Source organism: Micromys minutus (genome assembly GCF_963924665.1).
Source record: "Micromys minutus genome assembly, chromosome: 3".
Classification (NCBI taxonomy): domain Eukaryota; kingdom Metazoa; phylum Chordata; class Mammalia; order Rodentia; family Muridae; genus Micromys; species Micromys minutus.
The window spans coordinates 55,092,770-55,164,858 of NC_137972.1; the positions used below are offsets into that span (position 1 = coordinate 55,092,770).

Below are 72,089 nucleotides of genomic sequence, written 5' to 3' on the forward strand. Positions count from 1 at the left end.
AAGACATGAGTACATTCTAAAAATGAATCTTAAAAAAAGTGAAATGAAAAACAGAGACAAGAGTCAAAGCTCAGAGTTGAGGTAAACTCAGGCAGGTGAAACATAGCTGGGAGTAAGGCCATGTCTGAATGGACCCCAGCGTCTCAGGACCAGGAGTGGCAACTTCATCCCTGATGATGTCAGGGAGAGGCTGTGCTTTATCTCATTGTAACTATATACATTGTGCTTCAGTCTCCTGTGCAGGCATGGTGCACACACCTGTACCCAGGACTTAGGGGATGGAGACAGAGCATAATTAGTTCAAAAGTAGCCTGAGTGACTCACAGAGACCTTATCAAGAAAAACAGCCATTTTAAGGAGACTCTTAAATTGGTATTTAAATTAGAATATAATACCAGTGTGTTTAAGAATATTCTCCCCTTTCTCTCCTATGAGGTTCATTGTATCTGGCTTTATGTGAAAGTCTTTCATCCACTTGAACTTGAGTTTTGTGCAGGGATATAGATAAGGATCTGTTTGCATTTTTCCCACACATAGAGACCCAGTGCGTCCAGCACCAGTTGTTGAACATTCTGCTGCCCCCATTGTATAATTCTGGCTTTGTATTAAATCAAAAATCACCTGCTCATGGGTGTGTGGATTTTTATCTGGGTCTTAATTTTGATTCCATTCTCTTTTTATGCAAATGCCATGTGGATTTTTATTATTATAACTCTATAGTAAACCTTGAAATTAGGTATAGTGTTATGTCAGGGTCCATCTCGGCCAGCAAGGAAGACAGGGCACTCCGGATTCTTCTCAACAGCCTTCATTCAGGAACACCTCAATGCTGAGTACGGGGACCCCGAGCATGGAATGAGCTTGCCTTATATTCCCTCTGGCTGGGGAGGGATGATCTGTCCCCCAGGGTTTGGTGCAGTGCGACTTGCCTGATTAGCATAGCGCCACCTGGCATTAGGAACGTGTATGCACATGCGCAGTGTACTTGTTTACCACAAAGCAAGCCGGATGTCAGCGCCATCTTGGCGGGTGCGGTCGGGCCGCTCCCTACAGTGTTACATTCAAAACTTTTGTTAAAAGGAATATAAAACTGTTGACCACTGTTCACCATTATTTACAATAAATATACAGTTGGATGGCATTCTGAAACTACAAAGATACTTTTTTGGTTCATTGAACTAGAACTGAAATACTGAAAAGATTCATCCTATCAGTAAGGAATGAGTCAAGGTAAAGAAAAAAACATGCAGACCATTAATTGATATCAGCACATTTTATTCACTTACTTAGTCAGCAGGTCTTAAATTGCCAACATCAACTCCAAACATGATTCTTTTTCCACATTAAACAGATTTTAATTTTCTACAAAGGAATGGTTCATCTGAGAAACCTTTACAGACTTGCTGACCTGGACCTGCCTCTGTAGACCAGCTGACTTCTTAAATCAGAAATCCATAGCTCTGGGATTAAAGGTGTTCACCACCACACTCAGCCCAAGTTTTGTTATTAAATCACACTACTACTTTGTCTAATTCATTTTCTGAAGGGGGAGTTGATATGGACAACATTCTGAAAATAAACTACTGTATTTACTTGATAAAACATCAATTCTCATGTGGTTACTTTTAAACTCTCCAATAAATTACAGACTTTGCTTAATCTGAAAGGTTATGTTTTAGAAAAAATGTTCATAATGATGAAATCTCATCAACATGTGTTTTCTTCAGTTATTTTTTGAGTATTAAAAACAAGAGAAAACAAAAATGTTATGTTTTATGTATATACCATATAAGAACAGAAACAAAAACAAAAACAAAACAAAACAAACCCCAGAATGATCCTTCTGTGTTTCAGTTAAAAATAAGTTCTGACCTTAGTAATAACTGTAAAATCTCCCCAGCATTTAAGAAAAGCTGTTCTTCAAAGTCAAGGAAATGCAACATGGTATCAAATATTCTATTGTTAAAGGAAGCAACTACAGAAAGCTCTTACTTGCTTAAATGAATCAGTACCTTTTTTGCAGAGCAAACCCCCCAAATATCCCAGTTACTGACGATACTGTCAAAACCAGCATATCAAAGTTGCATTTCACTAGACAGCTACTTTTTCTCACTAGTAATTCAAAACCCATGATCCAGATCTTATATGCAAACAATTACTGGGCTTCATCTTCGGGACAAGAGTGCCAAGCCAGCCTCTCCTTGTAGGAGGCAATGACAATCTGAGGACACTTCATGTTCGCCTCCTTTGCCAGCACCAGGTCAGCTTCATCTGAGTCCTTCCATCTCATGAGAAACATTAACTCTCCATTGCTGTCTGTGGCACCGATTATTTGTTCAGGAGAGAGACCTCTGGCAAAGCCCCTTGGCTTGTCAGCTCATCTCTTTCCTTCTTTGATGTGCTGCCATGAGATCCACTTTTAGATAAAGATTTCCTGTTTGAACCATCTTTTTGTTTATCAGCTTTTTGAGAATTAGGAAATACTTCAATTAGTTCTGGACAATCTAAATTTTCTTCTGGTTCCCAAGTATGATCAGCATCTGTGAACCCATGCACTTCAGGAAATGCTCACCTTCCCATTCATAACATGATGGCCCAGCGGTCCAGTACTTTTTCTACCACAAATTCTTCAGGTTCTGCCTCTTCATCGTTTTTTTTCTTTTTCTTTTTAAATTAGATACTCTGTATTTACATTTGAGATGTTATCTCTTTGTCACGCCCCACTCCCATCCCCCCTTTCTCTCCACTTGCCTTCACAATGAACTCCCTCAAAAGAACACACATGGTATGCACTCACATGATAAGCAGATACTAGCCCTGAAAATCTCTGAATACCCAAGAAACAATTTACGGACATTATGAAGCTCAAAAAGAAGGCCAAAATGGGCATCCCTCAGTAACTCTTCATCGATTTTACTCTTTCCATTCTGTTTCTTTCCCATTTTTAAAATTTAATAGGAGATTTGAAGAGTTCACCGCTCAGGGCTGAGGATCCTGCAGAGTCTCCTGCCTGCCTGCACCCACTTCCACTCAACCACACTAGAGAAGAGGGGGTGCGGGAGGCAGAGCTTCTTTTTCCAATACAAGATTGTTTAGTTATCTAGGGCTTTAAAAACCTTTCCCACATGAAGTTGAGTATTGCTCTTTCAAGGTCTTTAAAGTGTGGTGTTGGAATTTTTATGAGGATTGTCTTAACACTGTAGATTGCTTTTGGTAAAATGTCAGTTTTACCACATTAATCCTTGTGATCCATTACCATGGAAGATCTTTTCATATATTGGTATCTTTTCAACTTCTTTCTCAGAAGATGTTAAATTATTGTCATACGGATCCTTCACTTGCTTTGTTAGAGTTACCTCAAGGTGATTTATATCATTTGTGGCTGTTGTGAAGGGTGCAGTTTCTCAGATTTCTTTCTCAGCTTGTTTATCATTTGTATATAGGAGGACTACTGAAGGTGTTTATCAGCTATGGAAGTCCCTTGTAAAGTTTTTGGGGTCACTTACTTATACTATCATATCACCTGCAAATAATGATATTTTAAACTTTTCCCTTTTTAATTTGCATCTCCTTAATCTCCTGTAGATGTATTACTTTTCTAGCTAGAAATTCAAGCATTGTCTTGATTATGTAGAAAGGAGAATGGGCAGCCTTAACCTGTTCCATATTTTAGTGGAATTGCTTTAAGTGTCTCTCTATTAATTTGGTGTTGGCTATTGGCTTGCTGCATATCTCATTTATTATGTTTCAGTATGTGCCTTGAATTTCTGTTCTTCCCAAGACTTTTATCATAAAGAGTGTTGGATTTTTGTCAAAAGCTTTTTCAGCATCTCATAACATAATTGTGTTTTTTTTCTTTCAGTTTATTTACATGGTTAGATTACATTGACAGATTTTTGTATTTTGAATCATCCCTTATTCTCTAGGATGATTCCGACTTGATTATTGTGGATGATAATTTTGATGTTTTCCTGAATTTGGTTTAGAATATTTTATTGAGAACTTTTGAATCAATGTTCATGAGAGAAATTTGTTTTTATTTCTCTTTATTTTGTTGTTACTTTGTTGGTTTGGGTAACAAGGTGACTGTGACCTCATAAAATTAATTTGGCAATGTTTCTTCTGCTTTCTATTTTTGTGAAATAATTTGAGAAGTATTGGTTTTAACTCTTTTTTGAACATCTGGTAGAATACTTTATTATACATTCTGGCCTTGGGCTTTTAATGACTGCTTCTATTTCCTAAGTGGTTATAGGTGTATTTAAATTGTTTATTTAATCTTGATTTAACTTTGGTAAGTGGCATCTATCAAGAACATTGTTCATTGTTGTAGATTTTTCAATTTTATGGAGTACAGGGTTTTGAAATATGACAAAATGATTCTTTGGGTTTCCTTGTGTGTTGTTATGCCCCTCTTTCCCTCTGATTTTGTTAATTTAGATATTCTGTCTCTTCCTTTTAGTTAGATTAGTTAAGCATTTGTCTGCCTTGTTGTTTTTATCCAAAAAACCACATTTTTTGTTTCATTGATTCTTTGTATCTTCTTTAGGTTTCTATTTTGATTTCAGCAGAGGAGGGCAGGGCCCAGGATGAGGCTGGATTTTGTTGAACCTGTTCTTTTTTCCAGTAATAACAGGCTGTGGACTTCCTTCTCCCTGGATGACTCTCACCTGGTTATTTTTGTAAAAAGGCTTAGTCAATGACTTACTCTCAGTTTGTTATGGTCAACTAAAGGCTGGTCCAGCTTCAGACACATGCCCTGACACTACTAATGACATTATGCTATACTGGTTGATAGGAGCCTGGTATAACTGTCATTACAGACGCTTCACCCAGCAACTGATGGAAACAAGTGCAGAGACCCACAGCCAAATATTAGATGGAGCTTGGGGAATCTATGTTTCTATTTCTATTATTACCTATCTCCAGGATCTCTCATTGAACCCGAAGGGCACTATTTCAGCCAGACTTGTGAGGCAGCGAGGTTTTATTACTTGAATTACAGGCATGTATATACATCCACAACTTTTATTCTAGTGTTGTGGATCTGACTTCTGAAACTCCTGCACGCATAGCAATCACTTTATCCAGTGAGCCATCTCCCAATATTAATACATGAAAGCCACTCCGTGTCATTAACAGTAAAGATTAAGTAAGATGAGGGACACAGTGCACTGCTCCTGGACCCTACCACTTCTGGACTGAATAAAATGCTGCAGAAAATTAGCAGCTCACAGATGTTGGATTTTATTGGACTTTCAGAAAGGTCCTAGGATGTAGCTGTTAGTACTTGTTAACAGTCGCCTGGAGTCTATCAGAAGGGATACAAAGTCTCCTCTATTATATAATTATGGAGCTAGGAGCAGATCTACAGCCCGTCAGAGATGCCATTACTCATCTGTCAGATGGGGAGGGCAGTGTTTACTTCACAGGGTGTTGTGGAATTAAGGGAATAGTAGGCAGTAGGTGCTTTGCACTCTCCGTGTAATCTTGGGGAGGTCTGACTATGTTTATCCTCATCAGAGGATACCATCTGTGTGTCTGGTCTGTGGTAGGCACTGCAAAACATTATCTCTGAAAGAGAATATGTGACTGTTGTTGCTGTAGACAAAGTGTATGAGGAATGTTATCTACTGTGATGAGAGAGCTGCAGGGCACAGAAGGCATGAGTGATCTGGCCAGTGCTAACTAGGTTGAAGCTACTGGGCTTTAGGTTCATTTCATTTTCTTGTCCCTAAAATCACTCCTTTATTGACATGTGACCTGTTGTCAGGCTGCGTGGCTCATTAAATATGAAGACAGTGCATGTACCCTAATCTTTCACCAGCTTGTCTCCTCCTATGACCCAAAGTTTGAGTTATTTCCTCCTGTAAAAAAAATACCAAAAACTGGTGCTATTCAAGTATAAACAACGACATGTGTTTTTAGCATTTACTCATTTCTGTGAGATAATCTTTTAAAATATTGAGTGACACACATGTTTTTACCTATGTAGAACACAGAGGACAAGATATTTCACTTCTAATGTAAAAGCATATTTCAACTCATGTGTTTATGGCATCAGCTAATGAAAGAGTCACATGTGTGATCTGCTATTTACATTTGGACTTTTGCACTCACAGGAAACTCATCCAGGAGACACAACACTGGCGCTGTCTTTGCAGCTGAGTGCCAGGAGTGAGCATGGCACTGGCAGGATCTCCAGCAAGAGCTTCGCTTTCCCAGGAGAGACTAAAAATTTAGATGAACAGAGAGCAGTCTTTAAATTTGTGCTCAGTACGTTTGACAAGAGGTTTTATTATTGAAAAATTATATCTGATGTATTTATATTTTTCATTATTTGACTTTATGGGGTTCTTTAAATTTAAATTCATGTTCTTCTGTGTGTGTGAGTGTGCGTGTGCCTGTGTGTGTGTTCATGTTTGTGAATAAAGGCACCATGTATCATGGTATGCATGTAGAGATCAGATTTCAACCTATTACAGTGGTCCTGACTTTCCAATTTGTTTAAGGTTGGTCTCTTGTTATTCTCTGTGGTCCAGGCTAAGTACTGCAGAGATCCTTGAAACTCACCACACCTACTCATAATAACTCTGGGGTGAGCAATGCCTGGTACTGTTTGTCTAGTGATATGTGGATGTTGGGTATCTGAACTACGGTCATTGTTGTGCATTAAAATCTGTTGCCTTTTTTCCTTAAACCTCCAAATGGCATGATTTTGAGTCTCCTTGTCTAAATGTATTGCTACCCACTATATGTTAATCCACATAAGTCTTATTTTCTCTCAATGAATTTTCTTACTTTCCATAGCAATTTAATGGGTTGTCTGTGTTCCACTGTTGCTATAAACAAGCAAGGGCTAGACAATCAAGCTGAGGTCAGAAGTCAGCTTATTACAAACAACAGGCCCAGAAAACATAAGTTCAAAAGCTAAGCTTCTATTTAATTTTCAGAAAGACTTTATGCCTGCTGTGTTTCCTTGATTATGCAATCTAGAGTGACTTATGTGTCATTGCTTTATTAAACTTCTTAATACAGTTTACTCAACTACCTCATAGCAGTAATGCTTCCCCCAAAACAGATTTTACCAGAAGGTGTTTATAATGTAGATTGAAGGAGGAGGAACAGGGTTTAAGGAGAGGTTTGGGGTAGAGTCTTGAACATTCTGCAGATGGCCAGTGTGGTGTGGGTATTTCCTGTTTTTTAGGCTTCACCCTGCAGCATCCTGTGTTGGAATAACTTCGCACTTAAAGTGTGAACACTCACCCACACCATGCAGAAGCTTCATTTTGGTCATAGGTTCTGTTAATTCTAGACTATTGCTTCCATTTTAAATCCTGGGATTTTGAAATCCTATTTTTCTTAATATTGCTGTATAAGTTACTATTTGCCTGTTGCACATAGTTCTTTTTTGAAAGTTTTGCATATATTTATTTTCTTCTGAATCATTGGACTACTTATGGCAACGATGTTTCTCTAATTAGTCAAAACACGTAAGAGAGAATTGAAATGTCAAAACGTTTTTGAAGTGGTCACATACTGTAGATTGTGTCTGTACACAGGTGAGGGCAGGTAAAAGAGAAGGCTAGAGCCTGTGATTGGGAAATAGAAATCAGGCTGAGAGTTTTAGAGATGGGACCAACAGAGAGAAACAGAGCTACAGAGAGGAGAGATGGAGATGAAGAGACAAGATGGAACCCACAGGAGAGAAGATGAACCTGATCCACATGGCTTGAAATTGTTCCTTATAGCCATGGATATCAGGACAATGAAGTAATATAGGACAATTTATCTAATATAGGTGTGCAGCTTATGTTTATATCAATAGAGATTTGAGTTTTTGTGGGAATTTTGGGGGCTGAAAATTTACTGATATGAATCTGTCTGATAAATTATAAGCCTCTGGATTTTTCTTTGCATGGGGCTGGGGTTTAGAGCCAGTCTTGGCAGAGGAGCCACAGGGGTCAAATGACTGAGAATGTGAGCTGTTGTGCAGCAAGCAAGCCATGGGGAAATAGGACAAACACCACTTGGGGATATTCATGGGGGGTGGTGAGACCACTGTTGCTGATGAGTAGCCGGCAATAGTGTAGCATGTTTTTAAAAATTACACGCTACAACATACTTACAAACAGTGTGGGATAAAAACATGATGGTCCAGAGTCACCACATAGGGCTCCCTTAAAGATGTATTGAGAAAAAAAAATAAAAATGAAAACGTAAATAAAATAAAATGTAAAACACACTTGTCATATATCAAAGTGTATGTGGTTTAATCTTCTGTTACATGTTTACTATCATGCTGGATAAAATAAATTATTTTAAGAGAAAAAACAATATTTTACAGGTGGCAAAGCACATAGACACCATGTCAAAAATGACCATTCTGATGCCACTACGTTGGCTCCTTTTAAAGGATTTTCTCATCAATGGGCATTCAAACTGTTATTACTGCTTCAGTAAATATTCATAGGATGGTTCAACAATTCATAACAACCTTATTTATGAAGATATGTGCTAGGAGAAATATAAACATCTGGCTCCATCTTTGTTCCTCCTCCAATATCCTCTTCTTCCATTTTCCTAGCCTTTTCCGCTTACCTCTCCGATGTCAAATTATATATCACCTTAATATCAACACACAAATCACCTTTTCTGTTTACTTAAAAAAAAACCCTTTACCCTAAAATGTAAGCTGTATACAACCATCACCACTTGAAAATATTCTAAATGATTATGTTTTCTCAAAGTTAATTAGCTTGGGTAAGCTCTAAAACTAAATTAGTCTTTAAATCCACCAGAAACCTGAGAATGGCCAAATATATAATAACATAAGAAGTCTAACATGGTCAGAGCTGAGAGTGGTTGTAGAGACAAATCTCCACTAGCAGTCCCCTGTTAGCAACACATGAGAGTAAGTCTTTGACCTTCTGGCCCAGGATCATGGACAGACTTTGAAATGCAGAAGTCTTTAAGTCTGACAATTTTGGCTTGGCAAAAATTATCAGTTGACTATTCTGCATAATGTGTTCCTTTCTGGAAAGTATTAGTCTGTAGATGAAACAGGAAATTTCTGGCTAGTAACTGCCTAGCCACATACCTTATCTGGATGTAAAGATGTTCAATTTTTAAAATAAATCTTCAAAGGGGAACTTTAAGGAGCAGATATGTCAACAAAAGATGAATAACATTAAATGTCATAATTTATAGTCTTCTGACATTTTTGAAAACCATTTAACTATAAAAAATCCTATAAAAAGAGGCCTTGACTACTCTTGGCCATTTTTAGTTGAAATATCTCAAAAATACCCTGTTAATTGATTCAGAACCATGAGTTTGCTATCTGGCCCTTAACCACTATTGTTTAATCAACTATAACAATATATAATAGCAGTTATTTGACTGTGTCTAAATCTTGCATTCTCAAATGTATTGTATAGGCACAATACCTATATGAAAGCAATAATACTAATCTCAATTTTAAACAAATATAAAATCATACCACTGAAGATCTTAAATCTGTATCAAATTAATTCTATACCACTGTAAAGATTATAACTTCAACTTTGTATCAATTAGAGAGACTTTTACTAGTATAAGATATGGCTTTAGCTTAGTTACCAAATGAAGATTATGGCTTTATAAATCAGTCTGGCTAATTCTTACCTGTTAAATTACAACCTGTTAAATTTCTAAGTTCTTCATAAAAACAACTTTATGATAACCACCTTTATCCCCCAAAGTTCAGGGAATCAGGGCAACAACTATTTATAGTTTCTTTTAGCTGAATATAAGGGTGTTGAGAATTTAGAAGTGGGGAGGGGAATGAGGAAGCCGGCCAGGCCTCCAGAAGGAAAGCCACACTGATGATTCTTGTAGTCTCTGATGTGTAGAATCAGGCCAGTTTAACATTCTCATGACAAGCTTTACCATAGTTGCATATTCTGTAATATACATAAAACTCAACAGAAAATATTTTGGTATTAATATATTTTGTTTGATCCTCTTGAATTAGTTTTTCAGATGGCCTACATCTATGAAATCCAATCCTTATAACTCTTGAAGGCAACAGAACTGAATCACACAATTTTTAAAACACAAAGACAAAACCTTTCTTCAAAATAGCATGTCCCTTAGTTGAAAACTAGAATATCTTGTGTCTTGTATTCTATCCCAGAGAAATAATATAAACACAAAATTCTACATCACACACATTGTGAAATTTAAAACAATATAAAACAATTGAATAAACTAAAAAGTTGCATGATCTTATTCTTAGACCTCTAATAATCTCCCATGTTAAGAAATCAACCCAAAATCTCATGGAATTTACGTTAAGAAAATATGAGCCTCTTGTGGTAATTTTAAGATAACCACAAACCCTTGCTAGCTGGCATCTGACAAGTCACAAGGCTTTAGTGGGGTAATTCACAAAACAAACTAACTTACTATTAATTACAATTTTGTGAGTAAGAAATTTTGTAAATCTAGGACTTTAGTGCAAAGTGTTTCAATATGTCCAACTTTCAATCTGAAGTTCAGATACTCATTTATTAATAACATCCCTAATATATGTCTGTATTCACTCTGCCTGGTGTACAGACTTCTGTCTTAGTTCCAAACTGCAGGTAAAAATTCCCACATAATTTGCGTGGACTCTATTCTCTTCTTGTACCTAGAAAAACAAACTTGACTTGTACATTAATTCTTTTTTTTTTTTCCATGTGAATATGTTTTTTAGTCAGTACTTGATTTTTTTCAAGGGCTTGACAGTATGCATTGAAAACGTACTAGTTGCAATAAGCGTAAAGTACATGCAAAACAAAACGCAACATGAGAATAGTCAAAGTCTTCTTGTTTTGTGAATATATGTATATTTTTTGTTTTCTTTATTTCTTGGACTTCATACAGTCTGTGAGTTGTTTCTGGGGGAGTGCATTCCTCTGGAGTTAGCATCCCACTATCAGTGACTGCATATTATGTCTGTTCTTTTGTGACTGGGTTATCTCACTCAGGATGATCTTCTCTAGATGCAGCCATTTTCTTAAGAATTTGGTTAAGTCATTGTTTCTGGTGGCTGAGTAGTATTCCATTGTGTATATGTACCACAATTTTTGTATCCATTCGTCTTCTGAAGGACATCTGGGTTCCTTCCAGCTTCTGGCTATTATAAATAGAGCCGCTATGAACATTGTGGTGCATATATCTTTGTTGTGTATTAAAGTGTCTCTGGGGTATATGCCCAGAAGTGGAACAGCTGGGTCTTCAGGTAGTACTATATCCAATTTTCTGAGGTATCGCCAGACAGATTTCCAGAGTGGTTGTATTAGCTTGCAACCCCACCAACAGTGGAGAAGTGTTCCTCTTTCTCCGCAGCCTCGCCAGCATCTGCTGTCATCTGAGTTTTGGATCTTGGCCAATCTGACTGGTGTGAGGTGGAATCTTAGGGTTGTTTTGATTTGCATTTCCCTGATGGCTAAGAATGTCGAGCACTTTCTCAGATGTTTTTCGGCCATTCGGTGTTCCTCAACTGAAAATGATTTGTTTAGCTCTGTACCCCATTTTTTAATAGGGTTATTTGATTCTCTGGTGTCTAGCTTTTTGAGTTCCTTGTACACCTTGGATATTAGGCCTCTATCTGATGTGGTGTTGGTAAAGATCTTTTCCCATTCTGTTGGTTGCCGTTTAGTTTTCTTGACGATGTCCTTAGCCTTACAGAAACTTTGCAATCTCATTAAGTCCCATTTGTTAATCTTTGGCCTTAGAGCTTGAGCCATTGGTGTTTTGTTCAGGAAATTTTCTCCTGTGCCTATGTGTTCTAAGGTTTTCCCTACTTTCTCATCTAATAGTTCCAGTGTATCTCGTTTAATGTGGAGATCTTTAATCCACTTACACTTGAGCTTTGTACAAGGAGATAAGAACGGGTCTATTTTCATTCTTTTGCATGTTGAGTGCCAGTTGGACCAGCACCATTTGTTGAATAGGCTGTCCTTTTTCCATTGAATGTTTACTGCTCCTTTGTCAAAAATCAGGTGACCATATACATGAGGGCTCATTTCTGGATCTTCTATTCTATTCCATTGATCCACTTGCCTATTTCTGTACCAGTACGATGCAGTTTTCAGCACAATTGCTTTGTAATATAGCTTGAGGTCAGGGATAGTGATTCCCGCAGATGTTTTTTTTTGTTGTTGAGGATGGATTTCGCTATTCTAGGTCTTTTGTTATTCCATATAAAATTGCACATTGATCTTTCCAATTCCATGAAGAACTGGGTTGAAATTTTAATGGGGATTGCATTGAATCTGTAGATTGCTTTTGGTAGGATGGCCATTTTTAAGATGTTGATCTTTCCAATCCATGAGCATGGGAGATCTTTCCATTTTCTGAGATCCTCCTCAATTTCTTTCTTTAGTGGTTTGAAGTTCTTGTCATACAGGTCCTTCACTTCCTTAGTTAGAGTCACACCAACGTATTTCATAGTTTTTGTAACGATTGTGAAGTGTACCTTTTCCCTAATTTCTTTCTCCACATGTTTGTCCTTTGAGTATAGGAAGGCTACTGATTTGTTTGAGTTAATTTTGTATCCGGCCACTTTGATGAACTTGTTTATTAGCTGTAGGAGTTCTCTGGTGGAATTTTTGGGGTCACTCAAGTACACTATCATGTCATCGGCAAAGAGTGATTTTTTTATCTCTTCCTTTCCGATTTGTATCCCCTTGATCTCCTTTTGCTGTCTAATTGCTCCAGCCAGGACTTCCAGTACTATGTTGAATAGGTAGGGAGAGAGTGGGCAGCCTTGTCGAGTCCCTGATTTTAGTGGAATTGCTTCAAGTTTCTCGCCATTAAGTTTGATGTTGGCTGTTGGTTTGCTGTATATTGCTTTTATTATGTTTAAATATGGGCCTTGGATTCCTGTTCTTTCCAGGACTTTTACCATGAAGGGGTGTTGGATTTTGTCGAATGCTTTGTCAGCGTCTAGTGAGATGACCATGTGATTTTGGTCTTTAAGTTTGTTTATATGGTGGATTACATTGATGGATTTCCTTATGTTAAACCATCCCTGCATCCCAGGGATGAAGCCTACTTGGTCATGATGAATGATGGTCTTGATGTGTTCTTGGATTCGGTTTGCAAGGATGTTGGTGAGTATTTTTGCATTAATGTTCATAAGTGAGATTGGTCTGAAGTTCTCTTTCCTTGTAGGGTCTTTGTGTGGCTTAGGTACGAGGGTTATTGTAGCCTCAAAAAATGAGTTGGGTAATATTCCATCTGATTCTATCTATTGGAATAGTTTGGCAAATATTGGTGTTATATCCCCAATAAATGTCTGATAAAATTCTGCACTGAACCCATCTGGACCTGGGCTTTTTTTGGTTGGGAGGCTTTTGATGACTTCTTCTATTTCTTTAGGTGTTATAGGGTTATTTAGATGGTTTACTTGGTCCTTGTTAAACTTTGGGACCTTGTATCTGTCTAGGAATTCGTCCATTTCCTCCAGATTTTCCAATTTTGTGGAGTATAAGTTTTTGTAGTAGGATCTGATGATTTCTTGAATTTCCTTAGTTTCAGTTGTTATGTCACCACTTTCCTTTCTGATTTTGTTAATTTGGATACTCTCTCTTTGCCCTTTAGTTAGTCTGGCTAGGGGTTTATCAATCTTGTTGATTTTCTCAAAGAACCAACTCTTTGTTTTGTTGATTTTTTCAATGTTTTTTTTTGTTTCTATTTGGTCTATTTCTGCCCTAATTTTGATTATTTCTTGCCGTCTACTCTTTTTGGGTATATCTGCTTCCTTTTGTTCTAGGGCTTTTAGCTGTGCTGTCAGGTTGCTGATGTGAGCTCTCTCCAGTTTCTTCTTGGAAGCACTTAGGGCAATGAGTTTTCCTCTCAATACTGCTTTCATTGCATCCCGTAGGTTGGGTATGTTGTGTTATCATTTTCGTTGAATTCTAGAAAGTCCTTAATTTCTTTCTTTATTTCTTCTTTGACCCTGCTATTTTTTAACAGAGCGTTGTTTAGTTTCCATGTGTATGTGGGCATTTTGTTGTCTTTGTTGTTTTAAAGACCAGCCATAGACCATGGTGATCTGAGAGGATGCATGGGAGTATTTCAATCTTCTTATATCGATGAAGGCTCGTTCTGTGTCCAATTATGTGGTCAATTTTCGAGAAGGTGCCATGGGGTGGTGAGAAGAAGGTGTATTCTTTTACTTTAGGATAGTATGTTCTGTATATATCTATTAATTCTAGTTGGTTCAAAGTCTCTGCTAGTTTTGCAGTGTCCTTGTTCAGTTTCTGTTTCCCTGATCTGTCCATTGGTGAGAGTGGGGTATTAAAGTCTCCCACTATTATTGTGTGAAGTGACATGTATTTTTTGAGCTTCAGTAAGATTTCTTTTATGAATGTGGGTGATTTTTTATTTGGAGCGTATATGTTAAGGATTGAGAGTTCCTCCTGACAGATTTCCATGGTAATGAGTAAAAAGTGTCCTTCTTTATCTTTTTTGATAATTTTGGTTGGAAGTTTACTTTATTCGATATTAGAATAGCCACTCCAGCTTGCTTCTTGGAGCTGTTTGCTTGGAAGTTTTTTTCCCACCCTTTTACTCTGAGATAGTGTCTGTCTCTGTCTCTGAGATGAGTTTCCTGTATGCAGCAAAAGGCTGGTTTTTGTTTATGTATCCAGTCTGATAGTCTATGTCTCTTTATTGGGGAGTTGAGACCATTTATGTTAATAGATATCAAGGAATAATTGTTTCTGTTTCCTGCCATTTTTGCTTTTTTGGGTTGAGTTGTGTCTGTGTTTTTTTTTTCTTTTAGTTTTCTTGTTTAGGAGGTTTCTTGTTTTTACTAGGCTGTATTTTCCCTCCTTGTATTGGGTTTTCCACCTATAATTCGTTGTAGTGCTGGGTTTGTGGTCAGATATTGTGTGAATTTTGATTTGTCTTGAAATATCTTCATCTCTCCATCGATGGTGATTGATAGTTTTGCTGGGTATAGCAGCTTGGGCTGGCACTTGTGCTCTCTTAAGGAGTGCATGATGTCTGTCCAGGCTCTTCTAGCTTTCATAGTCTCTGTTGAGAAATCGGGTGTGAGTCTGATTGGTCTGCCTTTATATGTTACCTGACCTTTTTCCCTTACTGCTTTTAGTATTTTTTCTTTACTTTGGGCACTTGATGTTTTTACTATTATGTGTCGGGAGGTATTTCTTTTCTGGTCCAACCTCTTTGGAGTTCTTAAGGCTTCTTTTATGCTCGTGGTCATCTCATTCTTGAGGGTAGGGAAGTTTTCTTCTATGATTTTGTTGAAGATATTTACTGTGCCTCTTAGTTGATACTCTTCTCCCTCTTCTATTCCTATTATCCTTAGGTTCGGTCTTCTCATTGTGTCTTGTATTTCCTGGACAATTTGGGTTAGGAGCTTTTTGTTTTTTGCATCTTCTCTGGCTGTTTTGTCTATGTTTGCAATGTTGTCTTCTGCCCCCGAGATTCTCTCCTCGATCTCTTGTAATCTGTTGGAAATGCTTGCTTCTGTGACTCCTGATTTCTTTTTTTGTTGTTCTGACTCTAGGGTTATCTCTTTTAGTGCTTTCTTTGTCGTGTCAATTTCTGTTTTAATTTTCCTCTTCCATTCCTTTATTTCTTTGGTTCTTTTTTCGTCTCGTTCTTTGAGTTCTTTGAGTGTTTTTCTTGTTTCTTCTTTAAAAGCTTCTGAATCTTTTTGCTTTTCCTCCCTTTCTTGTTTAAGTAACTCTATCAGCGTCTTGAGGCATGATTTCAGGTCTGTGTCTTCTTTCTCTGGAGTGTTTGGAATTCCGATGTTTGCTACTATCGGAGAGCTGGGTTCTGGTGTTGCTAGATTGTCTTGGTTTCCTTGGGATGTACTCTTTCTCTTTCCTCTTGCCATTTTGTTGTCAGTGATATCCCTTGTATCTGGTCTGTGTCCCTGGTACACTTTCTGTGTGCACTCCGCAGAGATCTCTCTACTCCCCGGCAGCCCAGGTTCTGGATGGCAGCTGGGCCAGGCTCCGTTCTGCGTACTGAAGTTGCCTCCGGGTGGGAACAGACGTTCCTAAGATCTGTTCCTGGTCACAGTTGCTCAGCCTCTCCGAGCCACCTTTCCGGCTGGCAGGTGGGACAGGCTCTGCTCTGTGTCCTGAAGTCATCTCAGGGTGGGAACAGAAGTTCCTAAGATCTGTTCCTGGTCACTGGATCGGGGAGGACAGGGCAGATCAGGGCAGGGGGTGCCCTTTCCGTGTGCACTCCGCAGAGATCCCTCTGCTCCCCCGCAGCCTAGGTCTCCCACTCACCAGTTGCTCAGCCTGTACGAGCCGCCTTTCTGGCTGGCAGTTGGGCCAGGCTCCGCTCTGCGTCCTGAAGTCGTCTCCGGGTGGGAACAGAAGTTCCTAAGATCTGTTCCAGGTCGCAGTTTCTCAGCCTGTACGAGCCGCCTTTCCGGCTGGCAGTTGGGCCAGGCTCCGCTCTGTGTCCTGAAGTCGTCTCCGGGTGGGAACATAAGTTCCTAAGATCTGTTCCCGGTCACAGTTGCTCAGCCTGTTCGAGCCGCCTTTCCGGCTGGCTGTTGGGCCAGGCTCTGCTCTGTGTCCTGAAGTCGTCTCAGGGTGGGAACAGAAGTTCCTAAGATCTGTTCCCGGTCACTGGATCGGGGAGGACAGGGCAGGTCAGGGCAGGGGGTGCCCTTTCCGTGTGCACTCCGCAGAGATCCCTCTGCTCCCCCGCAGCCTAGGTCTCCCACTCACCAGTTGCTCAGCCTGTACGAGCACATTAATTCTTTATACCATCTTTAAAACAATAAAACCCCCAACTTTTAATAATTTTATAAACAATTATGTCAAAGAATCAAGTAGCATTTAATTTTTTCATCTATGTTAGCCTTCCTTCTCACAGCAGGATTCATACAGCCTGCAAGCAGAAGCTGTCTTTGTGTTTCTTTTGTTTAAGATTTCTATGATTGAGACATCATGTGACTCAGTGTGGCGCTGGCCCCTTTTTACTTAGACAATAAACTTTTTCTCTAACACTTAGGCAGAAGCCTAAACATTTTAGTGGATTCTTGCCTAACACGTTGGTTTGCAACCTGTTGCAGTAAATATTAATAAGATTGTTTAACCTTTTATCTCGTGCTTTGCCAGCTTCCTCAGGGCCATTGGCACTGCTGGGATCTCCAACTTGGTGTTTGATGCCACCTTTATGAACTCTGTCATGGTTCAATGTACTGTCCCTGCTGTTACGGTGCTGGGTGGATACAACCACCACAGCATGCTGTTTTCACTCACTTCTTTTTGGTATATTTTTGCCAAGCCTTAGACGCACACATTCCTACTCTGTGGCAGGCTTTATTTGTTCTGCAACCACACCCTTTGAACTCAATTAAGTAGTCACATAAAAGAACACTCCAAACTTCTGTGTTACTATAGGTATAATATAATTTACTAACCTTTGTAAGTTAAGTAATCTTGTATAATTCCATCCATTATAAAACATTCATAGCAACCTTATTTATAGAGATGTGATGGGAGAAAGATAAACATCTGCCTTCATCTTTGTTCCTTCATGAATTTCCTCCTTCTCTCCTCCTCTTACATTTTCCTAGACTTTTCTCTGCCTATCTCTCCACTCTCCAATTATATATTACCTTAACATCAACCCACATATCACACATGAATCTCAAAAAGTTACCTAAATGTTTTTCAGCATTCATAAACACAAAAGGGCTGATTGTGGTATAGATTGCACCACCAATATTTGATATGATAAAATGTTGGTTCATTCAGGAACATAGTTCTTGAGCAGGAGACAATGCTGTTGAAAATGTACATCAACACAAAGAAGCACATGTGCACCAGGTTGATCTGGGTGGCTCTTAGCTCTTCGGATGCTTTTGGGGATAGGCTGGTACTTTGAAAATGCTGGGTCTGTTTTCTGTTTCTTCACAAGACAGCCACCATGTAACAAGATGAGAGAATAAGAAAGATTTCCCTGATGGTCAGCAGCATAGAAAACATGCTTTGCATGAGATAACTCAAGGGTAGAATAGAGCAGGACTGAGTAACATGCAATAAGTCATTTGTGGTCAAATTGGGGGCAGTAATGATGGTTATTAAGTGGTGACTGCTAACAAACATATAGAGGACACTCAGGAAAAGAATGGCACAAAAGGTGGGGTGGGGAAATTTATGCTAAACAGGAGTTTCTGGGACTGAAGATGATGGCCTGGAGGACATTCAGAAGGCTGGTGGTATACAGGGAGAGATACCTCAAAATTCTGTACAGATACACAAAGAATTTACATGGGATGTCATCCCACCCTGTCTTTGAAACAAAAATGTCTGTGGCTATGAATGACATCAGCATTAGCATCAGCAGGTGGATTAGGGACAAGAGACCAATGGGCAGGTCAGTGAGTCTGGACCTGTGTCCACGAATAAACTTGAGAATGTAGAGAAGCAGAAGGAGGCTGTTGGCTGAGATCCCAATGCCGATTTCAGAGAAAAAGGTGTTCAGTATGTTAGATTTAATGTAGAGTATGGTGATCTTATTCACTGTATGTGAGAACAGAAGCTGAGGGAAAAACTGACCAATAACTCATCCTGTGCAAAACCTCAAGCATCACTCCAAGACCAGTCTTCTAATCTCAGAAAAACACAGTTTTCCATGTACTCTCATGCCACTGAAGACCTCAGCTCCTCACACTCCACAGATCATTTCACTAATTGTAAGCTGAACCTTGGCTGGATCCTGTATTCCATGGTGGTTGCTTAATTTGTGATCTCCTCTAGCATTAAATACTGCACATAACATAGATTATGTCTTTTCTTATTTAGCATGTGTCAGTTTTCCTGGAGTCATACTTAGTTTTCATGCATAACATCTTGATTCCCAGGAATATTACAGACAGTGTTTCACTCTTTTAGATGAGTTTGAATGATGAGAATTGTGTGAAAGAAACCAGTCCTTTCCAATGAAAAAGGTCTCATGGTTTGGGTTTGCACTTATTCTATTTGGGGCTATTTTAACTCTATTGTAAGACCAATTTTCTTAATATATAGCAAATGTTGGGAGTTGTGATTTTTGAATCCAGACATTTCTTATTCCACCCACAATCTGCTGTTTTCTCCAAGTATATCCTTGAACACTCTTAAGCTGTACTCCAGTCACCTCATCCTGAACATGAACATATACACAGCCATGTGCCCATGTAAGGTGGGTACTAGATATGTAACAACATGCTGTTTACACACCAAACTTGGCAGTGTTCCAGCACAAGATGGTCTCTGTGGATATTTTGCCTGCTGGTTCTCTCATGCTGTGCCTTATATTTGTGCTCTGGGGGAAATAAGGCAATTCAAAATGACTTGTCAACTCTATCCCTGCATGAAACAGAATGTAAGAGATATAAAAATTACAAAAAAGCAGAACTTTGAAGTGTAATCTTTTTCAGAGCACTAAAGTGGACTGTGTAACTCAGATACCACACATACGGGGCATGTAATTTTGTAAACAAATTGCCCTTACAGAATAAACAAACTATAATTGAAAGTCAAGGGTGTGGGTCAATTTATTTTACATATTTATATTAATGATTTTAATAAGTACTTAATAAAATTTTAAGTTATCTAAAACTTTATGTACTTGTTGGAACACAGAAATCAAACAGATCAATTTGTGATTTCAAGCAGAAAATACATTTTATAAAATGATAAGTACCTAAGTCTAATTTGTCATTAAATGTAAAGACCTGGAAAACATGCAAATATTAATACTCATCAAAATAGCCACTGTGTGGATATTATGTATTGTGATATTGTAGAAAGCATAAAAATGTATTCTTCAATAAATTATATGAAGAATTTACAAATGTATCATATGGTATACATGTATCTCAGCAGAAAAAGTTATATCCAACATAACTTCTCATAAAACTATCTAAGATTTTAAATGTGTTAAAATAACTTAGAATGAGACTTTAATATTTTAACTGACTACTAATATACAGTCATCAGATTTAAAATTCACAAATATTGTATTATATCAAAATATAAATATTTTAAAAAGCCAAGTAAAACATAATCTACATCTCATGGGTTTACAATATTTAATTTTCAAGATATAACTCTAAAAAGAAAGATGCTTTAATGACCTTTGCTTAAAATGCTCTATGCAGAGAAAATATTCATTTGACCCAGATATTTTTTTAAGTCAATCATCTGTGCCCTAGTTGAAAACATTCAATATTTTGTTAGCCTTCCTCTGTTCATGGAAAAGTGACCTATAGCAAAGAGTACGTAAGTAATTTTTTCATAGAAAAGAACAACCAAGTAATTTACATTCACTGGCTCAGCAGCAAGTTGGTCAACACACACTGTGATGAAGTTTTATTGCTGAGTTAAAAAAGTAAGAGAGGGAAACAGGCCTGGTGAGAAGGCATTCTGAGTATCCAGGGAGCAGAGAGCTATCTACCAAGCACACGGAAAGTGAGCCCCTGCCCTGCTTGCTCCAGGGAACTAGGAACCTGGCATTGGGCTGTCTGTTTCCAGCTGGTGGCCTTTGGGTGCAGAACAGGCCCTCAGACCATCTGCCAACAGGAACAGCAGAGATCCAGGGAAACAGGCCAGGTACAAGGGAAAGGCGAGAAACAATCACCGACAACAAGGTGGCAAGAGGAAAGCGAAAGAACATACCCCAGGGAAACCACGATAACCTGGCAACATCAAAACCCAGTTCTCCCATCACAGCAAAGAGCAGAATGCCAAACACTCCAGAAAAAGGAGACTCATATCAGAAATCATACCTCAAGATGATGATAGAGATCCCTAAACAAGAACGGGAGGAAAAGGATAAAGAATTATATGCTTTTAAAAATGAAACAAGAAAAACACTCAACTCAAAGAACTAGAGGAAAACAGAACTAAAGAGACATAGGAATGGAAGAAGGAATTTAAAATGGAAATGGACACAATAAAGAAAACACTCAAAGAGACAACCCTAGAGGTAGAAAACCTATAAAAGAAATCAGGAGTCATAGATGCAAGCATTTCCAACAGACTACAAGAGATGAAAGAGAGAATCTTAGGGGCTGAAAACAACATTGAAAACGTAGACAAAACAGTCAGAGAAGATGCAAAAGCCAAAAAGCTCCTAACCCATAATGTCCAGGAGATCTAGGACACAACGAGAAGACCAAACCTAAAGATAATAGGAATAGAAGAGGGCGAAGAATATCAACTAAGAGGCACAGTAAATATCTTCAACAAGATCGTAGAAGAAAACTTCCCTACCCTTAAGAATGAGATGACCATCAGCATAAAACAAGCCTACAGAACTCCAAATAGGTTGGACCAGAAAAGAAATTCCCCCCGACACATAATAGTCAAAACACCAAGAGCCCAAAGCAAAGAAAGAATACGAAAAGCAGTAAGGAAAAAAGGTCATGTAACATATAAAGGCAGACCAATCAGAATCACACCTGATTTCTCAACAGAGACTATGAAAGCTAGAAGAGCCTGGACAGACATCATGCAGACCCTAAGAGAGCACAAGTGTCAGTCCAAACTGCTATACCCAGCAAAACTCTCAGTCACCATAGATGGAGAGACTAAGATATTCCAAGAGAAAACTAAATTTCCACAATATCTGACCACAATCCCAGCACTACAATGAATTATAGGTGGAAAACCCAATACAATAAGGATAACTACATTCTAGTAAAAACAAGAAAACCAAAAGAAGAAAGATACACAGGCACAACTCAACCTAAAAAGCAAAAATAGTAGGAAACAGCAACCACTATTCCTTGATATATGTTAACATAAATGGACTCAATTTACCAATAAAAAGATATAGGCTATCACACTGGATACGTAAAAAAACCCAGCATTTTGCTGCATACAGGAAACTCATCTCACAGACAAATACAGACCTCTCTGTTCCCTGGGTACTCGGAGCGCTGTCTCACCAGTCCTGTGTCCCGTGATCTTCGCTGTTCCTGGTGGCAGATAGCCTGAGCACCTGTTCTTCACACACAGGCTGCCAGGTGGAAACAGAGACCCTAAGGCAGGGTTCTTGCTCCCCTGAACCAATCGGGGAGGTCACTTTCCGAGTGCTGGGCACAGACCTCTCTGTTCCCCGGCTACTCAGAGCACCATCTCACCAGGCCTGTGTCCCTGGATCTCCAAATTTTCTATACTTATTCAAATCAAGTGATATTGTAATGGAAGATATTAAGGAGAAGGAAGGAGGATAAATTTCACAGGTACAGAGCACTGGTTAAAGCATTAGATTTGAGGCAGATAGTTTGTAGGGTGCTGCCTGCACATTCTCCATTACAAAATGGCGCTGACATCCGCCTGGAGTTAGCAGTAAACAAGTCATGTGCCCACGCGCTGGGTAACTTTTCACTCCTTGAGCTCTGCCTCTCCCTTGGCGTCATAGGGCCTGATGAGTTTCAACCAATCAGGGAGCTCTACGTCCAAGGCGAGGACTGATTCCTATGTAAGGGGACGGGCTAGATAGTTTGGGGTCTTCGTCTTCACTTGTTGCAAGCTTATGCTCTGCCTCTCGAGATGCATTAAAGCTTTACTGCAGAAGAATCCTATTTCGTGTGCCGCGTCATTCTTGCTGGTGAGACAGTTGCGCGGTGAAAACATTGACAGAGCACATTTTCTGAAATCAAAATTCTGTAGCATCTTTAGAAAGTTTAATTTTTATGAGTATGGATCGTATATTTTAGATAGGATATTTAGTAATATGTAATTACACACACATACACACTTAATTGTGTAGTGCTTAATTATTCCCATTGTATTGTTAGGTTTTTTTTTTTTTTTTTTTTTTTTTTATTAAATATATGGGCTTGTTTTCAAAATTTTCAAAATCCCAGTCAGAAGAATCAGAACACAGTAAGGGGTAAAAGATAATTATGTTTACCAATAATTAAGGAAATGGTAGTTGTTTTATGGGACAAATGTCACCAGAAGCACACATTCTGGATGCTGTTTTATGGTCTTTATGCAATGAGTGGGAGGGGAATGTTTTATATACTTTACTTCATGGAAGAAAGTCACATGTGTGGAGTTTAAAGTAGTAGCTGGCATCATATGCATGTTGGCAATAGCTGAGTAAGAAGTACAAGAGTTCTCAAATGCTTCATCTCTCTTTGTTTCTGGAAATGTGCATTTTTATTTAACTACACTGAGCTAATCAGAAAAGAAAAGAAATAAGGAAATAAAAGAGGAAAGGAAATGGAAAGAAAAAAGAAACTAGGAAAGAAATGAAAAGGAACTTGATCTTTTTGAACAAACACCCCCCTGTCAGACCACACAGGTAATGTGCTGTCAGCTCTGCAGAGGGGATGCAGATTGTACTGCTGTTATGATCACTTCAGACACCTCAGCCCTGCAAACTTGAAGTTCGTAGGACAGTCAGGCAGGCACAGAGGCCATAACTCTCATTGGTATTCTCAATATCATGGCATCAGTGATACTGATTTTGAAAGCACTGGGATACCTTATCTTTCTGGAGCTGAAATTCTACAGTAGCAAAGAGAAAACTTACAGTGATGTTACTGCTTGCCATCTCAAACAACAATTTACCAGGAAAGGCATAGACAATGTTTCTGTAGTTATCCTGCTATGTCCAGATTTCCAAGCCATACAGATTTATACAGTTTTATACAGTAAGAGTTGGTGCTGAGCAGGGGTGGCATACACCTTAATTCTAGAACTTCAAAGACAGAGGTTTGTGGATGTTCTAGTTTAAGGCCAAGCTGATCTACAGAGTGAGTTCTAGGACAGCCAGGGATACACAGAAAAACCCTGTCTTAAAAAACAAGCAACAAAAGAAATCTGTAAGGCATGTAGATTCTAGACAGATGTATAATTTTTTATGAGAAACACTCTGGTGAGTATGAACCCACCTCAGATACAAGGCACAAGGAATTCTCCAGCCTGTCCTTTCACAGCTGAGCCTCAACAACACACACCTTGCAGGCTGAGAATGGGTTAGGAGGCAAGAAGAAAGGACCCACACCCTCAGCTCTGCAGAATGGTTTAAGGGACACTTGTATAAAAGGACAGGAGAGAGTCAGCTGTGCCAGGCCTGGGATAATCTATTTATTATGAACTGTGATTGCATTTTGCACAGTGTAAAAAAACAGGCTACTATCAAGAGACACAGTGTGCATAGCACCAGGAAAGTCTACTGATTTCTTTATTTTTAAACAACTTTATTTTACAAAACAAAGATAAATGTACAGATTTTAAACATTTTTTGCTTAAAATTATACATTTTTTGTCAGTACTTTTTTCAGATTTCAACATGATTTTTACATAAAACTATATGAATATAATTTTTAGTCAGTACTTGATTTTTTTCAAGGTTTGATAGTATGCCTTGAAAACTTAATAGTTACAATGAGCTAAAGTACATGTAAAACAAAATGTAACATGGAAATAGTTAAAGTTTTCTTGTATTGTAAATATTTTTTTGTTTTGTTTTGTTTTCTTTATTTCTTGGACTTCATACAGTCTGTGAGTTGTTTCTGGGGGAGTGCAAGCCTCTGGGGTTAGCATCATAATATCAGTGACTGCATATTATGTCTGTTCTTTTGTGACTGGGTTACCCCACTCAGGATGATATTCTCTAGATGCAGCCATTTTCTTAAGAATTTGGTTAAGTCATTGATTCTGGTGGCTGAGTAGTATTCCATTGTGTAAATTTACCACAATTTTTGTATCCATTCATCTTCTGAAGGACATCTGGGTTCTTTCCAGCTTCTGGCTATTATAAATAGAGCTGCTATGAACATTGTGGTGCATATATCTTTGTTGTGTATTAAAGTGTCTCTGGGGTATATATGCCCAGAAGTGGAATAGCTGGGTCTTCAGGTAGTACTATATCCAATTTTCTGAGGCATCGCCAGACTGATTTCCAGAGTGGTTGTACTAGTTTGCAACCCCACCAACAGTGGAGAAGTGCTCCTCTTTCTCCGCAGCCTCGCCAGCATCTGTTGTCATCTGAGTTTTGTATCTTGGCCAATCTGAGTGGTGTGAGGTGGTATCTCAGGGTTGTTTTGATTTGCATTTCCCTGATGGCTAAGGATGTCGAGCACTTCCTCAGATGTTTCTCGGCCATTCGGTGTTCCTCATCTGAGAACGTTTTGTTTAGCTCTTAGGGCTATGAGTTTTCCTCTCAGTACTTACTGCTTTTATTGCATCCCATAGGTTTGGTTATGTTGTGTTTTCTTTTCATTGAATTCTAGAAAATCCTTAATTCCTTTTCTTATTTCTTCTTTGACCCTGCTATCATTTAACAGAGCGTTGTTTAGTTTCCATGTGTATGTGGTCTTTTTGTTGTATTTGTTGTTGTTAAAGACCAGACGTAGACCATGGGGATCTGAGAGGATGCATGGGAGTATTTCAATCTTCTTATATCGATTGAGGCTCGCTCTGTGTCCAATTATGTGGTCAATTTTTGAGAAGGTGCCATGGGGTGGTGAGAAGAAGGTGTATTCTTTTACTTTAGAATAATATGTTCTGTATATATCTATTAATTCTAGTTGGTTCAAAGTCTCTGCTAGTTTTGCAGTGTCCTTGTTCAGTTTCTGTTTCCATGATCTGTCCATTGGTGAGAGTGGGGTATTAAAGTCTCCCACTATTATTGTGTGGGGTGAAATGTATTTTTTGAGCTTTAGTAGAATTTATTTTATTAATGTGGGTGCTTTTTTATTTGGAGCATATATGTTAAGGATTGAGAGTTTCTCCTGACAGATTTCCCCGTTAATAAGTAAAAAGTTTCCTTCCTTATCTTTTTTGATAACTTTTGTTTGGAAATTTACTTTATTCGATATTAGAATAGCCACTCCAGCTTGCTTCTTGGAGCTGATTGCTTGGAAGTTTTTTTCCCAGCCTTTAACTCTGAGATAGTGTCTGTCTTTGTCTCTGAGATGAGTTTCCTGTATGCAGCAAAAGGCTGGATTTTGTTTATGTATCCAGTCTGATAGCCTATGTCTCTTTATTGGGGAGTTGAGTCCATTTATGTTAATAGATATCAAGGAATAGTTGTTTCTGTTTCCTGCCATTATTTCTTTTGTGGGTTGAGTTGTGTCTGTGTCTTTTTCTTCTTTTAGTTTTCTTGTTTAGGAGTTTTCTTGTTTTTACTAGGCTGTATTTTCCTTCATTGTATTGGGTTTTCCACCTATATTTCGTTGTAGTGCTGGGTTTGTGTTCAGATATTGTGTAAATTTTGATTTGTCTTGAAATATCTTCATCTCTCCATCGATGGTGATTGATAGTTTTGCTGGTCATAGCAGCTTGGGCTGGTACTTGTGCTCTCTTAGGGTGTGCATGATGTCTGTCCAGGCTCTTCTAGCTTTCATAGTCTCTGTTGAGAAATCGGGTGTGAGTCTGATTGGCCTGCCTTTATATGTTACCTGACCTTTTCCCCTTACTGGTTTTAGTATTCTTTCTTTGCTTTGGGCACTTGATGTTTTTACTATTATTTGTTGGGAGGTATTTTTTTTTCTTGTCCAACCTATTTGGAGTTCTGAAGGCTTCTTTTATGATCGTGGTCATCTCATTCTTGAGGGTAGGGAAGTTTTCTTCTATGATTTTGTTGAAGATATTTACTGTGCCTCTTAGTTGATACTCTTCTCCCTCTTCTATTCCTATTATCCTTATGTTCGTTCTTCTCATTGTGTCCTGGATTTCCTGGACATTTTGGGTTAGGAGCTTTTTTATTTTTTGCATCTTCTCTGGCTGTTTTGTCTATGTTTACAATGTTGTCTTCTGCCCCCGAGATTCTCTCTTCTGTCTCTTGTAATCTATTGGAAATGCTTGCTTCTGTGACTCCTGATTTCTTTTTTAGGTGTTCTACCTCTAGGGTTATCTCTTTTTGTGTTTTCTTTATTGTGTCCATTTCCATTTTAAATTCCTTCTTCCATTCCTTCATCTCTTTGATTCTGTTTTCCTCCAGTTCTTTGAGTTCTTTGAGTGTTTTTCTTGTTTCCTCTTTAAAATCTTCTGAATCTTTTTGCTTTTCCTCCCGCTCTTGTTTAATATCTCTATCAGCATCTTGAGGTATGATTTCAGGTCTGTGTCTTTCTTTTCTGGAGTGTTTGAAATTCCGATGTTTGTGTTATGTGAGAGCTGGGTTCTGGTGTTGCCAGGTTGTCTTGGTTTCCTTGGGATATACTCTTTTGCTTTCCTCTTGCCATTTTGTTGTCAGTGATATGTTCTTGCCTTTTTCTTGTATATGGTCTGTGTTCCTTGATCTCCACTTTTCCAGGTGGCAGATGGGCCGAGCCCTGTTCTATGCCTCAGTGTTGCGGGGTGGGAACAGATGTTCCAAAGTTATGTTCCTGGTCGCTGGATCAGACAGGGCAGGGCAGGGCAAGGCAGGGGGTGCACTTTCCGTGTGCATTCCGCAGAGATCTCTCTGCTCCCTGGCAGCCCAGGTCTCCCACCCACCAGTTGCTCAGCCTCTACGTGCCGCCGTTCCGGGTGACAGATGGGCCAGGCTCCGCTCTGCGTCCTGAAGTCGCCTCCGCATGGAAACAGAAGTTCCTAAATTCTGTTCCAGGTCACTGGATCAGGCAGGACAGGGCAGGTCAAGGCAGGGGGTGCACTTTCCGTGTGCACTCTGCAGAGATTCCTGTGCTCCCCAGCAGCCTAGGTCTCCCACTCACCAGTTGTTCAGCCTTTAGGAGCTGCTGTTCCAGGTGGCAGATGGGCCAGGCTCCGCTCTGCATCCGGAAGTCGCCGCTGGGTGGAAACAGAAGTTCCAAATTTCTGTTCCTGGTCGCTGTATCAGGCAGGGCAGGGCAGGGCAAGGCATCGGGTGCACTTTCCATGTGCACTCCGCAGAGATCTCTCTGCTCCTTGGCAGCCCAGGTCTCCCACCCACCAGTTGCTCAGCCTCTAGGAGCCGCCTTTCCCGGTGGCAGATCTTAAATACTATTTTTATGTTAATACACTGTATTTTAAATCTTAATGGCTTTGTAGCTGTGTCTTCAGCTCATCTTTGCTGCTTAGCAGCTCTGACTATTTTCCCAGTGATTTGTTGGGAATTTCTATTAACAGAAAAGTCTAAAGTATCCTTATTCAATAACTAGAACATAGACATGTTTAATGAACGCAAGCATCATGTCCATTAGCTCCATGTCCAGTGTTTGTTAACAATCCCTGTCTTGTAACCTCATCACTACAGTGATTCAGGAGACTACAGCACTAGTCAGTGTGAGAATAGGGGATGACATAATTTATGAAGTTAAATGGGATATAATAAGAAATTCCAGTAGATAAAGGTCAGAAAGGGCACTCTGTTAGGTGAGGTTTGAACATACAACTCATTTCTTTTTAAAAAGGCTTTTAGAACTTCTAACTATTCACACTATACCAACACTATTTCTTTTATAGTATATAGTCAACCGAAGCAAAAGTAAGTGTATTTGTTTACATGTGAAAGTAAAGGACTACTACCTTTCAAGATGCACACAAAGAATCACTTGTGAAACCGTTTGGAATTTACACCCTACAAGTTATAGATGATAAAGTAATTGTGATACTTAGGTTAGAAAAATATTTTAAAATTAAAATTATCTGACATCTAATTAAAGATAAAGTAATTTTAGGACCTTAAGGAAACAAATCTTCTAGCAAGAAAATACACCTAATGCAGAACATAGTTCCCTGTGCTGAGGGGCCTTCAGAGCTCAGCTGCACAATGGCAGATGCTGAAAATCCCCTGAAACTCCAGAGTTCTTCCTACCACAGCCTGCCTGGTTTCAACCATCTTCTGATTCTGTACTTCAGTACTGGGAACTTACTCAGATTCCATGTGGCAGGCCAGGTGGAATATGAATCTGCGAAGATTCTGCACAGGCGTAGGTGAAGGCAGTCTTTAAAGCATATCTGCATCCTGCAACTTAGTGACTGTCAGAGTGACAAGTGCCACTGGTAAGCAGGGACATGTGGCATCCCAGTGGAACATTTTACCTGCTGATCTGACTCTGTTAGATAACAGCAATCCTTTGGAGAGCTGGGCTCAAACTGTTGTTGAGGAAAATTTGTGCAAATTCCTTGGCACACATGCAAGTTAGATCAGGACACAATGTTGTAAACCTAAACTTACTAATTTTCTCACGGGGAAAATAAGCAAAAACCAAACTTCGACTCCATAATTCCTCTGATAACAGGAAGACCTCTGGTGCCTTCCTGGAGCTTCCAAGTTTTTAATTAAGTCTACACAGTGGGCAACAGGTTGCTTCTTCCATGGTTCTCCAACACACGAAGAACCTGTATCCATGAAATCTTGGTTTCTTGCCATATCACTTCCAGATTTTAAGCTCTTAGTAAACAGTAAAAATGAATTTAAAGAATTTTAATATTTTCTTTTAAAGCATCATTAAATAAGTCCTAGTGTTTTCACAAAGTAGAATATGTAATTATAAAAATTACAGAAATAAAGTCATATAATTGGCAAGGATGAATCTCAGTTTAAAAAGCCAGACCAGTGTATGCTGAATAAATCTATTCAGAAAGTTAAAACAGTCAAGAAAGTCACATGTGGAAAAACAGGATGGTAGAACACTTTTTATCTGCACAGTGATATAGAAGCAGTTTTTGAGTTGCTGACAATATTCTATTTATTAATCTACATGGTAACAAGGTACATTGACTTGGATCACATTTTCAAGCTGTGTATTTATTATGTATCTGTCTGTATTTTGTACTTCTATTAAAGACTTATCAAAATGTGTTTAACTGCAAAGGTGTATATGTAACAATTTTGTGTAGGAGTGGAAGACTTTACTTTTTATACATGGTGTATGTAAAATCTTTAAGGCATGTAAGAAACTGATATGTTTGATTTTTAGGGATGTTGTAACACAGGATGCTAGAGAAACTTTTAAGATATATCTACTTATAGAAAAAATGCTGATGACTACATTCCTGCTCTTTCTATGTTAGAACACCTGCACATAGCCCATGGTCATCACTGATTTTGTGCTTAACATAAGAATCTTCACCTAACATAATTACTTAATGTTAGAAAAGTTTGAATGGATTAAAGAAGTGGAAATAACTCTATTGGTGGTCACCAGAAACTAGAGGTTAATAAATATCCCTATAAAATTTGCAGATGTGCTCCAAGAAGGTATGGCCAACAATGTGAGGATTCAGCTAGTTCAAGGGGTCATCTTTAACTCTTAGAAAGATTATTTTTTATCTATTACTGTATCTCCACTTGTATCTCTGTGTTTGTGCCTGTCTATCTCCCGGTCTCTCTGTCTCTGTGTGTCTGTCTGTCTATCTATCTATCTATCTATCTATCTATCTATCTATCTATCTATCTATCTACACATATGCAAGTACCCAGATGCTTTCTTGGTATTTAGCACTGATGTGGTTAGGCTCTTAATCTTATGGCTTTTTATTTGAATCTCTTGCACAAGCCATTGCCATCCAGTTGTCACGATGTTTCCTGATGTACCATGGGAGTTAGTGTAGCAAAGGAGGTGGCCTTTGTCTCTTGACCCCTGCTATACAAAGCCACTGTAAGGATTGTAGTAAACAAGAGGGAACGTGGCATCCAGTTCTTACTCTTGATTTTAATGGACATGCCTGAAGCTCCCCAATGTAGTTTAATTTTGACTATAGATTTATCAACTCTAGACATTATCATATTAGCATATGAGTATATATTACTGCCTTCTTTTATCATGAAAAGCTGTTAGTCTTTCACAAAGGCCTTTCTGCATCTATTGACATTCCATTTTTTCTCGCTTTGAGCTCTAGCCTTTTTTCTCTTTGGACTCTTTCCCTGTTAATTAACTAAGAAATCCAGGGCAGCAGGTCTTAGACATTGACATCTTATAGAAACTAGCATGTAGCCACTATTCTAGAGTACTTATTAAGGGCCAGAGGTTCATTATAGATCAGGGTGGATGCTAAGTATGGCTCTATTATGTATTGATGGAACCAAGAGCATTGTCAGCCTCAAAACACCCTTGATAGTTATTTTTGAAACTGGCAGGGAAGTGTTCACTTACCAGAGTGTTTAGAAATTAAGTACTAGAGAGTGAAGTTCAGGAAACACAAACTGTGTATTGTCACCAGAGGACAGAAAGCATATGTGCTTGGCCCACCTCAAACAGATGTCTGTGACTGTGGAAATTGTCACTGTTGGCAAAATGGATGACGAAATACTTGTAAATATGACAAGGTTCCATTAGCCATGAGGGTTCTGGGCCTTGAGAACTGTGTGGGAACTAAGGTTATGGTTTACCTTTCTTTTTATGCCCCTGAAGAACAATCTTTAGGAAAACTTTGATATGGAAACAGGATTCTTTTAGTTTCACTAGTGAAAGATCACCATATATTGGGTTCACTTATAGCTCACTTTTTGTGTGTGTGTGTTCAGGCTGTGGGGACAAAATTCCAAATATCAGAAGAATAATTTCCTGTATCTCATTTATTCTATTTTTAGATCACTGAGACTGGGATTAAAGTATTAGTGACTGCCCAGCCCTCTCCTTAGCCTTGTTCAGGCTGATCATCTGGCTTTCTCAGAAGACTCAAAAGTAGAGAAAGTCTTTTCTATAGGCACCAAACCCACATCCAAGATTACTTGGCTTCTGTTGCTTTCCTGTACTTTGCCACACAAATAATGTCCAGAATGACATGACCAAGGGAAGGGACATGCCAGAGCCTCCTACCATTGTTTTTACAGTCCAGCAGCCCTGTGTTGGGTATGGTATGATTCCTTTTTTTTTTGTTTTGTTTTTTGTTTTTTTTTAAACGATTTTATTTTTCAAAACAAAGATAGATGTAAAGATTTTAAACATTTTTTGCTTAAAATTATACATTTTTGTCAGTACTGTTTTTTCAGACATTAAAATAAATTTTACATAAAACCATGTGAATATGTTTTTTAGTCGGTACTTGATTTTTTTCAAGGGCTTGACAGTATGCATTGAAAACGTACTAGTTGCAATAAGCGTAAAGTACATGCAAAACAAAACGCAACATGGAAATAGTCAAAGTCTTCTTGTTTTGTGAATATATGTATAGTTTTTGTTTTCTTTATTTCTTGGACTTCATACAGTCTGTGAGTTGTTTCTGGGGGAGTGCAAGCCTCTGGGGTTAGCATCCCACTATCAGTGACTGCATATTATGTCTGTTCTTTTGTGACTGGGTTATCTCACTCAGGATGATCTTCTCTAGATGCAGCCATTTTCTTAAGAATTTGGTTAAGTCATTGTTTCTGGTGGCTGAGTAGTATTCCATTGTGTATATGTACCACAATTTTTGTATCCATTCGTCTTCTGAAGGACATCTGGGTTCCTTCCAGCTTCTGGCTATTATAAATAGAGCCGCTATGAACATTGTGGTGCATATATCTTTGTTGTGTATTAAAGTGTCTCTGGGGTATATGCCCAGAAGTGGAATAGCTGGGTCTTCAGGTAGTACTATATCCTATTTTCTGAGGTATCGCCAGACCGATTTCCAGAGTGGTTGTATTAGTTTGCAACCCCACCAACAGTGGAGAAGTGTTCCTATTTCTCCGCAGCCTCGCCAGCATCTGCTGTCATCTGAGTTTTGGATCTTGGCCAATCTGACTGGAGTGAGGTGGAATCTTAGGGTTGTTTTGATTTGCATTTCCCTGATGGCTAAGGATGTCGAGCACTTCCTCAGATGTTTTTCGGCCATTCGGAGTTCCTCAACTGAAAAAGATTTGTTTAGCTCTGTACCCCATTTTTTGATAGGGTTATTTGATTCTCTGGTGTTGAGCTTTTTGAGTTCCTTGTACACCTTAGATATTAGGCCTCTATCTGATGTGGTGTTGGTAAAGATCTTTTCCCATTCTGTTGGTTGCCGTTTTGTTTTCTTGACGATGTCCTTAGCCTTACAGAAACTTTGCAATATCATTAAGTCCCATTTGTTAATCTTTGACCTTAGAGCTTGAGCCATTGGTGTTTTGTTTAGGAAATTTTCTCCTGTGCCTATGTGTTCTAAGGTTTTCCCTACTTTCTCATCTAATAATTCCAGTGTATCAGGTTTAATGTGGAGATCTTTAATCCACTTACACTTGAGCTTTGTACAAGGAGATAAGAACGGGTCTATTTTCATTCTTTTGCATGTTGAGTGCCAGTTGGACCAGCACCATTTGTTGAATAGGCTGTCCTTTTTCCATTGAATGTTTACTGCTCCTTTGTCAAAAATCAGGTGACCATATACATGAGGGCTCATTTCTGAATCTTCTATTCTATTCCATTGATCCACTTGCCTATTTCTGTACCAGTACCATGCAGTTTTCAGCACAATTGCCTTGTAATATAGCTTGAGGTCAGGGATAGTGATTCCCGCTGATGTTTTTTTGTTGTTGAGGATGGTTTTCGCTATTCTAGGTCTTTTGTTATTCCAGATGAAATTGCACATTGATCTTTCCAATTCCATGAAGAACTGGGTTGGAATTTTGATGGGGATTGCATTGAATCTGTAGATTGCTTTTGGTAGGATGGCCATTTTTAAGATGTTGATCTTTCCAATCCATGAGCATGGGAGATCTTTCCATTTTCTGAGATCCTCCTCAATTTCTTTCTTCAGAGGTTTGAAGTTCTTGTCATACAGGTCCTTCACTTCCTTAGTTAGAGTCACACCAAGGTATTTCATAGCTTTTGTAACTATTGTGAAGTGTACCTTTTCCCCAATTTCTTTCTCCACATGTTTGTTTTTTGAGTATAGGTATGCTACTGATTTGTTTGAGTTAATTTTGTATCCGGCCACTTTGCTGAACTTGTTTATCAGCTGTAGGAGTTCTCTGGTGGAATTTTTGGGGTCACTCAAGTACACTATCATGTCATCGGCAAAGAGTGATGTTTTTATCTCTTCCTTTCCAATTTGTATCCCCTTGATCTCCTTTTGCTGTCTAATTGCTCCAGCCAGGACTTCCAGTACTATGTTGAATAGGTAGGGAGAGAGTGGGCAGCCTTGTCGAGTCCCTGATTTTAGTGGGATTGCTTCAAGTTTCTCGCCATTAAGTTTGATGTTGGCTGTTGGTTTGCTGTATATTGCTTTTATTATGTTTAAATATGGGCCTTGGATTCCTGTTCTTTCCAGGACTTTTACCATGAAGGGGTGTTGGATTTTGTCGAATGCTTTGTCAGCGTCTAGTGAGATGACCATGTGATTTTGGTCTTTAAGTTTGTTTATATGGTGGATTACATTGATGGATTTCCTTATGTTAAACCATCCCTGCATCCCAGGGATGAAGCCTACTTGGTCATGATGAATGATGGTTTTGATGTGTTCTTGGATTCGGTTTGCAAGGATTTTGTTGAGTATTTTTGCATCAATGTTCATAAGTGAGATTGGTCTGAAGTACTCTTTTGTTGTAGGGTCTTTGTGTGGCTTAGGTACGAGGGTTATTGTAGCCTCAAAAAATGAGTTGGGTAATATTCCATCTGATTCTATCTTTTGGAATAGCTTGGTGAATATTGGTGTTATATCCCCAATAAATGTCTGATAAAATTCTGCACTGAACCCGTCTGGACCTGGGCTTTTTTTGGTTGGGAGGCTTTTGATGACTTCTTCTATTTCTTTAGGTGTTATAGGGTTATTTAGATGGTTTACTTGGTCCTGGTTCAACTTTGGTACCTTGTATCTGTCTAGGAATTCGTCCATTTCCTCCAGATTTTCCAATTTTGTGGAGTATAAGTTTGGGTATGGTATGATTCCTAATACTGTCACTGCTAAAGAACCCGGAATTAACTAAGATTCTATGCATGTTTTAGGCATGTCTGTGGCAAAGTGTCTCGACTAGTTTACTTTTGGTAGGAAGACTCAACCTAACTTGATAATCCCATGCTATTGGTTGGATACAGAGTGGGAAAGCAGCAAAGTACCAGCATTCATCTATATGTTTCTCAACTGTGCAAATGTTATCAGATATTTCATATTCCTTCTATAATGGCATCCCCACCATGACCTTTAAATTATGAGCTAAAATAAATACTTTCCTTCTTAAGTTACTTCTGATTAAAAAACAAAAACAAAATCAGACATAATGTCACTACAAAGAGGTGCCCCAGTCAGTGTTTGTCTAAATTGTGTTAAAGTCATGAGCAGAAACAACTTGTAGGATAAAAAGTCTAATTTCAACGTATCCTTCCCAAATCACAGGCCATTTCTGAGGAAAGCCAGGCTGGAAACCTAGCACAGGAACCTTGAGGCAGGAAATAAAGTTGATGCCACAAAAGAGCAGTGCTTTCCTTCTTCTTTGTTTCTGACGGCTTGTTCACCTATACCATCTGCTCAAGGATGATGAACCATCCATAGTGAATGGGACCTACAAAATAAATTATTAATCAAGTAAATATCCCAGTCTTGCTCACAAGACAATCTTGTGGAGGATTGAGGTTCTCTTTTCCTACAGGACCCTATCCTGTGTCACACTGATTAAGAACTCCCTAGCAGAACACTGCAGAACATTTCTGTATACTATGCAAGGGGACCTTGTAACATGCACTGAAGTCTGATTTCAGATAAAGACACTCTTGTGCTTACATTTTATTTGTTGTCCCTGGTGGTCTCTTGGGGTTCTCATTATCTGGACATGTAATATATGGGTTTGGGACCTTAGGGAAAAATTTCAGGTGTTACATGTTCTGCTAACGGGTAATAGAATGTTGGCCTTCAAACTGATTGGTGCACAACATAAGCACCCAAATAAGATCATTTGGTTACCTTCAGTTGCCAATTAGATACAGCTTAGAGTCAACTGTGGGTTTGCCAATAAGAAAGGTAGCTAAGGATGTCAGAGGTAGAATGCCAGTAGGCAGCCTTCTTTTGTAGTTTCTGTTTCAGTTCTTGCTTGAACTCCTGCTCTGTCTTCTTCTACTAGTGGCCTATAGCTTGGAAGTTTAAACAAATTGATGTCTTTCCATTGCTTTTGGTTGCAGTATTTTTATCACAGCAACAGTCAAGCAACCCAGAATATGGAGCAACTTGAATGATGTTGGTGGGTTCTAGTTTGCTCCCATAGACAACAACATAGTCAGAAAATGTTTGAAGCACTACCCTCAGCTATGTCATTTCACAAAGTATTTCCCTTAAAAAATCTTTCTGGTGAAAACCACTATAACTACAAAACTGTATACTAGCATTAACTTTCAGTGCACATTGTCCACATTGAAAGTCAGATAGGACTCTGCATGGGAAGGTTGGATGCGCACAGTGTTTGTCTTTGTTGTGTCTTTTATCAGACCAGTGTCAGAATATTGTATAGGGATGCGTTCCCAGGATCTCACTATGGTTTTTTATGGGTTCCCTGAACCTGATGATATTGAATAACTTCCCACAGAGCATAGTGTAGATAGCAACAAGTGTTTATTACAGGATTGTGTGAGGAATTCTCAATGGCAACAGTGAACAATGGCCAGCCTTCATTGTGGGGGAAATTACTGTTAAGTAATAAGAGAAAATGAGCCTGTAGTTTGACTGTACATACTTTGGTAGGCTCACACTGTCCCAAAGCTTCTGGAATGGGCAGTTTTCTGAAGGGCTCTTTTCTGTTCATTAAGTAAGGAGTTGATAGTATGTCCTTGTTCCTTAGTGGATAGCTTCCTTTTAGATAGTTGGTAACCTACAAAGGTAATAATTTATTAGTAGATCAGAAATATCTCATGTCTTCTAGCAGGGCCAGATGCACCTCCCATATCCCACTATTTTTGATATCCTCAGCACCTGGAAATCCCTTCCCTTTACTGGACTACAGTTATCCTCCATTTTGTCTAGTCTTTGTTTACTGTTTTATGAGGTTCTTTTGTAATATAAAGAGGAAGACTTGTGCTACTTTTCCCCTTCTTAAAATTAGTATTCTAACAAAGGCACATATGAGATATTAAAATTTGGTTTTGAAGGAAAGGTTGGGGACATACACTCTGGCAAATGCTGAAATATTCTGTTAGTTCACAAGCCCTTTGAAACTTCTCCCTTTGGGAAAATGTTCCATGATATAGACATTTGCTATTTTATTTTTACTATTCTGGGCTTGAACAAAAGTCTTTCTGATACTATCTGTCTTCTAGTTTTTTTTGATAGTAGTAATTCTGTGGTATGGTGACTTAGCATCCTTCAGGTTCAGTTCATGATTTTAAAAACAATTGTCTGAGGGAGAGGGCCAAGTCTTACTGACCTTCATACCTGAGATCCTTCAACTATTTATTATACGAAGACTCAGCATTTCTAACCAGCTGGAGAACTAGCTTCCTCTTTCTTTATTCATGTCCTTGCTCTCATCACTTGTCTTGATGATTTGGTTATGCAGCAAAGCCTTATCTTCTGTTTATGTTGAGCTTCATCTTGAACCATTTCCTTTCACAGCTTTAATACCAGCAGAGTAGGGTCAATGAAGAAATGAAGAAAGAGAAGTACACAAACATATACAAAAATGCTGGAATTGGCTTGAGGTATATTATGGAGAAGCTGCAGCACCCTTCAATAAGTATACTATATTCAGTTGAAAAAGCAAGTGATGTTTTTGCATACTGATAAACAAGTGTTGCTACCATCTCCGACCAGCAGAAAAGAAGCGACTACACAGCATTTTTCTCAGAACAGTTTATTCAGGAACCTAACAGCATGCAAGTGAAAATCTTTCTGTCTCCCTGCTCTCTCCCCACCCCCAAGCGAAGTCACTTTTTTTTTCATTATCTCTCAACTGCACCTCCTCAGTCCATGTTTCGTGGCTGCAGTTCAGAGGTCTCCGTCATCTGGCCTGATCTTGTGTCATGGATGCTCCTGTGCAGCTCAGATGGTGGGAATGGTTAATCTCATGGAGGGGGAAAGGAGGAAGTCAGGTGCTAGTCATAAGACTTGACTGGAGTCCCAAGAGCCATTTTGGGACTGCCATCACACCCGCTTTCCACAAACAAGTAAGCATGTTATCATATACAGTTGAACAGGGAGACAGGGTTAGCTTATCTCAGGGATAACTCTTTCTTTAGGGGGAAGTCTTCAGGCTGTAAACATCTGGGGAAGTGGAAGCTATGGTGGACATTGTCTGCACAAACTGAGAACATTCCTATTTGAACTAGAAGAAGGTTCTGCCATTACACTGAGCTTTACCTAGGGAATGTTTTACCCTTACCATGGGTCATTGACAGAGCTGTGCTAATATCAAATTACACACATTCAATCAGGACTTGGCCAGTTTTCTACAGAACTATTCATTAGTCAAATCTACTCAGTCTGTTGGAAACATTCCAATTCAGTTGCCTAATGCACCACTCTGTGGAGAAAGAATGTCAGCAAGCATCAGGCATGGCAGCTGGAATAATAAATTAAGAATTCACTTCTTTCTTTTTTAAATTTGGGTCAAGTTCACTAGTTTAATGTTTCTCCCTAAATCTTATATGCAAGGTGACTGAAATTTTTTCTTAAAGAGCAAGAATTAATTCTTAGTCCTCTTTCTCCTTTCCTCAAAATAACACAATTTTAAGCATGTGTTCAGACTACCCTTCTTTGCCCTTCAGGCTCATGACAGTTTTCTCCTCTTTCAGTGTTTCTGACAAACCCAGGATTCAGGCTGTGACAGTGTTTCAGACAGAGTAATAGAAGCCAGTGAACCTGTATGTCAGGCTTCTGAGCTTCATGTAGGCTGGACTGGACAATGTGTCTTAATCCAGTGTGGTTCTGTCTTGAAACTTCAGATATCCTCCTCCTGCCTCTCTTCTAACCTTCCCACATTCTATTTCCTACCTAAGCACATTAACCATAAGTTTATTTATTGCCAGGTGATACTTAGAAAAGATTCTTATATGTAGATGGAAAGGGTCCAGATTTCCTTCAACAGAGGAATGAATACAGATAATTTCGTACATATACACAGTAGAGTACTACTCAGCTATTAAAATTAAAAACTTCATAAAAGTCCTAGGCAAATAGATGGAACTTGGAGTTATAATATTGGGTAAGGTAACCCAGTCACAAAAGAACACTCATGGTATGTAATCACTGATAAGCAGATACTAGCCCAAAATATCGGAATAACCATGTAATAATTCACAGAACTTATGAAGTTCAAAGAGAAGGAAGGCCAGAAGGTGGATGCTTCAGTCTTTCTGAGAAGGGAGAACAAAACACTCATGGGAGGAAATAAAGGGACAAATAGAGAAGCAGGGATTGGAGAAAAGATCATTCAGAGACTGTCTTACCTGGGGATTCACCCCATATGCAACCACTAAGACCAAGCACTATTGCTGATTCCAAGTAGTGCTTACTGGCAGGAACCTGATTTGGATGCCTCCTCAGAGGATCTGCCAGAGCCATAGTGATGCAGAGGAGGATGCTTACAGCTAACCCTCCATCAGACTGAATATGAGGACCCCAATGAAGGAGCTAGATAAAGAACTGAAGGAACTGAAAGGGTCTGCAATCCCATGGGAAGATCAAAATAATCAACTAACCAAAATCACCATAGCTCCCAGGGATTAAAACATCAACCAGTTGGTTTGCACGGAGAGAACCATGGCCCTAGTATATATGCAGCAGAGGATAGCATTTTCTGGCATCAATGGGAAGAAAGCCTTTAGTTCAGCAAATGCTTGTTTTTCCTTTTAGGAGAACACCAAGGTGCTGAGTTGGGACAAGGTAATTGGTAGACGGAGCATCTTCATGTAGGCAATGGAAGTGGTAGGAGAATGGGACTGTGGAAAGGAGATAACATCTGAAATGTAGGGATTATCCAATAAAAAAGGTAGACAAAAATATATCATAAATAAAAAATTAACAACCATAATAAAATTACAGTTGTAAAGTGGCAACAATAGTAATTTTATGGTTGGGGTTCCCTACAACATGAGAACCTGTATTAAAAGTTTTTAGTGTTAGGAATGTTGAGTACCACTGCTCTAGAATATCATGTTGTCTCATTTTCTTGTAAGCATCCTGTCCTAAAATAGCCTGTTTTATTTTTTATAATTTTTTTCTCTGACTAAAAATATTTTTCTCCCAGATGAAAGACTTTTAACTTTTGAGGAAACTACTACAGACAACATTTACAATGAGGGATTTTCTGTATTCACTTACTAATTGTTTGAGATGGCCATCTTTTTCAAACTTTTCCAGTTTAGTCATTAGTAAATGTCTCTTCTAATAGAGCTTAATTCAACATGAATGAAGAACAGATGAATAAATTGGGCAAAACCGAGGTAATTATGACTGCCTATAATTAAGATCAATAAATGTTAGGTACTTTTATTAGAAAAAAGATAAAGTAGATACAAGCATCAAGTTATACGACTTTTCTCATTGTTCTTAGAAAGTCTAACTATATCTTTATGAGACTTCTATATTCAGAGTAAGTATATAGATTTTTTTGAGTTAAAATACCTGAGACTATGGTTTATAAAAGAATGAGGTTTATGTATCACCTGGTTTTTGAGAAAAAAGACCCATTTTGATCTGTTGAAATCATCTGGCCACATTGTGACTCATCAGAAATGTTTGTAGAACACAGTACTGTAAGAATGAAAGTGGGCATCAAACTTGCTCTGTGAAACATGTCAACACTGAGACTTAACTAGGATTTCACTGGAAATGCATCAGTTTTCTGAGTTCAGCAGTTCCAAGTCATCAATGTGCTCTTGTCATCAGCATAACTTCCTCTGCAGTCACCATGGGGACCAATTTTTAATAACAGCATCTCTTTATAGAAATTTGGAGTTACAGTCAAAACATGATTTTTGTCAAGAGTTTTATCCAACTTCTGATCCAAACTTTTTATTCTTTTATAAAAACCCCAATGTCCTGCCTCAATTGAAAGTCTAGTTTCAGCCCACAGATAAATTTATTTAGTTAAGGTCTCCTCTTAATGAGAACTCATGTCTTGAACCTAAATATAAAGCTGAGAGTGAACAGGATGTGCTACCAGGATTTAGGTTAAACCTGCACTAAGCTCTTTCAGGTAAACATGAGTGCCTCAGCAAAGGCTTCCAGCTGTGCCCCCTTTCCTCTATACTTTCTTATAATTTATTTTTACATACTTGTAAATATCAGTCATAGCCTGGATCATGAAGCTGAGCATATGGAAATTAAGGTACACCAAACCTACAGTACATGGAATCAGAATATAGCACATGAGTATTGACCCAGCAAAAGGCTACTTGTAAACACTGTAGGGTGAAAGCCTCAGATCCAATAGAAAGTCATGGGAGTCCCAAAAGTATCTCACCCTGGGCAGACACATTAGAAAGTATGAAATGGTTTGGAAATAATTGTACTCAGGGTGCAAAATGAACAAAGTTAGAGTTGTCTAGTTGTTATGAACTTTCTGATTCCTCCCACAGGCATTGCAAGATAATTCAGATAAAGTTTGTGCTCAGACCTCCCCAGATGGCTGTTATCATGATTACAGGATCACAGTGAGTAAAATAAAAGGTAAGGAAGAGTCTCCATAGGGATTATCGGACTCCATGCACCACAGTGAGAACTTGTCACATTTACAGACACTAAAATTACAAATCAAAGAACTTTTATTTATTAAAGACACTCTTAATGTAACCCTGTGTAGAATATCCCCAAGCACAGCGTTTTCCTCTGCCACCTCTATTTGGGTAAGTGCCATTTTCCTATGTGCAGTATCAGAAGGTGCTTTGGTTCCCGGAAGGCTGAGGGAAAAATTGTTCCCAGGCTACAATGAGGTTTTTCAACATCTGCAATGGATACAGTGCTCTGATGCCCCCCTCAACACAGGGGGCTCTGTCTGTATGGGTAGCTAACTTATTTCCTTCTGAGGATATTCATTTTCTGTAACTGCTAAAATCCATCGATTTTGTATACTTTTCGAATATCCTTAGATTTTTGGTTTGCACTCATTTTCAAAACTAAATTGATTCTCTCTGTCAGCACTTAAGTCATCCAGTGAATTTTCTGACTTATTCTATCTTACATATCATTTCCCTTTGCCCTATTTTCTCACATTACCAAGGAAACCACAAACCTACAGCTTTATATAATGTCTTCATGTGTGTGTTTCTAGGACTGTTATTTGACATGATTTCTGTGGTTTTAATAATTCGGAGATATAAAGGTTTGGTGGTCTGAATATGCTTCCCCCAGTGATTGGAACTGTTAGGAGATAAAGCCCTGTTGGTGTGGCCTTGTTGGAGGAAGTATGTTACTGTTGGCACAGGCTTTAAGACCCTCAACCTAGTTGGAAGTCAGTATTTTCCTGTTTGCTTTTGGAACAGGATGAAGAATTCTCAGCTCCTGCGTCATGCATGCCTGGATGCTGTCATACTCCCACGTTGATGATCATGTACTGAATCTCTGAACCATAAGCTAGTGTCAATTAAATGTTGTTCTTATAAGAACTGTCTTGGTCATGGGGTCTGTTCACAGTAATACCTTAACTAAGGCAGAAGTTGGTACCAGACAACTTTTATTGTTCTTCCCTCTAAGTCTTCCCTTCTAATTCCCCAAACTATTTCACAAAGCCAAATTATTAAATATTTTCACCAACTATCTGTTTTAGCTCTGAATTATAAATTTCTTTTGAGGCTTGATGAATTCCAACATTTCCCCCATTGCTTCATTTTATATTTTTTGACTTTCTAAAAATTTATATTACAATGATATGAGTTATACTGTCCCATTTCTTTATCAAAACCCTTCCAAATAACCCTGATGCTATCCTTTTCTTCAGTGGTCACTGTTTACATAACATATTCTTAAATGCATAACTACAGCATTCTCAGGAATGCTCTTTGTTTTTTTTATTTTTATTTTTTTAACTTTATTTTAAAGAACAAAGATGAAAGAAAAATATTTTAAACATTTTTGCATGAATGAATACAAATATATTTTTGTCAGTGCTTGGCTTTTTTTTTCTTTTTTTTTTTTTAAGGTTTGATACTCTGCATTAAGGTCTTACTAGTTACAATGAACAAAAAGTACATATAAAACAGGATGTAACCCAGAATTAGTCAACATTTTCTTGGTGTGTAAGAATTGAGCATTTTTTGTTTTGTTTTGTTTTCTTTTTTTCTTGAATTTCACAGAGTCTGTGAGTTGTTTCTGGGGCAGTGTAGGCCCTCTGGTGTTAGCATCTCACTATCAGTGTTGCATATTATGTCTGTTCTTTTTTGACTGGGTTATCTATCTCAGGATGAAATTCTCCAGATGCAACCATTTTCTTAAGAATTTGGTTAAGTCATTGTTTCTGATAGCTGAGTAGTACTCCATTGTGTAAATGTACCACAATTTTAGTATCCATTCATCTACTGAAGGACATCTGGGTTCTTTCCAGCTTCTGGCTATTGATGTTGGCTGTTGGTGTGCTGTATATTGCTTTTATTATGTTTAGGTATGGACCTTGGATTCCTGTTCTTTCCAGGACTTTTAACATGAAGGGGTGTGGAATTTAGTCAAATGCTTTCTCAGCATCTAGTGAGATGACCATGTGATTTTGTTCTTTGAGTTTGTTTATAAGGTGGATTACATTGATGGATTTCCTTATATTAAACCATCCCTGCATCCCAGGGATGAAACCTACTTGGTCATGATGAATGATTGTTTTGATGTGTTCTTGGATTTGGTTTGCAAGGATTTTGTTGAGTATTTTTGCATCAATGTTCATAAGTCAGATTGGTTTGAAGTTCTCCTTCCTTGTAGGGTCTTTGTGTGGTTTAGGAATGAAGGTTATTGTAGCCTCAAAAAATGAGTTAGGTTGTATTCCATCTGATTCTATCTTGTAGAATAGTTTGGAGAGTATTGGTGTTATGTCTGCAATAAATGTCTGATGAAATTCTGCACTGAACCTGTCTGGACCTGGGCTTTTTTTGGTTGGGAGACTTTTGATGACTTCTTGTATTTCTTTAGGTGTTATGGGATTATTTAAATGGTTTACCTGGTCCTGGTTTAACTTTAGGATCTTGTATCTGTCTAGGAATTCGTCCATTTCCTCCAGATTTTCCAACTTTGTGGAGTATAGGCTTTTGTAGTAGGATCTGATGATTTCTTGAATTTCCTGTTTCAGTTGTTATGTCTCCACTTTCCTTTCTGATTTTGTTAATTTGTATACTCTCTCTTTGCCCTCTAGTTAGTCTGGCTAGGGGTTTATCAATCTTGTTGATTTTCTCAAAGAACCAGCTCTTGGTTTTGTTGATTCTTTCGATGGTTCTTTTTGTTTGTATTTGGTCTATTTCTGCCCTAATTTTGATTATTTCTTGCTGTCTACTCCTCTTGGGTGTATCTGCTTCCTTTTTTTCTAGAGCTTTTAGCTGTGCTGTTAAGTTGCTGATGTATGCTCTCTCCAGTTTCTTTTTGGAAGCGCTCAGAGCTATGAGTTTTCCTCTCAGTACTGCTTTCATTGCATCCCATAGGGTTGGATATGTTGTGTTTTTGTTTTCACTGAATTCTAGAAAATCCTTAATTTCTTTCTTTATTTCTTCTTTGTCCCTGCTATTGTTTAACAGAGCGTTGTTTAGTTTCCATGTGTATGTGGGCTTTTTGTTGTCTTTGTTGTTAAAGACTAGCCTTAAACCATGGTGGTCTGAGAGGATGCATGGGAATATGCCAATCTTCTTCTATAGATTGAGGCTTGTTCTGTGTCCAATTATGTGGTCAATTTCAAGAAGGTGCCATGAGGTGTTGAGAAAAAGGTCTATTCTTATACTTTAGGATGATATGTTCTGTAGATATCTGGTAATTCCAGTTGGTTCATAGTCTCTGCTAGTTTTACAGTGTCCTTGTTCAGTTTCTGTTTCCATGATCTGTCCATTGGTGATAGTGGGGTATTAAAGTCTCCCACTATTATTGTGTGGGGTGAAATGTATTTTTTGAGCTTTAATAGACTTTCTTTTATGAATGTGGTGTGCTATTTTATTTGGAGCATATATGTGAAGGATTGAGAGTTCCTCCTGACAGATTTCTCCTGTAATGAGTAAAAAGTGTTTTTCCTTATCCTTTTTGATAACTTTTGGTTGGAAATTTACTTTATTCGATATTAGAATAGCTACCCCAGCTTGCTCCTTGGGGCTGTTTGCTTGGATGTTTTTTTCCCAATTTTTAACTCTGAGATAGTGTCTGTTTTTGTCTGAGATGAGTTTCTGGTATGCAGCAAATTGCTGTATTTTGTTTATGTATCCAGTCTGATAGCCTATGTCTTTTTATTGGGGAGTTGAGTCCATTTATGTTAATAGATATCAAGGAATAGTGGTTTCTGTTTCCTGCTATTATTACTTTTGTAGGTTGAGTTGTGTTTTTGTTCTTTTCTTCTTTTGGTTTTTTTGCTTAGCAGTTTTCTTGTTTTTACTAGGATGTAGTTCCCCTCATAGTATTGGGTTTTCCACCTATAATTCATTGTAGTGCTGGGTTTGTGTCAGATATTGTGTAAATTTAGAGTTGTCTTGAAATATCTTCATCTCTCCATCTATGGTGATTGATAGGTTTGCTGGGTGTAGCAGCTTGGGCTGGCACTTGTGCTCTCTTAGGGTCTGCATGATGTCTTTCCAGGCTCTTCTAGCTTTCATAGTCTCTGTTGAGAAATCGGGTGTGATTCTGATTGGTCTGCCTTTATATGTTACCTGACCTTTTTCTCTTACTGCTTTTAGTATTCTTTCTTTGCTTTGGGCATTTGGTGTTTTAACTATTATGTGTCTGGAGGAAATTCTTTTTTGGTCCTACCTATTTGGAGTTCTGAAGGCTTCTTTTATGCTCGTGGTCATCTCATTCTTAAGGGTAGGAAAGTTTTCTTCAACAATTTTGTTGAAGATATTTACTGTGCCTCTTAGTTAATATTCTTTTGCCTCTTCTATTCCTATTATCCTTAGGTTTGGTCTTCTCATTGTGTCCTGGATCTCTTGGACATTTTGGGTTAGAAGGTTTTTGGTTTTTGCATCTTCTCTGACTGTTTTGTCTATGTTTTTAATGTTGTCTTCTGCCCCCGAGATTTTCTCTTCCATCTCTTGTAGTCTATTGGAAATGCTTTCTTCTGTGACTCCTGATTTCTTTTTTAGGTGTTCTACCTCTAGGGTTATCTCTTTTAGTGTTTTCTTTATTGTGTAAATTTTTGTTTTAAATTCCTTCTTCTATTTCTTCATCTCTTTGGTTCTGCTTTCCTCTAGTTCTTTGAGTTCTTTGAGTGTTTTTCTTGTTTCCTCTTTAAAAGCTTCTGATTCTTTTTGCTTTTCCTCCCATCTTGTTTCAGGATCTCTATCAGTGTCTTGAGGTATGATTTTAGGTCTGCGTCTTTTTTTTCTGGAGTGTTTGGCATTCCAATGTTTGCTGTTATGGTAGAGCTAGGTACTGGTGTTGCCAGGTTGTCTTGGTTTCCTTGGGATATACTCTTTTCTTTCCTCTTGCCATCTTGTCAATGATATGTTCTTACCTTTCGCTTTTACCTGGCCTTTGTCCCTGGATCCCCACTTGTCCAGGTGGTTGATGGTTTGAGACCTGTTCTGCACCCCAAACTCGCCGGGTGGGAACAGAGGTCCCAGTGCTGGGTTCCTGGTCCCCAGATCAGGCAGGGCAGGGGCGTGCTTTTCGTGCACACTCAGCAGAAATCTTTCTGCCCCCTGGTTATTCAAATCCCCTTCTCACCAGGCCTTTACCTTTGGGAACTGCTGGTCCAGGTGGCAGATGGGCCGAGCCCTGTTCTTTGCCCAGGAATGCTCTTTGTATGGGTGTGTTCTATGCTTGTTTGTTTTTGGACAACCAATTGGTGTGCTCTGCCCAGAGAAAATGACCTGTCTGTTCTTAGTTTCATTAGTTGCCTATTGTTCTTCATGTAGGCTGAGTATTGGGTTTTCCTGTCTGTTGGCAGGTCTAATTGTTTTTCTTGTTTGATCATGTTTTGACAGTCACAGCTTAACAGTCCAGGAGACAGAGCAAACTTCCTTATCACCCAGATCTTCAATCTTCTCACCCACCTTCAGCAGTGTTCTCTAATCCTTGGATGCAGAAATTTTTGATGGATGAATCCATTGAATATGGGATCCATAACTTTACACATTAACTGTGGTTTTCTGTGGGTTTGTGGACCATGTCAGAAAACTTGAAAAGATAGCACAGGCCTGTGATCCTGAAAATCAAGTACCCACAACTGAGAGCATAGGTGTCTCCCTGTTCCCTTCTCCCTGATCCCTGACAGATTGCTGGCTTGGAACATGTGCTAAGCTCCCCATGTTGATCAAGTAGTCAAAAACAGGTTTACATGCTAATGTGGTATCTGAGACCATGAGGGTTTAACTGACAAGCTTCCCTTCTCAGAAATTTCTTCCCACAAATCTTTGGGCCAACCTAAGATGTAGGTACATATCTACTTTCCATGAAGAACAACTAATAAAAAGTTGGACTGTCTTTTTTACCTACCACTGTCATAGGAAGCATGGAGAAGGCCTTCACTTACAGAGCTTCTGCCTAAATCTCCCACAGAAGGCCACTTTGTACTTCCAGTCAACCATTGCTACCTTCCCAGCTGAGGTAAGCCTGAGATGCCAGCTCATCCTACCCCTTGGCTAGACATTGTCCTCAACCCGAGGGACTCCAAACATTCTGGATTTATCATGGGCCAGTAAATTCTCAACATTTCATTTTTGATGTCTCTGTGTGGTTTTCAAGTGGCAATTAGATGCCCAGGAACCAGGGAATATCAGCTTTCAGCTGCCATTATCATAGACTGCATTTTCTTATCTCCAAAACAAAGTCTCAAATCTTTTCTGAATCCCGTGAAGTCCAGAACCAATGGTGGTGGAGTTAGGAAAACACAGTCAACTTCCCTGCATTGGCAGGTCAGAATGTAAACTTAGAGCTATCTGAATTATATTTTTTCTGTTGCAAAAAATTTTCTTGAACATTATCTAGTTCATTTTAACCACTTTGCTTCTTTTTTATATAGTACATTACAGTACATTATAAACTAAAAAAAACTATGAAATTATTTTATGTCACACCTATAATTTTCAGCTGATAATCTTTTACTATATATCTGGGAAGTTTTGTTCTGATTTGGTTTTTCTCACAACAGTATAGCCTTCAAACATACTAAATGTCTATTAAAGGTAATGACAAGTTCTACATAAAATACCCACTGCATTTCTCGTGTACATTGGGCAGGCTTCTGTGAAGTCTGGAAAAGCCTTCTGCACATAGAAGGAGAAGGAAGACTCCTGTATAGACTGTCCTTCCAGACTGTGTGGATTTTTGTCATTTAATTATGATCTTACAACAAGATTGTGCTGAGTCAATTATAACAGAAGTTTCATTTACCATCCTGATTTTACATTCCAAAAGAGAAAACAACTAAGAGCATATTTGCACTGATATCTGATTTTTGGGCTCTTTTCAGAGAGGCATCAAGGCAGAAGATTAAAGTCATAGGTTGGATGCAGAGTCATTAAGAATTTGGAGAAAGATCAGGATTTCAAACTTCTTGGAAGGGGAACATGGCGCTGTCATTTTACTGTATTGGACATTTTTGTCTTTTCTCTTTCAGGCAGGAAAAGAACTGATCAATCATTAGCAGAGATGAATTGTCATCTCCCAGGCCATATGACAAGGCACTGTATGAGAATTCCACCAGCTGATATGTCTATAGAGATCATTTTGTGGTAGAAACAGTTCTATATTTGGTGGGTATGTATAGAGCATGTTCTTTCACCCCTAGGGTTCTCTGACACAAGTACAGAGATGAATTTTCACATGTTCCAAAAAGTAATGATTGGAACTTTGAGTGCTTAATGTCACACTCAGAGGAAAATGCAGTGGGTAGAATTTAATTCCGTGTCCAAATTGTCAAACTATTTTTTTCCTGGAGATTTACTAAGAATATTTGGCCTGAACAGGCAGTATTGGCACATATTTTTAATCCAAACACTTGGAAGTAGAGGCTGTCAGATCATTGAGTCAAAGGCCTGCCTGGTCTCAAGACTGAGTTCTAGAACTGCCTGGGCTACACGGAGAAATGTTTTATGAGAAAGAGTGAGCAATGATAATGAAGGAGAGGGAAGAGAAAAAATGGGGCATGTGGAAGAGGAAAACTCACATACACACAGAAAGAAAGGGAGAGAAAGATGGAGAGAAAGAGGGAGAGTAGAAAGAGGAGGGCGAGCATGGGACAGAGTTACAGATTATGAATAATTGCTCTGGTGGTAAAAAAGCAGAATGAATTAGACACCAAAAGAAAATGACCCTGTGCACTAAAACCCATGAACACAATTCCTCAAGGAGAAAATATTTATAATGGTATGCAATATTGTTCATTCAGATTCACCTGATAACAAAAGCTATTTTGCGTCTGACAATCTAACAAGATGGAGCTCTTACCCCAGAATGAACCATGCCCATATACCAAGAGAGGAAATGATTGTTAGAATTCATGGAAATGTCCATTGTATAAGGAAGTTTATATTCTCACAATTGTACATAGAATTCAGCCTTGACTGGAAAGTATTAAGACAGTGGGAACAGTGGGCACAGTGGGGACAGTCATGATGGTGTTGAGGTGGTGTTAGCTGGAGATGAATTTGACGATGAGGAATCAGGATGAGGCAATGTATTTTTGCCAGCTCAGTGTTGGTTCACATTTGTGAACAAGGTGGGATTTTGTAATCAAGTGTTTTCTCTTTTCTCCTAAGGTTTTTGGTATTTACTTCCTACCCATATACAATGAATAAAGACAACATACTCCACACTGATGAATACCTAAAAATAACCGTGTTCTCTGAAGTGAGTGTTGGGATCTCAGCTAACAGTATCCTGTTTTTTTCCCACCTCTGCATGATCCGTGGTGAAAACAGGTCTAAGCTCATTGATCTCTACATTGCTTTCTTGTCCCTAACCCAACTAATGCTGCTTATAACTATGGGGCTCATAACTGTAGACATGTTCATGTCTCAGGGGACATGGGATTCTACCACATGCCAAATCCTTATCTATTTGCACAGGGTTTTGAGGGGCTTCACTCTTTGTGCTACCTGCCTGCTGAATGTTCTTTGGACCATCACTCTTAGTCTTAGAAGCTCCTGTTTAACAAAGTTTAAACATAAATCTCCCCATCACATCGCAGGTGCCTTTCTTCTCTTCTGTGTCTTTTATATGTCTTTTAGCAGTCAACTCTTTGTATTGATTATTAATACTCCTAATTTAACTTCAGATCATTTTATGTATGTTACTCAGTCCTGTTCACTTCTCCCCTTGAGTTACTCCAGAACAAGCATGTTTTCCACACTGACAACCATTCGGGAAGCCTTTCTTATAAGTCTTATGGCCCTGTCAAGTGGGTACATGGTGGCTCTTTTATGGAGGCACAAGAAGCAGGCCCAGCATCTTCATTGCACCAGCCTTTCTTCAAAAGCATCCCCAGAACATAGGGCCACTAGGACCATCCTGCTGCTCATGAGCTTCTTTGTTCTTCTCTACATTTTGGATAATGTTATCTTTTACTCAAGGATGAAGTTCAAGGATTATTCAATATTCTACTATGTCCAAATTATTGTGTCACATAGCTATGCCACAGTCAGCCCCTTTGTGTTTATTTGCACTGAAAAACATATAATTATGTTTTTCAGGTCAATGTGTGGTAGAATAGTAAATATTTGATCACTCAGTGATGGGTATGGACCCTTAATATAATACAGGATCTTGTCATCAGAACTATGGATCATGACATATGGGGAACATCTGTGGCTTAAATTGATGTATGAAATTATTTTTTTCTGTTATATCTGTTAACTGTATGTTTATACAAAAGAAAAATAAACTACAAACTGTACCAATTTTCAAATGAAAGGTTTATAATGAAAATTTACTGATTTATTTACTTTATATTCCAATATCCACCTACCTCTCCTTGAAGTACAATATTACACGGATCCTCACTCCATTCCTCTTTCCTTTTCTATTCTGATAAGAGAAGCCCCACTAGGTATCATTCCCTCAAACCTGTCACATCACCTCCCTGCAGGACTCTGATTATCCTCTTCCACTGCAGCCAGACAAGGGGTTACTATTAGGGAAAAGGATCTATAGGCAAGCAACAGATTCAGAGACAGCCTCCACTCTAGTTCTTGGGGTACCCACATAAAGCCCAAGCTTCTCATCTTCTACCTATTTGCAGGGGGTTTAGGTCTAGCCTGTGTCAACTCTTTGATTGGTGTTTGAGTCTCTGGTAGCACTGAATTGTCAAGGTTAGTTGACTCTGAAGGTTTTTCTGTGGTATCCCTGTACTTGTCTGTTTTGTCAATCTTCCACTTAACTCTTCAATTAATACCCATAGAGCTCCATCCAATGTCTGGCTCTGGGTCTCTGCATTTCTTTCCATTGGCTGCTGTAAGATCCAGCCTGTGCTTGCTCTTTGTTTTGTGTCTTTGTCTCTGGGAACCCCCAAGGATTCAAGTTACTTGACTTTGTTGTTCTTCAGCCACATTGGAGCCTCTCAGAGAACAGTTATGCTAGGCTTCTGTCTACAAGCATAACAGAGTATCATTAATAGTTTCAAAAATTCCTTATTGCCACAGAGGTGGGTCTCAAATTGTGCCAGTCATTGGTTGACTGTTTCCCCCTTCTCTGCTCTATATTTGTCCTTGTTCATCTTGTAGGTAGGACACATTATAATTGGAAGTTTTTGTGGGTGAGTTTTAATCCTTAGTCCTCCACTAGGTGTTCTTTCTGAATATAGGAAGTAGCCACTTCTGGATTCATATCTCCTACTGCTAGGACTCTCAGCTACAATTACCCCTAGAGATGCCGTGGGGATCTTCTCTATCCCAGATCTCTGGTATGTACCAGATATGCCTCACCTTCCTAATTTCCATTCTCTTTCCTGTACTTTCCATACATCTGGTTACTCCACATCACCTCTCACATCCAATTTCTGCCCTCCATGCACCTCCAATATTTATTTTATTAACCCTTCTGAGAAATATTCAACCATTCTCTCTTGAGCCCTCCTTGTGATTTGGCTTCTTTGGCCTGTTGGATATAGTGTTGTTATCATTTACTTTGTTGCAAAAACCCATTATAATTGAGTATATACCATGTATGTGCCTTTTACTCTGGGTCACATCATTCCTGATATTTTCTAGTTCTGTTCATTTGCCTGCAAATTCATTATATTCTCTTTTTAGTAGCTGATTGGTATTACATTGGGTAAATGAACTCCACTTTCTCTATCCATTCATCAGTTAATGAACATCTAGGTCATTTACAGTTTCTGGTTTTTATGTTTTAAGCTGTTTTGAACTTAATTGAGCAAATGTTTTTGTGAGACATTGGAGCAACTTTTGGCAATATCTGGGAGTTGTATAATTGGGTCCTTAGGTAGAACTATTGTGGATTGATGTCTGTATGCAGCTGAGTGAAGGCACAAGACAAGGCAAGGCTTTTGATTGGGCCGTGAATAAGAAATGCAGGGGCAGAATTTTTTTCAACTTTAAAAAACCAGACATTCTCTGCATTTACATTTCTGATGCTATCCTTGTCCCACAAGCTCATTTGCCCTACACCTTCCACTGTCTCTACAAAGGTTCTTTCTCTCCCAACCACCCTCTCCTACCTCAACAACGTGGCATTCTCTTATACTAGGCAAATGAGCCCTTGCTCAACAAAAGGCATCTCCTCCCATTGACGTCAGAAAATGGCATCATGCATATATGCACCTGGGGCCATGGGTCTCTACATGTGAACTCATTGGTTAGTGTTTTAGTCCCTAGAAGATGTGGTGGGCTTAGTTAATTTATTATTTGTTCTTTCCATGGGGTTGCAGACCCCTTCAACTCATCTAGTGAGGGCAGAGTTTTTGAGTGGAAGGAGAGATTGGAGATTAAGGAGAAGAAATTAAAAAGGAGGAGGTAAGTTTAAATAGCCACAGGAAGCTATGAATATCTTATAAGTGATGGATAATTTCAGGTCAATTTGTCTTATCTAGATGGGTAGTTTATATCAACTGGCTCTGAGTTTATTGTGTGGACATTTTGTGGAATGAGAATTTACTGATATAAATCTCATTGATGCCCTATCATCCGGACTCGGGATCTGCATGCAGAAGACTGAGCTCCTAGGGCAGCTGTGCAGGTGCTTTCCTACCTGGACCAGGGGTGAGCCTTGGGCTCAGGTCCAGGGAGGTCAAACCAGGAGTTGTCTTTACAAATTACTGTAAAAAGTTGTGTGGCAAACGTTCTCTAGTGAAGATTCAGTTCACACTATTACGTACAGCTCAGCCAAAGAAGGTGCCTTCTGAGTGAATGTTTTCTTTTAGGTGATGTCTCCACATTTATAGGTTAAGGAGACGACAGAGTGCAAGGTTTCTTGCTGTATGGAGAAAATGACCCAGACACAATGCTCCACCTTACACAGTGAAGTGTGGTTTAGCTAGTGCACACATGCCTATAATATCTGATATGGATGCCAAAGAAGAAGGATCCCTGGAGCTTTTTAGACAACAGGCTATATCAGAATTCAGTGAGAGACTTTGTCTAAGAAGGATAAGGGAGACAGTGAAGGAGGACGTTTTATAAATATGGACAACAACAACAACAACACACATGCACCTCAAAATTTTAATAGTGAATGGAACATGAATAAAGACATAGCTTTGACATAAAAAATTTCTTGAAAGTGTCTTTATTTTTTTAATAAAAGAAAATTTTTATTGAAAACTGTCTTACACTTATAGGAAGTTACTTCATTATCATTATTGTAGGAAACTTTGTGGTCATCAGAAAGATGAGGTGATGAAGAAGTAGCTTATAGTTACATCCTGATCTGTTGGCTGAGAAAGTGGTAGGGAGAAGACTGAGTGAGAGAGAGGAGAGGAGAGAAAGCAAGAGAGAGAGAGAGAGAGAGAGAGAGAGAGAGAGAGAGAGAGAGAGAGAATGTATGTGTGTTGGTCTAGCATGCTCATTTGATACATCAAACACCAGCCCTATTAACCTCCACTCCTAAAATTTAGAAAAATAAATCAAATGTAATAAGCTACTCAGTTATATTTTTGCCAATGAAAGTATTTGGTCACTTAATAACTTAGAAGAGGAACTTCACTTAGTTTACAAACTACAAATGACACTCACATCTATGATCAGAGATATTACACTTCATGCTTTGATTACATAATTGAGGATCTTGGGTCATTTAAAAAATAGCTTGAACACTGTGTGACACAAGTAAAACAAACAGATGAAAGAACTGAAAACATTAATAGAAACAAAGAAGAAACCACAAACTAGACAACACTGAAGTTAGAAAACCTAAGAAAAATATCAGGAGTCATAGATGCAATCATCACAAAGAGACTATAGGAGATGAAAGTGATAATCTTGAGAGATAACATAAAAAAATTGACACAACAGTCAGTGAAAATGCAAAAATATAAAAGCTTCTAAATCAAAACATCCAGAAAATCCAGGAAACAATGGGAAGACAAAATGTAAGAATAATAGGTTTAAAAGGGAGTAAAGACTCCAAAATAAAATACCCAGTAAATATCTTCAACAAAATTATAGAAGAAAACTTCACTAACCTGAAGAAAGAGATGGCCATGAACATAGAAGACATCAAAACCCCTAATAGTTTAGAACAGAAAAGAATTTCATTCTGAAAAGTAATAGTCAAAACAACATATATTCAAAACAATGAAAAAATACTAAATGTAGGTAAAAAAAGAACAGGTAACATATAAAGTAAGGCCAATTTGCATTACATCAGACAATTCAACAGAGATTGTGAAAGCTAAAAGATCCTGGAAGGACATCATATAGACCCTAAGAGAACACAAATGCTAGCCCGGGTTACTATATCCAGAAATACTCTCAATTTTTATAGATGAAGGATCCAAGATATTTCAGGACAAAATGAAATTTACACAATATCTGTTCACAAATCTAGCACTACAAATAATAATAAATGGAAAACTCTACCCCAAAGAGGAAAACTTGACCCTAGGAAAAGCAAAAAATTAATCTTCTTGCAACAAATTGCAGAACAAAAGCACACAAACATAATTTTACCTGTAAGAAAAAATAGAAGTAAACAACAATCATTATTCCTTAATATCTTTTAACATCAATGGACTCAAGTCCCCAATAAAAAGACATAGACTATCAGACTAGATATGGAAACAGGATACAGCATGTTGCTACATACAGGAAACTCATCTCAGATACAAAGATAGGCACTAACTCAGAGTAAAAGGTTGAGAAAAAACTTTCCAAACAAATGTTCCCAAGAAATAGGCTTGAGTAGCCATTCTAATACCTAATAAATTAGATTTTTAATAAAAAATTATCAAAAATGAAAAGGAAATCCACTTTGTACTTACTCATCATAGGAAAAATTTAAGAAGATGTACTCTGAATCCTAAAGTCCTTTGCTTTAAATACATGAGCACCCACTGTCATAAAGGAAATTCTACTAAAGCTCAAAGCACATATTGCAACACACCCAATAATAGTTGAACACTTCAACATTCCTCTCTCATCAATGGAGAGATCATGAAACCAGAACCTGAACAAAGACACAGTGATAACAGACATTTATAAAATATTTCATTCTAAAACAAAAGAATGTATCTTTTTCTCAGCACTTCACAACACCTTTTCCAAAACTGACCACATAGTACATAAAAAAGACAACAACAGATCTAAGAAGATCCAAATAGTCTCATGTTTTCTATCTGATCACCATGAACTAAGGCTGGTCTTCAATAACAAAAGAAAAAACAACAACAACAAAAAGCCCAAATACTCATGGAAGCTAAACAATGCTCTAATCAATGATATCTTGGTCAAAGAATAACTAAAGAAAAAAATCAAAGACTTTTTAAAATTTAATGAAGATGAAGGCAAAACATATCCAGACTTATGGGACACAATGAAAGCAGTGCTAAGAGGAAAACTCATCTCTATGAGCACCTCCTAAAAGAAACAGCAGAGAGTATACACTAAAATCTTGACAGCACAACTGAAAACTCTAAAACAAAAAAAAAAAAAAAAAACAAACAACAAAAAAAAAGAAGCAGTTACACCCAAGATGAGTACACAGCAGGTAACAATCAAACTAAGAACTGAAATCAGCCAAATAGATACAAAGAGAACTATACAAAGATTCAAAAAATGCAGGTGCTGGTTATTTGAAAAAATAAAGAAGATTGATAAACCCTTAGCCATACTAACTATAGCCATCTTGCCTAAGGCAATCTACAAATTCAATGCAATCCCAAACACAATTCCAACTCAATTCTTCATATATGAAGTCACTCAGCTATGATCACTTGATCTTTGGCAAAGGATCGAAAAACATTCAATGGAAAATGAACAGCTCCTTCAAAAAATGGTGCTGTTTCAACTGGCTGTCAGTTACAGAAGAATGTAAATCAGTCCTTTCTTTTCTCCTTGTACAAAGCTCCAGTCCAAGTTAATGAAGACCTCCACATAAAACCAGGTACGCTGAAACTATTAGGACAGAAAGTGGGGAAGAGCTCAGAACACATTGGCAAAAAAAAATTTCCTGAACAGAGCACCAATGGCTTATGCTCTAAGATCAAGAATCAATAAATGAGACCTTTTAAAATCACATAGCTTCTTTAAGGAAATTCATACTGTCAAAAGTACAAAAAGGTAACCAACATATTTGAAAAAAGATCTTTAACAATCATACATCTAATAGAGGGCTATTATCCAATATATAAAAAGAACTCAAGAAGTTAGACTCTAGAATCAAATAATCTTATTTAACATGGGGGTTAAAAGACAAAGAATTCTCAACTGGGGAATACTGAATGGCTAAGAAGCATCAAAAGAAATGCTCAACATCACTAGTCATCAGGGAAATGCAAGTCAAAACAAACCTAAGATTCCACCTCACATAAGTCAGAATGTCTAAGTTAAAAAACTCAGAAGACAGCAGATGCTGGTGAGGATGTGAAGAAAGAAATAATCCTGCACTGTTGGTGGTATTGGAAACTGGTAAAACCACTATGGAAACCAATCAGGCTGTTACTAAAAATTTGACCTTAGGCTCCAGCTATACCACTCCAAACCATATACATCAAAGAAGCTACAACATCTAACAAGCATACATGTTTCACAATGTTTATAACAGTCTTATTTAGAATAACCAGAAGCTTGAAAAAAAACCCAGATGTCTTTCAAGAGACGAATGGATATAGAAATTTTGGTACATATTTACAACGAAGAACTATTCAGCTATTCAAACCAACAACTTTATGAAATTCCCAGGCAAATTGATGAAACCTGAAGCTATCATCTTGCTTGAGGTAATCTAGTTCTAAAAAACACTCATGGTATATATTCACTTATAAGTGGTTACTAGCCAAAAAAGCTCTGAATACCAATGAAACAGTACACAGAACTTATGAAGGTCAAAAAGAAGAAAGGCCAGTAGGTAGATGCCTAGGTCCTTAGAAGAAAGAACAAAATGTTCATGGAAGGAAATGAAGGGACAAATAGAAGATCAGAGATTGGAGAAAAAATTATGCAAAGACTGCCTTACCTATGGATCCAAGCCATATGCAACCACTAAACACAAGCACTATTGTTGATGCCAAGTAGTGGTTACTGGCAAGAACCTAATATGGATGTCAGAGCCATACTGATACAGCAGAGAAATATTGCACCTAACCATCAGAATGAACAGGAGTATCCCAATGAAGGAGCTAGAGAAAGGACTGAAGGAGCTGAAAGGTTCTGCAACCGCATGGGAAGAACAAAATTGTCAACTAACCAAATTCATTACAGCTCTCCAGAGACTAAAACACCAACCAATGGGTTCAGTTGGAGAGACCCATGAACCCAGGCGCATATGCAGTAGAGAATAGCATTTTCTGACATCAATTAGAGAAGATACCTTTGGTCCAAGCCTTTGAAAGCTTGTTTACTTAGTATAGGGGAATGCAAAGTGCTGAGGATAGAGAGGGTGGTTGGAAGAGTGAGCACCTTCATGGAGGCAATGGGAGTGGGAGGGGAATGGGATTGGAAAAAGAGCTAACATATGTATTGTAAATGCAAAGAATATCTAATGAAAAAATTTTGAATGACTAAGTTGTCAGAAATAGCTATAAAGAAATAAATCCTTTGTTCTAAGTAGTAATAGAGATCAATCTCACATGACCGCAACATGTCTGCTAATATTTGATAAAGTTTACTTCCCACATTCATTTAATTATAAGTACTATCTTTTTATAAATTGAACAACTTTATTTTAAGAAATAAAGATAAATGTACAGATTGTAAGCATTTTTGTATAAAAGTATATGAATACATTTATGTCAATATTTGATTTTTTTAAAGGTTTGATAGTATGCATTAAAATCTTACTTGTTACAATGAGCATAAAGTACATGTAAAACAAGATGTAACCTGAAAATAGTCAAAGTTTTCTTGGTGTGTAAAGATTAAGCATAATGTTTGTCATTTTCTTCTTCTTTTTTTTTTCCGGCCTTTGTTTTTCTTGAACTTCATAGAATGTGAGTTGTTTCTGGAGTGTTCAGAGATTTCTGGGGTTAGTATCCAATTATCAGTTACTGCATATTATGTCTGTTCTTTTGTGATTGGGTTGTCTCTGGATGATATTCTCTAGATGCATCCATTTTCTTAAGAATTTCATAAAGTCATTGTTTTTGATAGCTGAGTAGTACTCCACTGTGTAAATATTCCACAAATTTTGTATTCATTCATCTACTAAAGGACATCTGCGTTCTTTCCAGCTTATGGCTATTATAAGTAGGGCTGATATGAACATTGTGGTGCATGTGTCTTTGTTGTATGTTTGAGCTTCTTTGTAGTATATGCCCAGAAGTGGAATAGCTGGGTCCTCAGGTAGTACTATGTCCAACTTTCTGAGGAATCATGAGACTGATTTCCAGAGTGGTTATACCAGTTTACAACCCCAATAGTGGAGAAATATTTCTCTTTCTCCACATCCTTGCCAGCATCTGCTGTCATCTGAATTTTTGATCTTGGCCATTCTGACTGTTGTGAGGTGGAATCCCAGGGTTGTTTTAATTTGCATTTCCCCGATGGCTAATAATGTTAAGCAATTCCCTAGATGCTTCTCAGCCATTTGATATTCCTCAATTGAGAACTTTTTGTTTAGCTCTGTACCCAATTTTTTAATAGGGTTGTTTGATTCTCTGGTGTCTAACTTCTCGAGTTATTTGTATACCTTGGATATTAGGCCTCTATCAGATGTGGTTTTGGTAAAGATCTTTTTTCAATCAGTTGTCTGCCATTTTGTTTTTTGACAGTATTCTTAGCATTACAGAAACTTTGCAATCTCATTAAGCCCCATTTTTCGATATTTGACAATAGAGCAGTGGCCATTGTTTTTCTTTTCAGGAAATTTTCTCCTGTGCCTATGTGTTCTAAGGTTTTCCCTAATTTCTCTTCTAATAGTTTCAGTGTACCTGGTTGAATGTAGAGATCTTGGATTCACTTGCCCTTGAGCTTTGTACAAGGAAATAAGAACGGGTCTATTTTCATTCTTCTGCATGCTGAGTGCCAGTTAGACCAACACTATTTGTTGAAGAGGCTGTCCTTTTTTCAATGAATGTTTACAGCTCCTTTGTAAAAAATCAAGTGATCATACATTTGAGGGCTCATTTCTTGATCTTCTATTCTATTCCATTGATCGACGTGCCTATCTCTCTACCAGTACCATGCAGTTTTTAGCACAATTGCCTTGTAATATAGGATGATGTCAGGGATAGTGATTCTTGCACATGTTTTCTTGTTGTTGAGGATTGATTTTGCTATTCTAGGTCTTTTGTCATTCTAGATGAAATTGCACATTTCTCTTTCCAACTCTATAAAGAGTTGGGTTGGAATTTTGATGGGGATACCATTGAATCTGTAGATTGCTTTTGGTATGATGGCCATTTTTACAATGTTGATCCTTCCATCCATGAGCAAAGGAGCTCTTTCCATTTTCTGAGATCATCCTTGATTTCCTTATTTAGAGATTTGAATTTCTTGTCATACAGGTCCTTCACTTGCTTAGTTAGAGTCACACCAAGGTATGCTAAAGAGACTTTTAAGATATATCTACTTATAGAAAAAATGCCGATGACTACATTCCTGCTCTTTCTATGTTAGAACACCTGCACATGGCCCATGGTCATCATTGATTTTTGTGCTTTACATAGGAAACTTCACCTAACATAATTACTTAATGTTAGAAAAGTTTGCATGAATTAAAGTAATGGAAATAACTCTATTGGTGGTCACCAGAAACTAGAGGTTAATATATGTCACTGTAAAATTTGCAGATGTGCTTCAAGAAGGTCTAGCTAACAATGTAAGGACTCACCTAGTTCAAGGTGTGAGCTTGAACTCTTACAAAGATTATTTTGTATCTCTATCTGTATCTCTGTGTCTGTGCCTGTATATCTCACTCTCTATCATTCTATCTATCACCTATCTATCACCTATCTATCTATCTATCTATCTATCTATCTATCTATCTATCTATCTATCTCTCTATAACCATCTATCTATCAACTATCAATCTCTCTTCTATTTATCAATCAATCAATCAATCTATCTATCATCTATCTATATATCTACACATATGCAAGTACCCAGTTGCTTTCTTGGTATTTAGCATTGATGTGTTTGTTTAGGTTCTTATACTTATGGTGTTTTGTTTGAATCTCTTACACAACTCATTGCCATCCAGTTGTCACCAAGTTTTCTGAAAGACCATAGGAGTTATTGTAGCAAAGGAGGTGGCCTTTGTCTCTTGACCCCTGCTTTACAAAGCCACTTTAAGTATTGTAGTAAACAAGAGGGAACGTGAAATCCAGTTCTTACTCTTGATTTTAATGGACATGCCTGAAGCTCCCCAATGTAGTATAATTTTAACTATAGATTTATCAACAATAGACATTATCATATCAACATATGTGTATATATTACTGCCTTCTTTTATCATGAAAAGTTTTTAGTTTTTAACAAAGGCCTTTCTGCATTCATTGACATTCTATTGTTTCTTTCTTTGAGCTCTAGCTTTTTTTCCCTTTGAACTCTTTCCCTGTTCATTAAGTAAGAAATCTAGGACAGCAGGTCTCAGTCATTGACATCTTATAGAAACTAGCATGTAGCCACTATTCTAGAGAACATATTAAGTGCCAGAGGTTCATTATAGATCAGGATGGATGCTAAGTATGGCTCTATTATGTATTGACGAAACAAAGAGCATTGTCAGCCTCAAAACAGCCTTGATAGTTGTTTGCGAAACTGGTGAGAAGTTCTTGGCTGCCAAGGAGCAGAGAGATCTCTGCCCAGTGCGCATGGAAAGCAAGCCCCTGCCCTGCCTGATCAAGAAACCAGGAACAAAGCATTGGTAACTCTGTTCCCAACAGCAACTTTGGGGCACAGAAAAGGGCTCGGCCCTGCTGCCATCTGCACCAGCACTTCCCAAAGGTTTAATGACTGGAGAGAAAAAGATATGGGCAGCCAGAGAGCAGAGATATTTCTGCTGAGTGTGCACGGAAAGTGTGCCCCTGCCCTGCCTGATCCAGGGACCAGGAACACAGCATTGGGCCCTCTGTTCCCACCGGTGGCTTTGGGGCACAGAACAGGGCTCAGACCATCTGCAACCTGGACCAGCAGTTACCAAAGATTTAAAGACTGGTGAGTAGGGGATCTGGGCAGCCAGTGAGCAGAGAGATCTCTGTCGAGTACACAAGGAAAGTATGCCCCTTCCCTGCCTGATCCAGGGACCAGGAACCGAGCACAGAGACCTCTGTTCCCACTGGTGGATTTGGAGTGCAGAATAGGGCTCAGACCATCCACCACCTGGACCAGTGGATATCCAGGGACAAAACCAGATACAAGGGAAAGGCAAGAACATACACTGACAACAAAACGGCAAGAGGAAAGAGAAAGAGTATATCCCAAGGAAACCAAGACAACCTGGCAACACCAGTACCTAGCTCTCCCATAACAGCAAACATTGGAATGCCACACACTCCAGAAAAAGAAGACGCAAACCTAAAATCATACCTCAAGACACTGATAGAGATACTTAAACAAAATGGGAGGGAAAGCAAAAAGAATCAGAAGTTTTTAAAGAGGAAACAAGAAAAACACTCAAAGAACTTAAAGAACTAGAGGAAAACAGAACAAAGAGATGAAGGAATAGAAGAAGGAATTTAAAACAAAAATTTACACAATAAAGAAAACACTAAAAGAGATAATCCTAGAGGTAGAACACCTAAAAAAGAAATCAGGAGTCACAGAAGCAAGCATTCCCAATAGACTACAAGAGATGAAAGAGAGAATCTCGAGGGCAGAAGACAACATTGAAAACATAGACAAAACAGTCAGAGAAGATGCAAAAACCAAAAACCTCATAACCCAAAATGTCCAGGAGATCCAGGACACAATGAGAAGACCAAACCTAAGGATAATAGGAATAGAAGAGGCAAAAGAATATTAACTAAGAGGCACAGTAAATATCTTCAACAAAATTGTAGAAGAAAACTTTCCTACCATTAAGAATGAGGTGACCACGAGCATAAAAGAAGCCTTCAGAACTCCAAATAGGTTGGACCAGAAAATAAATTTCTCCAGACACATAATAGTCAAAACAGAAGTCCCCAAAGCAAAGAAAGAATACTAAAAGAAGTAAGAGAAAAAGGTCAGGTAACATATAAAGGCTGACCAATCATAATCACACCCGATTTCTCAACAGAGACTATGAAAGCTAGAAGAGCCTGGAAAGACATCATGCAGACTCCAAGAGAGCACAAGTGCCAGCCCAAGCTGCTACACCCAGCAAACCTATCAATCACCATAGATAGAGAGATGAAGATATTTCAAGACAACTCTAAATTTACACAATATCTGACACAAACCCAGCACTACAATGAATTATATGTGGAAAACCCAATACAATTAGGGGAACTACATCCTAGTAAAAACAGGAAAACTCCTAATCAAGAAAACCAAAAAAAGAAAAAGACACAGATACAACTCAACAAACAAAAGCAATGATAGCAGGAAACAGAAACCACTATTCCTTGATATTTATTAACATAAATGGACTCAACTCCCCAGTAAAGAGACATAGACTATCAGACTGGATACATAAACAAAATCCAGCATTTTGCTGCATACAGGAAACTCATCTCAGAGACAAAGACAGACACCATTTCAGAGTATAAGGGTAGGAAAAAAAACTCCCAAGTAAACAGCCCCAAGAAGCAAGCTGGAGTGGCTATTCTAATATCGAATAAAGTAAATTTCCAACCAAAAGTTATCAAAAAAGATAAAGAAGGACACTTTTTACTCATTACTGGGGAAATCTGTCAGGAGGAACTCTCAATCCTTAACATATATGCTCCAAATAAAAAATCACCCACATTCATAAAAGAAACCACACTAAAGCTCAAAAAATACATTTCTCCCCACACAATAATAGTGGGAGACTTTAATACCCCACTCTCACCAATGGACAGATCATGGAAACAGAAACTGAACAAGGACACTGTAAAACTAGCAGAGACTTTGAACAAACTGGAATTAATAGATATCTACAGAACATATCATCCTAAAGTAAAAGAATACACCTTCTTCTCACCACCAATGGAACCTTTTTGAAAATTGACCACATAATTGGACACAGTAAGAGCCTCAATCGATATAAGAAGATATAAATACTCCCATGCATCCTCTGAGACCACATTGGTCTAAGGTTGTTCTTTGACAACAACAAAGACAACAAAAAGCCCACATACACTTAGAAACTAAACAACGCTCTGTTAAACGATAGCAGGGTCAAAGAAGAAATAAATAAAGAAATTAAGGATTTTCTAGAATTCAATGAAAACGAAAACACGAGGCTGAGCAACTGGTGAGTGGGAGACCTAGGCTGCTGGGGAGCAGAGGGATCTCTGCGGAGTGCACACGGAAAGGGCATCCCCTGCCCTGACCTGCCCTGTCCTCCCCGATCCAGTGTACGGGAACAGATCTTAGGAACTTCTGTTCCCACCCGGAGACGACTTCAGGACGCAGAGCGGAGCCTGGCCCAACCGCCAGCCGGAAAGGCGGCTCATACAGGCTGAGCAACTGTGACCGGGAACAGATCTTAGGAACTTCTGTTGCCACCCAGAGACTACTTCAGGACGCAGAGCAGAGCCTGGCCCACCTGCCAGCCGGAAAGGTGGCTCGGAGAGGCTGAGCATCTGTGACCAGGAACAGATCTTAGGAACTTCTGTTCCCACCCGGAGACGACTTCAGGACGCAGAGCGGAGCCTGGTCCAACTGCCTGCCGGAAAGGCGGCTTGTACAGGCTGAGCAATTGGTGAGTGGGAGACCTAGGCTGCTGGGGAGCAGAGGGATCTCTGTGGAGTGCACAAGGAAAGGGTACCCCCTGCCCTGACCTGCCCTGTCCTCCTTGATCCAGTGACCGGGAACAGATCTTAGGAACTTCTGTTCCCACCCGGAGACGACTTCAGGACACAGAGCAGAGCCTGGCCCAACTGCCAGCCGGAAAGGCGGCTCGTACAGGCTGAGCAACTGTGACCGGGAACAGATCTTAGGAACTTCTGTTCCCACCCTGAGACGACTTCAGGACACAGAGCAGAGCCTGGCCCAACTGCCAGCCGGAAAGGCGGCTCGTACAGGCTGAGCAACTGTGACCGGGAACAGATCTTAGGAACTTCTGTTCCCACCCTGAGACGACTTCAGGACGCAGAGCGGAGCCTCGTCCACCTGCCAGCCGGAAAGGTGGCTCGGAGAGGCTGAGCATCTGTGACCTGGAACAGATTTTAGGAACGTCTGTTCCCACCCGGAGGCGACTTCAGGATGCAGAGTGGAGCCTGGCCCAACTGCCACCCGGAACCTTTGCTGCCGGGGAGTAGAGAGATCTCTGCGCAGTGCACACGGAAAGTGTACCAGGGACACAGACCAGATACAAGGGAAAGGCAAGAACATATCACTGACAACAAAATGGCAAGAAGAAAGAGAAAGAGTATATCCCAAGGAAACCAAGACAGTCTAGCAACACCAGAACCCAGCTCTCCGATAGTAGCAAACATCGGAATTCCAAACACTCCAGAGAAAGAAGACAAAGACCTGTAATCATGCCTCAAGACGCTGATAGAGTTACTTAAAGAAGAAAGGGAGGAAAAGCAAAAAGATTCAGAAGCTTTTAAAGAAGAAACAAGAAAAACACTCAAAGAACTCAAAGAACGAGACGAAACAGAACCAAAGACATAAAGGAATGGAAGAGGGAAATTAAAACAGAAATTGACACGACAAAGAAAGCGCTAAAAGAGATAATCCTAGAGTCAGAACACCAAAAAAAGAAATCAGGAGTCACAGAACCAAGCATTTCCAACAGATTACAAGAGATCGAAGAGAAAATCTCGGGGGCAGAAGACAGCATTGCAAACATAGACAAAACAGCCAGAAGAGATGCAAAAAACAAAAAGCTCCTAACTTAAAATGTCCAGGAAATACAAGACACAATGAGAAGACCGAACCTAAGGATAATAGAAATAGAAGAGTGAGAAGAGTATCAACTAAGAGGCACAGTAAATATCTTCAACAAAATCATAGAAGAAAACTTCCCTACCCTCAAGAATGAGATGACCACGAGCATAAAAGAAGCCTTCAGAACTCCAAATAGGTTGGACCAGAAAAAAAATACCTCCCGACACATAATAGTAAAAACATCAAGTGCCCAAAGTAAAGAAAGAATACTAAAAGCAGTAAGGGAAAAAGGTCAGGTAACATATAAAGGCAGACCAATCAGACTCACAGCCGATTTCTCAACAGAGACTATGAAAGCTAGAAGAGCCTGAACAGACATCATGCACTCCTTAAGAGAGCACAAGTGCCAGCCCAAGCTGCTATACCCAGCAAAACTATCAATCACCATCGATGGAGAGACAAAGATATTTCAAGACAAATCAAAATTCACACAATATCTGACCACAAACACAGCATTACAATGAATTATAGGTGGAAAACCCAATACAAAAAGGGAAAATACAGCCTAGTAAAAACAAGAAAACTTCTAAACAAGAAAACTAAAAGAAGAAAAAAACACAGACACAACTCAACCCAAAAAAGCAAAAATGGCAGGAAACAGAAACAATTATTCCTTGATATCTATTAACATAAATGGTCACAACTGCCCAATAAAGAGACATAGACTATCAGACTGGATACATAAACAAAATCCAGCCTTTTGCTGCATACAGGAAACTCATCTCAGAGACAGAGACAGACACTATCTCAGAGTAAAAGGGTGGGAAAAAACTTCCAAGCAAACAGCTCCAAGAAGCAAGCTGGAGTGGCTATTCTAATATCGAATAAAGTAAATTTCCAACCAAAAGTTATCAAAAAAGATAAAGAAGGACAGTTTTTACTCATTACCGGGGAAATCTGTCAGGAGGATCTCTCAATCCTTAACATATATGCTCCAAATAAAAAATCACCCACATTCATAAAAGAAACTCTACTAAAGCTCAAAAAATACATTTCACCCCACACAATAATAGTGGGAGACTTTAATAGCCCACTCTCCCCAATGGAAAGATCAAGGAAACAGAAACTGAACAAGGACACTGCAAAACTAGCAGAGACTTTGAACCAACTAGAATTAATAGATATATACAGAACATACTATCCTAAAGTAAAAGAATAAACCTTCTTCTCACCACCCCATGGCACCTTCTCCAAAATTGACCACATAATTGGACACAGAACGAGCCTTCATCGATATAAGAAGATTGAAATACTCCCATGCATCCTCTCAGATCACCATGGTCTACGGCTGGTCTTTAACAACAACAAAGACCACAAAATATCCAAATACACATGGAAACTAAACAACGCTCTGTTAAAGGATAGCAGGGTGAAAGAAGAAATAAAGAAAGAAATTAAGGACTTTCTAGAATTCAACGAAAAGGATAACACAACATACCCAAACCTATGGGATGCAATGAAAGCAGTATTGAGAGGAAAACTCATAGCCCTAAGTGCTTCCAAAAAGAAACTAAAGAGAGCTCACATCAGCAACCTGACAGCACAGCTAAAAGCCCTAGAACAAAAGGAAGCAGATATACCCAAAAAGAGTAGACGGCAAGAAATAATCAAAATTAGGGCAGAAATAGACCAAGTAGAATCAAAAAGAACCATTAAAAAAATCAACAATACAAAGAGTTGGTTCTTTGAGAAAATCAACAAGGTTGATAAACCCCTAGCCAGACTAACTAAAGGGCAAAGAGAGAGTATCCAAATTAACAAAATCAGAAAGGAAAGTGGTGACATAACAACTGAAACTAAGGAAATTCAAGAAATCATCAGATCCTACTACAAAAACTTATACTCCACAAAATTGGAAAATCTGGAGGAAATGGACGAATTCCTAGACAGATACAAGGTCCCAAAGTTTAAGCAGGACCAAATAAACCATCTAAATAACCCTATAACACCTAAAGAAATAGAAGAAGTCATCAAAAGCCTCCCAACCAAGAAAGGCCCAGGTCCAGACAGGTTCAGTGTAGAATTTTATCAGACATTTATTGGGGATATAACACAAATATTCGCCAAACTATTCCAAAAGATAGAATCAGATGGAATATTACCCAACTAATTTTTTGAGGCTACAATAACCCTCGTACCTAAGCCACACAAAGACCCTACAAGGAAAGAGTACTTCAGACCAATCTCACTTATGAACATTGATGCAAAAATACTCAACAAAATCCTTGCAAACCGAAACCAAGAACACATCAAAACCATCATTCATCATGACCAAGTAGGCTTCATCCCTGGGATGCAGGGATGGTTTAACATAAGGAAATCCATCAATGTAATCCACCATATAAACAAACTTAAAGACCAAAATCACATGGTCATCTCACTAGACGCTGAGAAAGCATTCGACAAAATCCAACACCCCTTCATGGTAAAAGTCCTGGAAAGAACAGGAATCCAAGGCCCATATTTAAACATAATAAAAGCAATATACAGCAAACGAATAGCCAACATCAAACCTAATGGCGAGAAACTTGAAGCAATCCCACTAAAATCAGGGACTCGACAAGGCTGCCCACTCTCTCCCTACCTATTCAACATAGTACTGGAAGTCCTGGCTGGAGCAATTAGACAGCAAAAGGAGATCAAGGGGATACAAATCGGAAAGGAAGAGATAAAAAAATCACTCTTTGCCGATGACATGATAGTGTACTTGAGTGACCCCTAAAATTCCACCAGAGAACTCCTACAGCTGATAAACAAGTTCAGCAAAGTGGCTGGATACAAAATTAACTCAAACAAATCAAACTATTTTGTGAAATAGTTTGGAGAGTATTGTTATTAGGTCGTCAATAAATGTCTGATAGATTTCTGCACTTAACCCCTCTGGATTTCAGCATTATTTTTTTGTTGGGAGGCTTTTGATGACTGCTTCTATTTCTTTAGGTGTTATGGAATTATTTAGATAGCTTACCTGTTTCTGGTTTATCTTTAGTATCTGGTATCTGTCTAGGTTTTCATCCATACCCTCCAGATTTTCCAGATTTGTTGAGCATAGGATTTTTTTTTAAGCAGGATCTGATGATTTCTTGAATTTTTTCAGTTTCAGTTGTTATGTCCCCAATTTCATTTCTGATTTTATTAATTTTTATATTCTCTCTTTCCCCTCTAGTTAGTCTGGCTAAGAGTTTATCAATCTTGTTAATTTTATCCAAGAACCAACTCCTGGTTTTGTTGATTCTTTGAATGATTTTTTTTTGTTTTTATTTGGTCTGTTTCCGCTCTGAGCTTGATTATTTAGTGCTGTCTACTCCTCTTGGGTGTATCTGATTGTTTTTTTTTTCTAGAGCTTTCAACTGTTCTGTCAAGTTGCTAGTGTATCTTTTCTCTAGTTTCTTTTTAAAAGTACTCAGAGCTATGAGTTTTCCTCTCAGCATTGCTTTCATTGCACTTGAAAGGTTTGGGTATGTTGTGTTTTCATTTCCATTAAATTCTAGAAAGTCCTTAATTTTTATCTTTATTTCTTCTTTGACTGTGGTGTCCTTTAATAGAACATTGTTTAGTTTGCATGTGTATATGGGCTTTTTGTTGTCTTTGTTTTTATTAAAGACCAGTCTTGGACTATGGTGATCTGATAGCATGCATAGCTGTATTAAAATCTTCTTATATTTATTGCAGCTTGTTTTGTAACTAATTATATGGTCAATTTTCGAGAAGGTGCAGAGAGGTGCTGAAAAGAAGGTGTATTCTTTTGTTTTAGGATGATATGTTCTGTAGATGTCTATTAATTGCCATTGGTTCATAACCTCTGCTAGTTTCACTGCATTCTTGTTCAGTTTCTGTTTCCATGATCTGTCCATTGATGAGAGTGTGCTGTTGAGCTCTCCCACTATTATTGTGTGTGGTGCAATTTATTTTTGAGCTTTAGTAGGGTTTCTTCTATGAATATTGGTACTCTTGTATTTGGAGAATATATGATAAGGATTGAGATATCCTTTTAACAAACTTTCCTTGTAATGAGTTAACAGTGTTCTTCCTTATCTTTTTTGATAAGTTTTGGTTGAAAATCTACTTTATTCAATATTAGAATAGCCACTACAGCTTGCTTCTTGGGGCCATTTGCTTGAAGGTTTTTTTTCCCCAAACTTTTACTCTGAGATAGTGTCTGTTTTTGTCTCTGAGATGAGTTTCATGTATGCAGCAAAATGCTAGATTCTGTTTATGTATTCAGTCTGATAGCCTATATCTTTTTATTGGGGAATTGAGTTCATTTATATTAACAGATATTAAAGAATATTGGTTGTTGTTTCCTGCTATTTCTGCTTTTGGTGGCTAAATTGTGCCTGTTTGTCGTTCTTTTTTTTTTTTTTTTTTTTTTTTTTTTTTCTTTTTTTTTTTTGGTTATCTTGCTTAGGGGTTTTCTTGTATTTACTAGAATGTAGTTTCCCTCTTAGTATTGGGTTTTCCACCTATAATTCTTTGTAATGCTGAGTTTGTGGTCAGATATTGTGTAAATTTAGTTTTGTTTTGGAATATCTTAGTCTCTCCATCTATGGTGATTGAGAGTTTTTCTGGGTATAGCAGCCTGGTCTGACACCTGTGTTCTTTTAGGTTCTGCATGATGTCTGTCCAGGATCTTCTAGCTTTCGTAGTCTCTGTTGAGATGTCGGGTATGATTCTGATTGGTCTGCCTTTATATGTTACCTGACCTTTTTTCCCTTACTGCTTTTAGTATTCTTTTTTTGCTTTGGGCACTTGGTGTTTTGACTATTATATGTCAGGAGGAATTTCTTTTCTTGTCCAACCTATTTGGAACTCTGTAGGCTTGTTTTATGCTCATGGTCATATCCTTAAGAGTAGAGAATTTTCTTTATGATCTTGTTGAAGATATTTACTGTGCCTCTTAGTTGATATTCTTTGCCTTATTCTACTCCTATTATCCTTAGGTTTGGTCTTCTCATTGTGTCCTGGATCTCCTGGACATTTTTGGTTAGGAGCTTTTTGGCTTTTGAATTTTGACTGTTTTGTCTATGTTTTCAATGTCGTCTTCAGCCCCTGAGATTCTCTCTCTCATCTCTTGTAGTTTGTTGGAGATGCTTGAATCTGTGATTCCTTATTTTTAGGTTTTCTAACTCCAGAGCTGTCTGTTTTAGTTTTTTTATTGTTTCCATTTTCCTTTAAATTCCTTCTTCAATTCCTTCATCTCTTTGGTTCTCTTTTCCTCTAGTTCTTTGATTTCTTTGAGTGTTTTTCTTGTTTTCTCTTTGAATGCTTCTATTTCTTTATGCTTTTCCTCCCGTTCTTGTTTAAAGATCTCTATCATCATTTTGAGGTATGATTTCATGTCTGAGTCTTCTTTTTGGAGTGTTTGGCATTCCGCTGTTTGCTGTGATGGGAGAGCTGAGTTCTGGTGTTGCTGGGTTGTCTTGGTTTTCCTTGAGTAAGTTCTTTCACTTTTCTCTTGCCATCTTGTTGTCTGTGATTATACATTGTCTTGTTGTCATTGATTTTTTTCCTGTCTCTCCCTTGTACTTTGTGTTCCTGTATCTCTGTTGTTCCTGGTGGCAGATGGTTTGAGCATTTGTTCTGCATGCACAGGCCCTCCTGTTGAAAACCGAACCCCTACTGCAGTGTTCTTGCTCCCCTGAACCAATCTGGGAGGGGGCACGCTTTCCAGGTGCTCGGCTCAGCCCTCTCTCTTCGCCCCGGCTACACGTAGCACAGTCTCATCAGGCCTGGGTCCCTCGATCTCAGCTGTTCCTGGTGGCAGATGGCCTGAGCGCCTGTTTGTACACATGTGCCCTCTGGTTGGAAACTGACTCTCTATGGCAGAATTCCTGCTCCCCTGAACCAATCGAGGGTGGGAGCACTTTCCGGGCCCTGGGCCCAGACCTCTCTGCACCCAGGCTACATGCAGCGCAGTCTCTCCAGGCCTGTGTTCCTGGATCTCCACTGTTCCTGGTGGCAGATGGCCTGAGTGCTTCATAAATAATTTTTAATTAAATAAGAATGTCACTTTTCTCTCTAACTCCCTGAAACTGCTCACACGTGCACCACTCAGATCCACTGACTCTTTTCCCTAAACACTTTTTTTGTACAAAATATGTATGTGTGCATTTTCACAAAAAATAAATGCATTTATGGTTTGAGTGTAATATGGATACAGGGCTGACTGCTTTGTATTAGATAAGCAATAATGGTGCTCATACTTGGGAGATGCTGTTTCTTTCTCTTCCAGAAGACTCTAGTACCCTGTAGTCTTTGTCTATGGCTAGTACCTGTGAAATTTTTCTCTTTTTATATTTCCATGTCTGTTGGCATTGCCATTGTTCCAGTCCTACTTTTGCCACCATTTTTAGGAGAAACTGTTTCATTGTCAACTTTCTGGAATTCTGGCACTTTCAATTTCCCTGCCTCATCATCCTAGATGTTTCTTGAACCATACCTGCAAGTGCTTTGACATTGACTCATTTATTATTTTTTTGAACTCTGCAACAAAATTTACATCTCTGCATTGTGTGGTTGTGCTTTCTGTGAAAGTCTGCATCTGCTGTATCCAACT

The 72,089-nt window shown here is 38.5% G+C and overlaps 1 protein-coding gene and 2 pseudogenes across 3 annotated transcripts; 1 reads left to right on the top strand and 2 right to left on the bottom strand.

The window, feature by feature from the left end:
* Positions 1 to 2,155: 2,155 nt before the first annotated feature.
* Positions 2,156 to 2,942, bottom strand: LOC308419327 (chromobox protein homolog 3-like; annotated as a pseudogene). The gene is made up of 2 exons: positions 2,918 to 2,942; positions 2,156 to 2,657 (listed from the first exon to the last, which is right to left on the bottom strand). The product of its transcript is annotated as a chromobox protein homolog 3-like (transcript).
* Positions 2,943 to 17,711: 14,769 nt separating this feature from the next.
* Positions 17,712 to 47,485, bottom strand: LOC308418914 (vomeronasal type-1 receptor 45-like; annotated as a pseudogene). Its single transcript has 2 exons — positions 47,431 to 47,485; positions 17,712 to 18,563 (listed from the first exon to the last, which is right to left on the bottom strand). The product of its transcript is annotated as a vomeronasal type-1 receptor 45-like (transcript).
* A 2,203-nt stretch (positions 47,486 to 49,688) lies between these two features.
* Positions 49,689 to 50,621, top strand: LOC308419325 (vomeronasal type-1 receptor 40-like; the record flags this gene model as incomplete). Its single annotated transcript, XM_080915021.1, has 1 exon — positions 49,689 to 50,621. One exon carries the CDS (start codon positions 49,689 to 49,691, stop codon positions 50,619 to 50,621), a length of 933 nt encoding a protein of 310 aa, XP_080771147.1.
* Between the last annotated feature and the right edge of the window lie 21,468 nt (positions 50,622 to 72,089).